The 72,089-nt window shown below is 36.4% G+C and overlaps 2 protein-coding genes across 2 annotated transcripts; both read left to right on the forward strand.

Annotated features, from left to right (window-relative positions):
• The first annotated feature begins 38,974 nt into the window (after nt 1-38,974).
• On the forward strand, nt 38,975-39,906 carry LOC119251025 (olfactory receptor 14J1-like). Its single transcript, XM_037518535.1, is given in 2 exon segments — nt 38,975-39,806; nt 39,809-39,906. Coding segments are annotated over 2 exon segments (930 nt in total).
• A 27,224-nt stretch (nt 39,907-67,130) lies between these two features.
• On the forward strand, nt 67,131-68,039 carry LOC119251026 (olfactory receptor 14J1-like). Its single transcript, XM_037518536.1, has one exon. It carries the CDS (start codon nt 67,131-67,133, stop codon nt 68,037-68,039), a length of 909 nt encoding a protein of 302 aa, XP_037374433.1.
• The last annotated feature ends 4,050 nt before the right edge of the window (nt 68,040-72,089 follow it).

Genomic DNA, 72,089 nt, shown 5'->3' on the forward strand with positions numbered 1-72,089 from the left:
TCCCTAATTTCAGGGTTGATCAAGAAATTTACATTAATTTTACCTCTTTAATTCACCATCTCATTGTCTCCAACTTATTCACCGTCCTATGACAAAGGGAACATTCAAAATGTTTTACATCTATCACTGTTTTAGGAAAATATTAATGTCTTTAAACACTGTTGTTTAAGTGCATATAGTGTTTTCAAGACATAACAACATTCTTTAAGTGGATTCAGTATGATGGCATTTATGATTTTTACCAGTTATTTTTGATTTCAGTCCTTTTCTCCATGTTTCTATTAAATTGTCCATCCACAAGTCCATGCCAGAATCATCCTATATTTTCTCTGATTCAGAATCTTCTCCTAAGAATTAGAAGTTAAAAGACTGGGTGATTGTTATGACCTGAGGCATGGTCTCATATTATGTAAGAAAATGTCAGACTGAGCTGTTAATTAACTGAAGTTATGTTGAGATAAAGCCTAAATGGAAACTGAAAATCGAGGGAGTAACTCATAAAAACTCTGAAGGCGGACAAGCCTGACTTGTGCACCCCAGAAATGCTTTGGAATCTCCAGCTTCTGTACTCTTTGCTTGCATTAAGGTGTAAGTGTACTCCTGCTAAAGCAAATAATACTGTTATCTAACTGCTCAGGGCTTAGTTTTAGGGGGGAGATCTCCTCTAGGTCAGCTTCTTCCTCTCAGAGTGCTGCCTGGTTCCCTAGTGGAATTCTGGCCTAACAGTATTACATACTTTCATCTTTATCTATGGTTTGTTTATGATCCTTGCTTTGGGAAGCTGGGAAATATGGTTATATTGCTCTCATGAAACTGTTGGATCCATTCTCAATTTTCAAACTTTTCTATCATAGTTGAGCAATTTTTTCCCGAAATTTCTGAAATGGAAAGCATCTCATATGTCTTTCATTCACTATTATAAGAGTCAATAAATGGTATGAATACAAGGTATTTCAAAACACTATCATACATTCACGCTCAATTAATTCTTATGAGGGTTATATAAAGAAAGACATTGTTATGGAGGTGGAATTGGACTCCACAATATGTTTCTTGCAATGGAAGTCATTTACAATATTCTCTCCGAGATTCCTGATTTACATTAAAATAATTATAGTATTTCATATTTAGCAAATTAAATGACAATGTCTAGTTCTCGGAATCATTCAAAACCAGTGTCTATGGCCTTTCCATTATTCTGTGTGATCGATCATTTAGACCCTAAGGAAACTCACCAGAGCATATTCAAGAATATCTTCCCTCAGCAGGAGAAGCTGTCAGTGTAAGCAGCTGACACTTAACTCAAAATCTTGATCTGAAATCAGTCACCATTAGAAAAATCATAACTGTAGAGAAAAGTTAAGTCCATTTTAATCTTTTTTGGCCTCTGGTGATTAAGCAATGGAATCTCTTGGCACAAGCAGAGCTTGTGGGAGCTCTGGGTATTTGCCATTGCTGGCCAATACCTTGGGACCAAAGCTTGCAAATGTATTAATTGTTCCTGCAGAGAATTGTTCTGCTGAATTGATTTAATAATTATAACTAGTTACCTGGAATTTCAACTTGTGTTTATTAGATCAAATTATTGAAAAATATTATAATTTGGTGCCAATTCAAGAATATTTAAAACACAACTTAATTCCATTAATTGAAATACCAAGTTATTAATTTACTTTTAAATAATGTGTTATTGTCTATAAGCATACCTATTGTCTGAAGATGTGTAAATACCAATAGATTACTACCAAAAATGAAGAAAAGATTCCCTAATCTTATACTACTAAGTGGTAGTTTAATTTAACTTAGAGGGACAATGTAACAAATAGAATTTTTTTAAAAAATCCTGGTGTGTGGTCAACGGTTTGTGTAGCATAAAATTTTAATTTTTAAAAATATTTATTTATTTATGCATTCAGGAACTGGGGTGTAAACCAGAGGTGCTGGGGTGAGAGGAGTCACCAGAGACAGAGTGGGAAGCAGAACAGGCAGATCTACTGAAATACACTGCTGATGGGAGCAGCTGTTGAGACAGGAGAGATCTGCTGTGCCATGTGGGTCACCTACTTGGCCGGGGATCCAACTTGTGCTGTAGTGGCTGCCAAAAGCTCAATAGCACTATCTTTAACTCCTGCACCACTAGGGAAGCCCAAAACTAATTTTTATTAAAACAAACATTATTCAAAAAAGCCTAATAGAATAGTTAATGAGTGTACATGCCATCATCATGTCTTTATCCTGGACTTCATTGCACAAGTTTTTATAGTCCTAACAATGCTATGATATAGGATCAGATGGTTTCCAAGTAAACTATCATTTGAACAGAACCTTCCAACTAATTGTCAGAGCATTTCACATTTATATTCTACAAATATAGCACATTATGGTTTAATTTCATTCATACTTTCTGTATATGTATTAGTGCTACTGAATTTGAAGAATATTCTCTACTAATTAATAAGACAGAGTCTATATGTTTTTGAGCACTTGCTCCAGCTAAAATGTCTTTTAAAATATCAGAATTTATTGATTTTTATTTTTATCAAATATCTTTTGAATTTTTTTTACATTTATCATTTTTTAAAATTTTTTAAACAATATTTGTTTCCCCCAACCACCTCAGATTGAGTCCCCATAGAATTTTCTTCCCCAAGGCACCCATGCACCATCACCACAGTCCCCTGTGCTCCTCCCTCCCTCCCTCTGATCTCTCTCCCTCTTCCTGCCCTGCAGTATGTCTCTGGTATACAATTGTCTGTTTTTGCTTTATTGTGTTTGGTACTGTTATTATTTTTTACACTGATGTTTTATTTGGTTCCCTTATATCCCTGTTATAAGTGAAACCATCCGATATTTTTCTTTTTCCTTCTGGCTTATTAAACTGAGCATGATTACTTCTAGCTCCATCCATGGTGCTGCAAATGGCATTAGTTGACCTTTTTTGATTGCTGAATAATATTCCATTGTGTATGTATACCACGTCTTCTTGATCCAGTCATCTATTTTTGGGCATTTGGATTGTTTCCAGGTTTTACCTATTGTAAATAGTGCTGCAATAAACATAGGTGTGCAGGTGATCTTTTGAATCACTGTTTTTGTGTCCTTTGGGTAGATCCCTAGTAGTGGAATTGCCAGATGATATGGTAGCTCCATTTTTAGTAGACTGAAGAACATCCAGACAGCTTTCCACAGTGGTTGGACCAGTTTTCACTCCCACCAGCAATGTAAGAGAGTTCCTTTTCACCACTTCCTCACCAATATTTGTTGTTGCTTGTTTTTTTGATATGTGCCCTTCTTACCACCTGTTGAAAGAAATTGAAAGACACAAAGAAATGGAAAGGCATCCCCTGCTCATGGTTTGGAAGAATTAACATTATTAAAATGGTCATCCTCCCAAAAGCAATATATAGATTCACTGCTATTTCAATAAAATCCCAATTAAAAGGTGGTATCTCAGTGTGGTTTTGATTTGCATTTCCCTGATTATAAGGGATGTTAAACATTTTTTCATATGCCTGTTGGCCATTTGCATTTCCTCTTTGGAGAAATGTCTTTTGAGTTCTTCTGCCCATTTCTTGACTGGATTATTTTGGTTTTTTTTGAGCTGTTTGAGTTCTTTGTATATCTTTGTGATCAGTCCCTTATCAGTTGAATGCACTATTTCTGCAAATAGTGCAAAGATTTTTTTCCCAATCAGTGAGTTGTCTCTCTGTTTTGTTTAATGTCTCTTTTGTTGTACAGAAGCTTTTCAGTTTGAGGTAATCCCACGTGTTTATCTTTGACTTCACTGTCACTGCTTTGGGTGATGTGTCTTTAAAGATGTTTCTAAGATGTATGTCTTGTAGTGATTTACCTATATTTTCTTCTACATATTTCATGGTTTCAGGCCTTATGTCCATTTCTTTTATACATTTTGAGTTGAATTTTGTGCATTGTTAGAGGTAGTGGTCTAGTTTCTCTTTTTATTTTTTTTTTGCATGTGGAGGTCCAGTTCTCCCAGAACCATTTATTGAATAAACTGTCCGTATTTCTTTTTTTTTTTAGATTTATTTATTTATTTATACAAGAACCGGGGTATAGGCCAGATGCGCAGGAGGATGAGAGGATTCACCAGAGACAGAGTGGAGAACAGAACAGGGAGACTGACGAAATACACTGCTGAGGGGAGCAGTGGGTGCCACAGGAGAAGTCTGCTGCGTGATGTTGGACCCTCACTGGCTGGCCAATATCAAACTGGCTCTGCAGAGGCTGCAGTCAGCTTCACATTGTGGTGCCACAAGGGGACGCCCAAGCTGTCCATATTTCATTGCATATTCTCTGCTTCTTTGTCAAATATTAGTTGTTCATATAAGTGTGGCTTTATTTCTGGGCTCTCTATTTGGTTCCATTGGTCTGTGTGTCTGTTTTTGGTCCAATACCAAACTATTTTAATTATTATGGCTTTGTAGTATAGCTTGAGTTAGCAAGTGTGATACCTCCTTTCTCTTTTGTTTTCATTAAGAGGGCTTTGGCTATTGTGTTTTTTTTTTTTTGTGGTTCCATATGAATTTCATCAGTATTTGCTCTATTTCTTTGAAGAATGTCATCAGATTTTTATTGGATTAGAATTGAATCTGTATATTGCTTTTGGTAGGATGGCCATTTTGATGATGTTAATTCTTCCAATCCATGAGCAGGGGATGTCTTTCCATTTCTTTGTGCCTTTCAATTTCTTTTAACAGTGTTTTATGATTTTCTTTGTATAGGCCTTTCACCTCTTTTGTTAGGTTTATTCTCAAGTAGTTGATTTTCTTGTTTCAATTATAAAAGGGATGGTTTGCTTGATTTCTTCTTCTTCAGATTGATCGTTTGTGTATATGAAGGCTCCTAATTTTTGTGTGTTGATTTTGTATCCTGCTACTTTACTGAACTGGTTGATTATTTGAGTAGTTTTTCTGTAGAGCTTTTAGGGTTCTCTATATATATTATCATATCGTCTGCAAATAGTGATAGTTTTACTTCTTTCCCTATTTGGATTCCTTGTATGTCTTTCTCTTGTCTTATTGCTCTGGCTAGGACTTCCAGTGGTTAGAGAGGACATTCTTTTCTTGTTCCTGATCTTAAAGGAAAGACCTTCAGCTTTTGCCATTGAGAATAATGTTGACAGTGGGTTTGTCATATATGGCTTTTATCATATTAAGGTATGTTCCTTGTATCCCGAGAATTTCAAGGGACTTCATCATAAATGAATTTTGGACTTTGTTCAATGTTTTCTCAGCATCTATTGATATTATCGTATGGTTTTTCTTTTTCTTTTTGTTGATGTGTTGTATTACACTGATTGTTTTTCGTATGTGGAACCATCCTGGTGCCCTGGGATGAATCCCGCTTGATTGTGTTGTATTATCCCTTTGATGCATTGTTGGATTCTGTTGGCAAGGATTTTGCTGAGGATTTTTGGGTCAGTGTTCATTAGGGAGATTGGCCTGTTATTTTCATTTTTTGTGCTGTCTTTGGTTTTGGTATTAGTGTAATGTTGGCTTCATGGAGCATATTTGGTAGTATTCCTTCTTTTCCAATTTTTTGAAAGAGTTTGTGTAGGATAGACACTAATTCACTGCTGAATGTTTGGTATAATTCATTTGTCAAGCCATCTGGGTCTTGGACATTTATTTTTGGAGAGTGGTTTGATTCCTGCCTCAATTTCACTGCTTTTAATTGCTCTGTATAGTTATTCTATTTCTTTTTTTTTTAAGATTTATTTATTTATTTATACAAGCACTGGGTACAGTCAGAGCGCAGGAGGGTGAGAGAATTCACCAGAGTCAGAGAGGGGAGCAGAACAGACAGACTGATGAAATACACTGCTGAGGAGAGCAGCCGGCAGCAGGAGAGGTCTGCACACCATGTGGGACCCTCACCCAGTGGCTGGGGATCGAACCAGCGTTGCAGAGGCTGCGGGCAGCTTTGCAACACAGTGCTCAACCATTGCGCCACCAGGGAGGCCCTCTATTTCTTTTTGTCCAGCTTTGGACGATTATATCATTCTAGGAATTTGTCCATCTCTCCTAGGTTGTTGAAAATGTTTGCATGTAAGTGTTCATAGTAATCTCTGATTATTCTTTTGATTTCTGCTGAGTCTGTTGTGATTTCTTCTCTTTCATTTATAATCCTATTTATGTGTTTTCTCTTGTTTTTTTCTTTGTGAGCCTGGCTAAAGGTTTGTTTATTTTGTTTATTTTTTCAAAGAAGAAACTTTTGGTTTCATTGATCTTTTGGATTTTTTTTAAAGTTCCAATTCGTTTATTTCTGCTTGATTTTTATTATTCCCTTTCTTCTACTGCTTTTAGGTTTTTTTTTTTTTTTGTTGTTGTTGTTCTTTTTCCAGCTCTTTGACATGTGAGATTAGGTTGTTTCTTTGAGTTCTTTCTTTTTTCTTGATGTGAGCCTGTATAGCAATGTATTTTCCTCCTATTACTGCTTTTGCTGCATCCCATACATTCTGGAAAGTGGTGTCCTCCTTGTCATTCAACTCAAAGTATTTTTTAATTTCTTCTTTGATATCCTCATTAGTCCAGAGGTCTTCCAGTAGTGTGGATTTCAATCTCCATGAAGTGGCAGGGCTCCTTGTTTTCTTTGCATGATTAATTTCTAGTTTGATCCCTTTCAGAGAAGATAGTTGGAATGATTTTGATGTTCATGTATCTGTTGCTGTTTGTCTTGTGGCCCAGTATGTGATAGATTCTGCAGAATGATCCATGTGCACTTGAGAAAAATGTGTACTCAAATTTTTTTGGGTGCAGTGTCCTATAGATATCTGTTAAGTCCATGAGTTCTATGTCTTTATTTAGGGCTCTAATGTCTTTATTTATTTTTTGTCTCATTGATCTGTCCATTGGTGAGAGTGGGGTATTGAAATCTCCCACTATATATGTAATTTTCTTTAATGTCGGTTTTCAGAGCTGATAATAATTGTCTAATATGTTGTGGTGCCCCTTCATTTGGTGAGTATATGTTGATGAGTGTTATATCTTCCTGGTGTATTGTCCCATTGATCATAATGTAGTGTTCATCTATATCTCTTTTTACTTTTTTTTAATTTGAAGTCTATTTCATCTGATATAAGTATGGCTATTCCTGCCCTCTTTTTTGGTCCATTTACTTGTAGGATTGTTTTCCAAGCTTTTACTTTCAGTCTATGTTTATCTTTTGTGGTTAAATGTGTTTCCTGGAGACAACAGAAGTTTGGATTTTGTTTTTTAATCCAGCCTGCTACTCTGTGTCTTTTTATTGATGAGTTTAATCCATTTACAATTAGAGTTAGTATTGATATGTTGGCATCTGTATTTTTCATTTTATTTGTCTTCTTTGTGATTTTATTCCCTCCTTTATTTTGTTCTTCTTGTTCATTTCTTTGTTGGTTTTGGCTTTAGGACTTGTAGAATTTTTTTGGAGTGGGGGTTTAGTTGTAATGGATTTCTGGAGTTTCTGTTTGCCTGAGAAGTTCCATATTTTTTCTTCACAGTGGAAGGAGAGCTTTGCAAGTTTCAGTATTCTTAGTTGGCATTTGCTGTCCTGAAGTTTGCTGAATATGTTACTCCATTCTTTTCTTGCCCATGATGTTTCTTTGGAGAAGTCTGAAGCTAACCTGATTGGTTTTCCCTTATAAGTTATTCATTTCTTCCCTCTTGCCAGTTTCATTATTTTTTTCCTTGTCTTGGACTCTTGCAAGCATTACTGTTGGGTGTCATTGATTCTGTTTTCATTGCTTTTCCCAGAGTTCTTTATCTCCTCTAGTAATCTTTTAATCTCCTGCATTTCTTTTCTTTCTTAAGGTCTCAGTTTCATTCTTCAGTTCTGTGATTATTTGTCTCAAATCATTTTTTTTCTTTACATTTTCTTTCTACTTTTTAATCATGATGATCATTAATTCTCTATCTGATAGGCCAAGAAATTCTTCCATGCCATTGTTGAGCTCTGGTGACTGTATTTCTTTCTATGGTGTGTCCTCCTGCATTTTGCTTGGTTATTTATATTTTTTTCTTCTCCCTGTTGTTTGCTTTCTAATTAGTTCTATCTCTGGGACATTGTGCTACTGGTGTTGGCAGGCATCTCTTTGGAGTGCTCCTTTAGGGGTGTCAGAAACTGTTTACCAGACTGAGACCAGCAGTGGTAGGCCAACAATCCACCAGTGTTGCTGGGCACTGTCCCTTACAGATCCCTCCCTCTGATTTACTCAGTTCCAACAGGAAATCAGCTAGTTGGTGATTTTGTTCTGGTCATGAGGTAACACCATAGACCCATACTTGCTAACCTGTGCTTTTTCCCAGTGGTTCTCTGAGAAACGGAGGTGGGGGACTGAGGGGAGCACCTCAACACAGGGGCTCTGATTCAAGCTGGGTGCTCTGTCTGCCCCATGTTCACCCAGTTCTGTGCCTGTGGCTTTATTGATCCCATGCCCTGAATTAAGCTCTCTAGGTCTCAGTTCCAAAGCTATCAGATCAAAACTCTGGCTGTCATCCTGTGCAGTGCCTGGTGCTATGGCTTGTCCCATTCCCTGGATCCTGCACCCCATTCTCTCAGTTCCAGAATGGGGTCTTGCTCCATGCCTTATTTCCCTCCTTAACCCCAGTTAGCGTGGCCCACCCTCTCTCAGAGTCTGAGGGTATTTTTGGGATCACTGGTTTCCAACTACCAGGATGTTGGTGATTTTTTTCTGGTCTCTAGGTGGTGCCAGAGATCATTTCTAGTGTCCTTCCAGAATTTATTTTTTCTTTGCAGTTCTGAGGAGGGTTCCACATGGTGCACAGACCTCTCCTACCGCCCGATGCTCCCCATCAGCAGTGTACTTCGTCAGTCTGGCTGCTGTGCTCTCTGCTCTGGCTCTGGTGAATTCTCTCACCCTGTGTGCTTCTGACTGTACCCAGTGCTTGTAAAAATAAATAAATAAATCTTAAAAAAATGAAATTTATTTATTTATGCATACAAGAACTGGGGTATATAGGACAGAGGTGTGGGGGGTGCGGGTGAGAGGATTCACCAGAGACAGAGTGGGGCACAGAAAAGGAAGATCAACTGAAACACACTGCTGAGGGGAGCAGCAGGCTCTCCTCAGGAGAAGTCTGCTATACCATATGGGTGGCTTCCTGGCTGGGGACTGAACCCGTGCTGCAGTGGCTGGCGATAGCTTCATAGGTTATAGCCTAACCTCTTGTGCCACCAGGGTGATCCCATAGTCTCCATTTAAAAAAAAATAATATATTTTTAACTGAGGTAACACGGGACACCCCCATTAGGTATTACCACCTTAGTGCACCCACCACCGACTCACCTATATAGCACCACCACTGACCATTGTGCCTCCCTCCCTGTTCTTTCCCCTCTCTCTTCCCTTCCTTGCTTCATGTTCAGTTCCAGAGTCAGTTATCAAGGGTTAATTTTAAGTTTGTTTTTATGTGACTTTTAATTTAGTTTCTTGATATTCCACATAGTGACAGTAGCAGGTATTTTATCTTTCTTCCTCAGACTTATTTCACTGCACATTATCCTTTCAAGCTCCATCATGTTGCTGCAGATGGAATGAGCTTATCATTTTGATCACTGAGCCAGCCAGAGTGCCACAGCATGGCCACATGGCATAGCAGACCTCTCCTGACTCACCTGCTGCTCCCTTCAGCAGTGTCCTTAGGCCAGTCTTCCTGTTCTGTTCCCCACTCTGCCTCTGGTGAATCCTCTCACCCCACAGTATCTCTGGCCTGTGCCCCAGGTCTTGTATGCATAAATAATAAATAAATCTTAAAAAAATAATCTTTTACAATGTGAGAGAAAATGTATTTTTTCTTTGTTCTCAGTTCCTCTCACAGAGTATGAAAACACTTGTAATGTCTGTGTGATGGACTGAGTGAAGCATATCGTTATTCATAATAAATCCTTTGCAAAAATACCATTTATGCTAATGGTGTTACTAATTGAGTGCACTTAGTGAAATCAGGTTGCCAGAGAAACTAACCATGTATTTAGAAGCTTGAAATATTTGCCTCATCCCAGATCTCTGAAGAGCAGAGAGATATTGGAGGTTAAATTGTCCCATAATTTATTCAGTCTAGTCTGTGTAATGTGACTCCAAGTAAAACCTTAAATAGTTGGATACAGGAAGTTCTGATTGGTGAACCCTGGAAGGTTCTGAAAGGTAGTAAGTGAAAGGAATAAAGACATTTCTTTTTTTTTTTGTTTTGTTTTGTTGTTTTTATTTTTATATTCCCCAAACAATTGCAACCCCTTTATTTTGACCCCAATCCCTTCCTCCCCCACCCCCCTCTCCTCATAAAGTGTCTCTGGTTCATAGTTGTTTGTTGATTATGATTTTCACTTTCTTATAGATATTCATTTTCCTGGTCCCTTATTTAAGTTTTCTAGATTCCTGCTATGAGTGAGACCATCCGGTATTTTTCTTTTTCTTTCTGGCTTATTTCGCTGAGCATGATCCCTTCCAGCGCCATCCATGTTGCTGCAAACTGCATGTGTTTATCTTTATTGAATGCTGAGTAATATTCCATGGTATATATGTATGTGAAAAAATGTTCACCATCACTCGTAATCAGGGAAATGCAAATCAAAACTACCATGAGATACCATCTTACACCAGTGAGAATGGCACGTATTAAAAAAAACTAGCAACAACAAATGCTGGCGAGGTTGTGGAGAAAAAGGAACTCTCCTGCACTGCTGGTGGGAGTGCAAACTGGTCCAACCACTATGGAGAGCTGTGTGGTGATTTCTGGACCTACTAAACATAGAGCTTCCATATGATCCAGCAATTCCACTCCTAGGTATTTACCCAAATGACACAGAAACATCAACTCCAAAGAGCACCTGCACGCCTATGTTTATAGCAGCACTGTTTACAATAGCTAAGCTTTGGAAACAACCCAAATGCCCCAAAATAGATGACTGGATCAAGGAATAAAGACATTTCTACTTTCTTTCCCATACCTTGTCCAACATCTCTTCCATTTTTCTGGCTTGTATTCTTTATAATAAAACACCATAATGAGAAATGCAGCTTCCTGAGTTCTGAGTTGCTCTAGAAAGTTATTGAAAGGGAAGAAATGGAACTGCCAATTAATAGCTAGCAGTTAAGAAGTACATTCAATTGGTGCCTGAGTAGAGTGGTCCCATCAGAGGGATGTTCTGAACATGTAGGCTCAGCAGTATATTTTGTCAGTTTGCCTGTTCTATTCCCTGCTCTGGCTCTGGTGAATTCTCTCACCCTCCTTAGCTTCAGACCTGTACCCCAGTTCTTACACCATTTATTTGGTGACAGGTTTATGAGTAAAAACAGACAAGAAAAAAACAAGAAGGAAATAGCTTTGTAGAAAGGCAATAGTCATTTAAAACTTAAATGCTACATTAGAAAATATTCACTAAAATTCAATAAAAGAAAGCAGTAAGGCATGAATGAAGGAAAAATAAAGATTTGAGACATATGTGATCATATTATTAGCAGCAATTTGAATGCACTTACAATTCCTTGGAAGACTGTGTGAGAATGAGACTTTACATGGAAACCATTTAAATTCTATTTTTGTGCATTTTTAAGATTGGAAATTTCATATTTGTCAAATGATAGTCTGGGATAAAGCATATTTTGTGACAATGGAATATATAGTGTGAAATCTTCTAAAATGAGACAATGAGGTTATTTGCACCACAATTAAAGTTTTATACTATGGGCCTCCCTGGTGGCACAAAGGGTTAAGCACCATATTATGAAGCAAATCTGCAGCCTCTACAGCACGAGTTCAATCACTGGCTGGCCAGGGAGTAACCCTCTCCTGTCTCTCCCACTGCTCCCCTCAGCAGTGTATTTCACTCAGTCTGCCTGTTCTGTTTCCCATTCTGTCTCTGGTGAGTCCTCTCGCCGCCCCTCTACATCTCTGGCCTGAATCTCAGCTCTTGTATGCATAAATAAATAAATGTTTAAAATATAAAGTTTTATACTAGACAAACCATGAGAAACCCAGGTTTCTTAAGAATGGCTATTTGTTACTTCCTCACTCAAAGTGAAATTACATTGGCATTTAGTAGGATAAAATTAGGGGGTGTTTTGTTGCTTCATTGATAGTAATCTGTTAGTACTTACCCCTTTTCAGATGATGGCCATGTCTACTAGACATTATAATATTTTTTAGTTATGAATTAAATCAATGGCTTGCTAACACAATTAACAGAATGAAATTAAGTCTTTCTGTTGGATATTTCAGAATCTAACACACAAATTCAAACATTTTTCAATAATGGCCCAATAAACAAAATAAGTCAAACTTCTTGGTGACTATGTCTGATCATTAAATCAACTTAACAGAAAAAAGTCCCCAAGAATAATCAGTATAATTGCAAATTTTGGACCCAGGGCATTTAGCAAGAACAGGAAATACCCAGAGCATCCAGAAACTCTGCTTGTGCCAAAGAGATTTAATTGCCTAATCACAAGTGGCCAAAGGAGGATTATAGTGAGCTTATTGTTTTCTCCACAGCTACTTTGTTTGATTATGGCTGGATTGCACAGATTAGGACTGAGGTGAGTATCAACTGCTCATGGAGACAAATTCTCCTTCAGTTGAGGGAGATAACTATGGTGAGGTGAGTTTCTTGGATTCTAAAAATATAGATTATACAGAATAACGGAATGCTCAAAAGTTACTGCTTTTGAGTAGATGAGATAACCAGCCACGACTAGTAAAATATGAAATGTTATGTATGAGATGATTATTTTATTAGAAGTTATGAATCTGGTAGAAAACACTGTAAATGCCTTCTTTTCCAGAAGCATTTTATGAAATTCAATTCTCACTTTCCTAGCAATGTCTCATAATAGTGACATATATAAGAGATGTGAGATGCTTCCCACATCTGAAATTAAAGGTAAATTGTTCAAATATGCAGAAAAATTTTTAAATTGAGAATGGATCAAACATTTTAATGAAAGCAAAATCACATTTTCCATTGTTACACAGTACAGACCCAAAGGAAAGCATAAAATTGAAAGAGCAAATAGGAGACATCCTTGTTTTCATTAGTCTTCTGATTTCTTTTAATTCATAGGGGGAAATTCTGAAACAGAGAAAATTAAAATTGATCCTGGAATGACATGCTAATGATCATTTTTTGGGAAATATAGAGAAAAACATTTACAAGAAAAATAGCTGGTAAAAAGCATTAACTATATCTTAATACATTTAACAGACTTTGATTATATTTTAAAAACAACATATCCATGTAAACATGAAGAATTGTTTATACCAATATCCATCGTCACCTAAAAATATGATAGAGATCTTAGATCTTGAATGCTCCCTCAGTTATATGACTGTAAATCAGTTGGGGACAATAAAATGGTAGACTAACAGATATAAAAGTAATGTAACTTCTGGATCAACACTGAAAGAAATAATTTCATTGAAAAGGAAAAGCAATCATCTTTATATCCTTCATTAATGTGAGATTCATAAAAAAAAGACAAAGTCTTGAAATAATATCCAGGAACCATTCTTTTCCAGAAAGAATGCACAAATTTGATCCTACCACTTCCCTATACTAAGCTAACTCATTTCTTTATTTTTTGAGTAAATCATATTTATTATTATTTTAATTGCATTTATTTTATTGAAGGAGCATCTATTTATAAGACTGTACATGATATAGGGATCTATAGTCACACCTCCTCAGATCTATGTTATCACCAGACACCTTTCATCATACTATATTCTACTGATTATAATATTTTTGATGGTTTACTAATTTGGTAGGTACAAAATTTTATGTCATAGTTGTTTTAATCATTTATTAAAATGAATGATATTTTTGTATATGAATCATATCATTTTCCTTTAAAAATACATGTTGATGTTCTGTTTAATTCTTTCCTTTTAGGAAAATAATATTTTTCAGATCAATTTTTATGATATTTTATGTTAATAAGTTATTTATATGTCATAATTAGGTAATAAATAGGTACTGGGTACTACCATTTTGGTATTTCATAATTTTAACTATTGAGAAAATAATGTTTAGTTAGAAGACAAGCATGGGAGTATTTTCCTTATATATAAATGAAATTATTACATTGCAATAATAAAACCATTGTAGTATGTGTTATGTGTGAATAGATAGAATGATTAATGAAAATACAGGCAGCTAAGAAACAATTATAGATGTGAGGTGTATGAACTGTATAAAACTCTAATATAAATCAAAATTCAATGGCTCATAGTGCAATTAATAAATTATATCTATCTAAATAAATTTCATGAACTTTATTATATACATTCATATTCCTTTCATTTGATTGAAATGGGAAAAAAGATTATAATACACTTATAATCTTCCTGACTTAGGTTTCCATGACTGAGCCAAAATCATTAAAAATTGCAGAAGATTGCTATTCTATAGAACTATTTATGCATTTATAATGATGAGGTAATTCCAGTAATTTCATGCCTAATATCATTGAATTCAAAATGGGTTAAATATCAAGAAAAGGAATTCACATTGGTTCCCATATTATCTGACAGTCAAAGTCATGCAAAAATTAAGAAGGACTATGGCTAATTTCACTACGAGTGGGTTTCTTCTGATGGGATTTTCCACCAAGCCTGAGTTAGAAATCTTACTTGCTTCTCTGTTCTTAGTCATATACACGGTGACTTTAACTGGTAATATCCTCATTATTACTACAATTTCCATGGACAATAGCCTCCACTCACCTAGGTTTTCTTCCTGAAACATCTCTCCTTCCTGGACCTGTGCTACATTTCTGTGACTGTACCATGCAGAATGGCTACATTTCCCTCTAGGAATGCATAATGCAGTGCTTTGTCTTCATTCTGTATGGTTTTGTTGAGCTGTCCAATCTCACAGTGATGTCCTATGATCTCTACATGGACATTTGCCTTCCGCTACGCTATGAGATCATCATGGATATCAGCAAATGTGTCCCTAGTGTCTTTGGTGTCTGGATCAGTGGGATCTTTTCTGGAATCATGCACACAACTGCCACATTCTCAAAGCACTTTTGTGGTTCCCAGATTCACCAGTTCTTCTGTGATATCCTCCAGCTCCTGAAACTCTCTTGTTCTAATGAGTGCATCAGAGAGGTTGGGAACACTGCCTTCTTGTCTCTGGTGACCTCTCCTTATTTCATTTTTATTGGGGTGTCCTACACTAAGATACTCTCTACTGTGTTGAGGATGCCATCTTCTGAAGGCAGGGCTAAGGCCTTTTCCACTTGCCTTCCCCACCTTGTTGTTGTCATATTGTTGTCATATTGTTTACAACCAGTATCTTCGATTTTCTCAAGCCACCTTCTCACTCTCCAAGTGCATTGGATATTTTTCTCACTATTATGTATACAATTGTACCCCCAACATTCAACCCAATGATCTACAGCCTGAGAAATCAAGCCATGAAGACAGCTCTAAGAAAGGTTTTCCAAAGAAGACAAGTCTGTCTCTTTTGTAGGGGCACATCTCTTAATTGGGAGACGAGCTCAAAATATATTAGGAAATTTGTTGTCTTAAATAAATGAGATGAAAAACATTAGCGAGCTTATAAAAGAAAAAAGACAGAAAATATTGAAGACAACTCTTAGTATAACATCCAGAGAACTCTGGATAAACTCTCGAACTTTGAGTTTCCACGATTCCTCTTAAAAATGTATCTTGTACTGTTGTGCTGTGTATATAGACCACATCTCCTTAGTCATCATCCATTGATTATGTTGCTCCCCCCCAGCTGTTGTAAATTGTGCTTCAATGGGCAATGGTTTGTGTAGCATAAAACTCTAATTTTTATTAAAATGTAATCATTCTTCAAGAAAAAGCCTAATAGAATAGTTAATGACTATACATTCCATTATCATAAAATATGTCTTATCCCAGGTTTCATTTCACAAATGAGGCTTTACAGTCCTAATAATGCTATGAAATAGGATCAGATGATTACCAGGTAAACTATCATTTGAACAGAACCTTCCAACTAATTGTCAGAGCATTTCACATTTATATTCTACAAACATAGGACATAATGGATTACTTTCTGTCATCCTTTCTGTACATGTATTAATGTTCCTGAATTTGGAGAATAAATATTTTCTATTAATTAATGAGAAAGAGTCTATAGGTTTTTGAGCACCTGCTCCAACAAAAAAATATGTCTTCAAATATCAGAATTTATTTATTTTTAATTTTTGCTACATATTTTTAACTTTATTTTCTTACATCATTGTTCACTTTTCTACAATATTTTATTTCTCCCCTCAGGTGTAGTCCCCATAAATCTCCCACCACCACATCACTCATGAACCATCACAACAGTCCTTTGTGCTCTTCCATTCCCTGGTTTGACCCCTCTCCCTCCCTCTCGTCTGCTATATGCCTCAGATGCAGAAGAGTTAAAAGGATACTTCTCCACAAAGGAAATACAACGGACGACAGACATATGAAAAAATGCTCAACATCACTTATAATGAGAAAATGCAAAGCAAAACCACAATGATATACCACCTCACTCTGTAGAGAATACCCCATATTAAAAAAAAAAAAAAACTGGCAACAACAAATGCTGGGCAGATTGTGGAGAAAAGGAACCCTTCTTACATTGCTGGTGGGAATGAAAATAGCAGAAATAAAATGTATGTATACTTGTAAGCTGTGAGCTCATGAAACAGGACAAACATTAAAAACAATGAATAGTGAAAAACATTAAAAACGATAAATACTGAAAAAATTGTATTATCCTTCAAAATTAATTCACTTTAGAAAATCATATAGGTAGCATCACATATCTGTATCTGCAGGATTATTATGTATTAGTAGGACTAGTACTGTCCTTTCACATATTATGAAAAGAAATAGTGAAATCATAAATAGCAGAGAAGATGTAGCTCAGTGAGGAAGATGCTAAAATGTTTTCATCTTTCAGTAGTAAATGTGATGTCCTGGAGATACAATGAGACCCTAAAACTGTTCATAATAGCTACATAGATGTGGAGATACACATTTTTAATTTGGTAGGGTGTTGGCCAACATGATCTCTAATTTTTTTCTAACTCTAAAATTCATTCAGTTTATCCTCATATCTCAATTATAAATGTGAAAATAAAAAAAAAATTCAGATATTTTTCATCTCTCTCTTGATTTCTTCTCAGATCCATTGGTTGTCCAGAAATGTGTTGTTTAATTCCCACCTACTTGTGTGGTTTTCAGTTTTCTCTCTGTTACTCTTTTCTAGTTTCATACTATGTGGTTTCAAAAGACACTTGAAATGATTTCAGTCATTTCAAATTTGTTAATACTTGTTTCAGGATCTAATACATGAATAATCCTGGAGAATGTTCCATTTGTACTTGAGAAGAATGTGTATTCTGCCATTTCTGGGTGAAAAGTTATGTGTATGATTGTTACATCTACAATGAAGTTAAGTCCATAGTATAACAGGTGGCGATGTTCCTGGAGGGGGTTGCTGGTGAGGATAGATAGCCCAAAGGAAAATCCTAAAACGTATTGCATTTTGGGGGTAGAGCAACAGATAAGAAATATAAGGGACTGCAGAAGGGGGAGTGGATTCATTCAGTCTTGGGGAGTCAGTGTTTTTCAGATCTTCAGCATTTGGGGTCAGTAGATTTTGGCCCCCACCTTGCTGATCTTCCGGAAGGCTGTTGTGGGTCTCTGAATATGGAGAGTCCTCTAGCAACCAATTTCAGAGAGGTAAAGTTCAGAGGCTTTGCAAGTAGCCAAGCAATTGAAATTGCTCCTGGTTTTGCTACTGTTATAGCCTGGCAGAGAAGATGAAGACAGGATCTGGGCACCTCGCTGAGCTGCATGAGTGTCACCATTTGTTAGGTCATTTAGCCACTGCAGCTGCTGTCTTGAGTGTCACTTGTCTGGCGCTGGGCTGGGGCTTCCTGGCAGCTCCACAAGAGTCTTCTGTTGCATCTTCTGTTGTCTTCATGAGTTGAAATATGTCCTAGAGTCTGGCTGTTCTGTGCTCCTGGTTGGCAGCGGCAGGAAGACACCATCTTGGACACTATTGTTCAGGAAAGGGGCTCTGCGTCCTCAGTGATGGGAAGATGCTATCTTAGCTGCTTTTGTTTAGGACTGAAAAACACGGCATACTGTTTCAGGTGAGGTAAACAGCCATTTTGGCCTCAGTAACTCTGTTTTCCCCTGGCTTGTTAAATAAATCCCATTATTGTTGTTCCCTGAGCCTGAGTAGTCTTGCAATTGTACATGCAGGTGAGAACCCAGACAGTGACCAATAAACTATTTGAGCAGTGTCCTTGGCCTGTTTGAGTGCCTCTTGCTGCCCTGTATCAATTTTTCAATATATCATGTGTAGCTGTGGCTCATTTAATTCTGCTGTTACATGATATTCCACTGTTTGAATATATTGCAACATTTTGTCTTCTTTCATTAATGGTGATTTTTGCTGACTTTTTTTGGCTTATGTAAAGGAAAAGTTATGATGAACATTTTGTAAAAAGCCATTGTTTTCTTGTTAATTCTCTATGTGGCAAATATATTCATTGATATTAGTGGATGTAGCAGATTGTACTAAAAATGTGAGATTTCTAATTCTAACTTTGGGTGTTTTGATATTTGTTTTTTATATTTTGATACCCCTATTTGCATGTGTGTATATGTTGTGCAATTTTGATGGACTGACTCTTATTCTGTAGTGCCTACATTTACCTCTTTTTTAAAAAATATATGTGTGTGTATGTATATATTTTAAGATTTATTTATTTATTTATGTAAGAACGGGGGTACAGGCCAGATGCACGGGAGGGTGAGAGGATTCACTAGAGACAGAGCGGGGAACAGAACAGACAGACTGACTGAATACACTGCTGAGGGGAGCAGCGGGTGAGACAGGAAAGGTCTGCCACGCCATGTGGGACTCTTGCTGGCTGGCTGGGATCGAACCAGCGCTGCAGAGGCTGCAGACAGCTTCACAGCACTGCGCTCAACCGCCTGCGCCACCAGGGGAGGCCCTGTGTTTATCTCTTATTACCTTTTCTTTTTTTTTGAGATTTGCTTTTATTTATTTATGCATACAATAATTGGGGTGTAGGCCAGAGGTGCGCGACTGGTGAGAGGATATACCCAAGACAGAGTGGGGAGCAGTACAGGTGGATCTACTGAAATATTGCTGCTGTCAGGACAGCCGATGAAGTTCTCTGCCATTAATGAAGACTCAGAGTCTAAATGAATTTTCAGTCAGGAGAGGTTGGGGATAGTGCCATGGAGAGCAGCTCTGCTTTTCACTATCCCAGCCTAAGTTTTATTAAAGATATGAACAAAGGAACAAGAAAATAGCGTGCAATTGTGTTTATGTTTATACAGATTAATAAGTTACTGCTGAAAACAATTTTATCTTGTGAGCAGAGAATATGCACATAAGCCAATAGGTCCTCAGAAAACAGGAGTTAATTCTGGGAAGAATTTCTGTTTGCAGATCTTCTAATGCCCTGGAACTCTGTATGCAGAGTAAAGAGGAAGTCTTCAAAAAATCCAGCTCCCTTTAGGACAGCAGGCTCTCAATAAAATACACTGCTGAGGGGAACAGTGGGTGAGACAGGCGAGGTCTGCTGCGCCATATGTGGGTCAGATCCCTGGCTGGGAATCAAACTCATTCCGCAGTGGCTGTCAATAGCTTGATAGTGCTCAGACTTTAACACCTGCACCACCAGGGAGGTCCTTTTAATTATCTTTTCTTGCTGAAAATTTACTTTTTCTGACATGAACAACTTCACATAGTAAGCTTGTAATATTCCTCCCCCTGCATGAGGGTCACTGACACCCGGATGTGATTGTCCATATGGTGTCTGCCCTCCCACCTCCTGGTCTGTGGCTAGACCTGGTGGCCTCAACTTCTCCCTTAGCCCAGCTCCACCATTCCATGAAGCCCTATTCTAGGGCTTCACCCACCTTCACATACACACATATGCGGGTCTCTCTGGTATGTTGGTGTGATGAGCAGGAGTCATATTTGAGTTTTGAATGATCTATTACTTGTGTTATGAAGTGGATGAATAATGGTAGTTCCTTATTCTGCCTTTGACAGATGAATGGATTAAGAAATAGTGGAGTATATACTCAAGGAAATACCATACAACCTTGAAAAAAGATGAATAATTGACTTTTGGGACAAAATGGATGGAACTTGAGGTGATTATGTTAAATGAAATAAGTTAGAAAGAAAAAGAAGTATTGGATGGTTGCACTCATCTGTGGAATATAAATTACCAAGCATAATATACAGGTGAAATATAGCAGGAATGAATCCTGGACTCAGTGAACAAATTTAATGATCCAGAGGGTATAGGGGAGAGGATGGAGAGATGAGTGTGAGAAGTAGAAGGGATTTTGGCACTGGTTGCTTGGTGCAGGATGAGTGGAAAGTGTGCAGATATGGAAGAACAAACAATTAACACTAAAATCAAAATAACAGTGAGAAATTAAAAAAAAAATAACAGTGATGATAATAAGTCTCTGTTGTTAAGAAGCATCTTCTATTCTAGACATATGTCAAATTGCTAATATTATTGTCAGTTACAAAGTTATCTTTTCCTTTTAACACAGATCTGTCTCTTTTTAATGGGAAGGGACATAAAGACCAGAATTAGCGTCACATTAGTCTAGGTCAGGTTTTTACTGCCAATGGAGTAAGGAAAAGTTTAATTTTCCAAGTGTTTTAAATTCAGAATTGTGGATATTTAAAACTATATTTATATTTCATTGAAGGCTTGTTTGTTTCTTTTTTTCTTTTTTGTGTTATGCAAAACATAGAATTTATCATGGAGCTAACATGGCATGTACCTGGACAAACTGATCATCTCCTAAAATATCATTTCATATGTCTTATCTCTTTTTATTATTAATATTTTATTTTATATAATTCTTACATCATTTTTAATTTTTGCACAATGTATGCATTATCATTTTGGTTATACTCCTCACACAGTTGAACCCCCCCTTATTCTGACCATAGTCATTCCTCTCCCCTTCTCTCCTTCCCCTCCCCGTAGTATATATAGTTGAAGAACATCATTGAGGTTTTTATTGGAATGCATTGAATCTGTATATTGCTTTTGGTAGGATGGCCATTTTAATAATGTTTATTCTTCCAATCCATGAGCAGGGGATGTCTTTCCATTTCTTTGTGTCTTCTTCTATTTCTTTTAACAGTGTTTTATAGTTTTCTTTGTATAGGTCCTTTACCTCTTTTGTTAGGTTTATTCCCAAGTATTTGATATTTTTTTTTGTTTCAATAATAAAAGGGATTTTTTTTTTATTTCTTCTTCTTCAGATTGACTGTTGTGTATTGGAAGGCTACTGATATTTGCATGTTGATTTTGTATCCTGCCACTTTACCAAACTGATTGTTTAGTTGAATTTGTTTTTCTGTGGAGTTTTTGGGGTTCTCTATGTATATTATCATATCATCTGTAAATAGTGATAGTTTAACTTCTTCCTTGCCTATTTGTATTCTTTGTATGACTTTCTCTTGTCTTATTGCTCTGGCTAGGACCTCCAGTATTATATTGAAAAGCAGTAGTGAGGGTGGACATCCTTGTCTTGTTCCAGATCTTAATGGAAATGCTTTAAGCTTTTCACCACTGAATATGATACTGGCTATGGGCTTGTCATATATGGCCTTTATGATGTTGAGTTATGTCCCTTGTTGTCCCGACCCGCGGGATTCGGAGGCACGAAAAGAGAAGGGCTGAGGATTGAAATGAGGGGTTTGACAACTTGACGCTAACGTTTGCTTCTTTATTTTTCCTTTTTCCTTTTCCTACTTTTACATGTTTTTTCCTTTCCCTGTCCTACTACCTTCCCTGGCTTTCTCTATGCTCCTCTCTCAGTACGTTTCTCAGTATCCTCTCTCAAAGTCTCTACACAGTATCCTTTCCACAGTCTCCCTCTCGAGGTCTCCTCGCCTCATCCTCTACGCAGTCTCTCTCCTTCTCCTCTACGCAGTCTCTCTCTTTCTCCTCCACGCAATCTCTCTCCCTATCCTCCACGCAGTCTCTCTCCTCCTCCACACAGTCTCTCCCGAGGTTTCCTTCTTATCCCCCCTCGCTCCTCTCTCGTACCTCTCAGTCCCACGTGATTTTTCCGAAGCGCAGTGGTTTCTCCAAAGGCGAAACAGAAACCAAATCCTAAATTGTGCGCATGCGCAACACTGCGCGTGCGCCATGCGGCTCCGGACATTTGCGAGCATGCGCAACACGGCGCATGCTCCATGCGGCTCCGGACACCTTGTATCCCGAGAATTTCAAGGACCTTTATCATAAATGGGTATTGTACTTTGTCGAAAGCTTTCTCAGCATCTGTTGATATTGCCATATGGCTTTTCTGTTTCTTTTTGTTGATGTATTGGATAACATTGATTGATTTTCGGATGTTGAACCATCCTTGTGTTCCTGGAATAAATCCTACTTGGTTGTGGTGAATTATCTTATGGATACATTATTGGATTTTGATAGCTAAAATTTTACTGAGGATTTTTGCATCCGTGTTCATTAGAATGACCTGTAGTTTTCTTTTTCTGTGTTGTTCTTGTTCGGTTTTGGTATTAGTGTAACGTTGGTGTCATAGCATGTGTTTGCTATTATCCCTTCCTTCTCAATTTTTTGAAAGAGTTTGTGAAGGATAGGCACTAATTTTTTTCTGAATGTTTGGTAGAATTCATTTGTAAATCCATCAGGTCCTGGGCTTTTGTTTTTGGGGAGGTTTTGGATTACCATTTCAATTTTGCTGCTTGTATTTGGTCTGTTTAGGTGTTCTATTTCTTCTTTATCAAGCTTTGGGTGATTGTAGAGTTGTATGAATTTGTCCATCTCTTCTAGATTGTTGAACTTGTTTGCATAAAAGTGTTCATACTAGTTTCTGATTATTCTTTTGATTTCTTCTGTGTCTGTTGTGATTTCTCCTCTTTAGTTTGTGAGTCTATTTATTTATGCTTTCTCCTGTTTTTCCTTTGTGAGCCTGGCTAGGGGTCTGTCTATTTTATTTATTTTTTCAAAGAACCAGCTTTTGGTTTCATTGATGTTTGGATTGTGTTTTAGTTTCAATTGCATTTATTTCTGCTTTGATTTTTATTATTTCTTTTCTTCTACTGTTTTTGTTTTTTTTGTTGTTGTTCTTTTTCTAGTTCTTTGAGCTTTGAGATTAGGTTGTTTCTTTGAGATCTTTCTAGTTTCTTGATGTGAGCCTCTATTGCTATGTATTTCTCTCATATTACTGCTTTTGCTGAGTCCCATACATTTAGGAAATTGGTGTCCTTTTTGTCATTCAACTCAAACTATTTTTTAATTTCTTCTTTGATCTTCTCATTAGTCCAGTGGTCTTCCAGTAGTGTGGGTTTCAATCTCCATGAGGTAGAAGAGTTCCTTGGCTTCTTTTCATGGTTTATTTCTAGTTTGATGCCTTCATGGTCAGAAAGGGTGGTCGGTATGATTTCAGTCTTGGTGTATTTGTTGATGTTTGTCTTGTGTCCCAGTATGTGATCATCTTGGAGTATGATCCATGTGCATTTGAGAAAAATATGTACTCAGATTTTTGGATTTAGTGTTCTACATATGTCCTTTAAGCCCATGAGCTCTAGATCCTTATTTAGAGCTTTAGTGTCTTTACTTATTTTCTGTCTCATTGATCTATCCATTGTTGATGGTGATGTGTTGAAGTCTCCCACTATGTATGTGTTTTATCTGATGTCTGTTTTCAGAGATGACAATAGTTGTCTGATATATTTTGGTGCTCCTTCATTTGGTGAATATATGTTAATGAGTGTTATTTCTTCTTGAAGTATTGTCCCCTTGACCATAATGTAGTGACCGTTGGGGTCTCTTTTTATCTTTATGAGCTTGACATCTGTTTTATCTGGTATAAGTATAGCTGTTCCTGCTTTCTTTTTTGGTCCATTTGGTTGTAGGATTGCTTTCCATCCTTTAACTTTGAGTCTATTTTTATCTTTTGTAGCTAAAAGTGTTTCCTGGAGACAGCAAAAGGTTGGATTTTGTTTCTTAATCCAGCCTGCGACTCTTTTTATTGAAGAGATTAGTCCACTTTCATGTAGAGTTAATATTGCTATGTTAGCATCTGTATTTGCCATTGTGTTTATATTTCCTTTGATTTTATTTATTTATTCTTTTAATAACTTTTTTTTGGCCTTCTTTCGTTGTTATTCGTCCTTCTGAGGTTCTGGCTTTAGGATTCCTTGCAGTATTTTTTGGAGTGGGGGTTTAGTCGTAATGAAATTCCAGAGTTTCTGTTTGTCTGGTAAGATCCTTATTTTTTCTTCATAGAGGAAGGAGAGTTTTGCAGGATAGAGTATTCTTGGTTGGCATCTGTTTTCTTGGAGTCTGTTGACTATGTCCCTCCACTGTCTCCTTGCCAGTGGTGTTTCTTCAAAGTCTGATGTCAGCCTGATTGGTTTTCCTTTGAATGTTATCTGTTTCTTCCCTCCTGTCAGCGTCATTATTTTTTCCTTGTCCTGGATTCTTGGGAGCTTTACTATTATGTGTCTTGCTGTATTTTTCCTTTTGTCGTGGAAGTTTGGTGTTCTTCTTGCTTCTTGTATATCAATTTTCAGCTCCTTCTTCACGTTTGGGAAGTTCTCTTCAGTTATCTCCTTGAATATTTTCTCAGTTTCTACATCTCTCTCCTCTCCTTCTGTTATTCCCATAACTCTTATATTTCCTTTCCCCATGGAGTCAAATAGTTCCCAAAGTCTTTCTTTGGTCTTTTTCCTTCGTACTTCTCTTTCCTTTTCTGTTTTGGTTCTTTTTATTACTGTGTTTCAAGAGTACTTATTCGTTCTTCCATTTCATCTATTCTGCTTTCATTTCTTTTCCCAGAGTTCTTTAGCACCTCCATTAATTCTTTGATCTCCTGCATTTCTTTTACTTCCCTATTTAGGGACTCATTTTCATTCTTCTGATTGTTGATTATTTTTCCTTTATTGTTTTCCTTTATGACTTCTGTCAGTTTTTTAATCATGGCAATTTTAAATTCTCTTTCTGGAAGGCTCAGAAATTCTTCCAAGTTACTGTCGTTGCAATCTGGGGGGGTGGTTTTCTTTTTGTGGTGTGCTTTTTTCCTGAGGAGTTGCTGGGTTGTGTGTGGTTTTTCTACTATTTACTATCTGTTTTCTAATTTGCCGTATGCATTGGGACACTGTGTAGCTGCTACCTGCCAGCATCTTTGGTGAACTTCCCAGCTCACCTCTGGCTCTTCCAGGAGCTATCTGCAGGTTTCAAGCAGCCTTTACTGAAGAAAGGTCCCTGTTCTAAAAAGGCTGTGCGGGATGCACTCCCTGTGTGCCTGGTCTGCCCTGGTGGTGTGTTCCGCTCCCCTTCTGGGCTGGGACTGCCTCAATAATTAATTTTAAAATTACTTTTGAATAAACTTATTTTTGCACAAAGTTTGGCAATAATATTTCTAGGGTGTGTAGTGATTTGGTTTTGAAAGTTATTATTATTTTTTTTTTGGTTTGGTTGTCTATTATCCATATATTAGTGAAAGCATCTGTTGTTTTTCTCCCTCTGACAAATAACATAATTCCTTCCATTTCCAGTCACCTTGTATCAAACTGAAGAGTTCATTTTTATAGCTGAATAATACACCATTTTGTATATAGATAACATTGACTTAAAATACTGCTCTGTTTTTCCATATTGCACTGCAGATAACATAGGAGTGCATATACCTTTGAATTAGTGATTTGGCCATCTCTGAGTAGATACTGGATCACATGGTAGATCTGTATGTAATATTTGAGGAATCTGCAGTTTTTCCCATAAGGACAAGACCAGTCTTTATCCTCACCAACAGTGTGCAAAGATTTCTTTTTCTATATGTCCTCACACATTTTTTTTTTGTTTTTTCTTTTGGTGGTGGGGGGAATAAGGGCCATTCTTATTAGACTGAGGTAGACTCTCACGGTAATGATTAACATTTCCCAGATGATAAATGATGATATATATATATATATATATATATATGGTTTAATATATTTTATTTTATATAATTCTTACATCATTTTTCATTTTTGCACAATGTATACATTTTCATTTTGGTTATATTCCCCATACAATTGCACCCCCCCTTGTTTTGACCTTAATCCCTCATCTCCTCTCCTTCACCCCCCTGTAGTGTGTCTCTGGTTTATAGCTGCTAGTTGATTTTGATTTTTTCTTTATTATAATTGGTCCTTTTCATGGTCCCTTATTTAGGTTTTCTAAATTCCTGCTATGAGTGAGACCATCCGGTATTTTTCTTTTTCTTTCTGGCTTATTTCGCTGAGCATGATCCCTTCCAGCTTCATCCATGTTGCTGCAAATTGCATGAGTTTATCTTTTTTGATTGCTGAGGAATATTCCATTGTGTATATGTACCACATCTTCTTGATCCAGTCATCTATTTTTGGGCATTTGGGTTGTTTCCAAAGCTTAGCTATTGTAAATAGTGCTGCTATAAACATAGGGGTGCTGGTGCCCGTTGGAATTAATGTTTCTGTGTCCTCTGGGCAAATGCCTAGGATTGGAATTGCTAGATCATATGGAATCTCTGTCTTCAGTAGGTTAAGGAATCTCCATACAGCTTTCCACAGTGGTTGGAGCATTTTGCACTCCTACCAGCAGTGCAGGAGAGTTCCTTTTCTCCACATCCTTGCCAACAATTGTTGTTGCTAGTTTTTTTTTTTTTTAATATGTGCCATTCTCACTGGTATAATATGGTATCTCATTATAGTTTTAATTTGCATTTCCCTAATTACAAGTGATGTTGAACATTTTTTCATATGCCTATTGGCCATTTGCATTTCCTCTTTGGAGATGTTTCTTTTTAGCTCTTCTGTCCATTTTTTGACTGGATTCTTTTCTTTTTTGTTGTTGTTGTTGAGTCTCATTAGCTCTTTGTAGATTTTTGTGTGCCTTTTGGTCATCATTATATCTTCTTTGAGAAGTGTTATTCAGCTCTTGATTTGCCCATTTTTGATTGGGTAATTTCTTTTTTTATTGAGTTGTATGAGTTCTTTGGAGATCATATATATTTTCTCCTTGTCAGATGTATGATTTGAAAATATTTTCTCCCATACTTATGGTGCATTTTGTTTTAATGAAACAAAGAAGATAGAAAGAAACCAAGAAAAAAATATCAGAAGTCAACTCTCAACATTGTATTGGAAATCATTATATATTAATGACAACTTAAAATGTCACTAAATTAAATTTAATCAAAATACAACTTTATATTGACACTCTATGCAAACAATTCTGTTACTAAATAGATTAAAAACAAAACTAGAACCCAGGGAACAGATTTCTGATTAAGATGATGAGGTTGGGGAATCAATGACCAGTGTGGTGATTATGGGTAATAATACCTACTACAAACCTGAAAGTTGTTAATAGTAACAACAAATGACCCATGACAAAAAGATATAAGAATTATGTGACATGCTAGATGTGTTAAGTAATACTACACCAATTATCATTTAGATTATTTAAATTTTATTAAAATACATCTCAACCAAAAAAAAAATGTATATCTTAAACTTATACTAATGTCAATTAGACATCATATATGTCAATGAATTTTGAGTAAAAACAGGACCTACCTATTGGCTGTCTACAAGGTACTTTCTTCAGTTTTAGGAACTCTCAAATTGTCAAGCAAAAAGAATGGAAAATGATATTCCATGCAAATGGGAAACAAAAGACAACATGGATAGTGATACTTGCATCATATAAAAGAGACATTAAGTGAAAACTTTAAGAGACAAAATCCTTTTAGCATAATGATAAGGAGCTGAATTAATCAAGAGGTAGAAAGAGATATCAGCATAATTAAAGATGGCTTATATAACACAATTTCAAAAGTGGATACTTTACCCAGATAACAATCAGTAATGAAATATTGGGTTGAAGTACATTGTAGACCTAAGAAACATATACAGAACTTTCCACCTAACAACGTGAGAATCCACATTCTTCTCAAGTGTACAGGAATCATTTTTCAGGATAATGATATATTAGGTCATGAAACAAATATTAACATCTAGGAGTTGATAAAATCATGTCAAAGTAGTTTCTCTGACCTCAATGGTATGAAATTAAAAATACACAACAGGAAGAAAATGGAAACCATTAAAAATCAGTGGAAAATAAACTACATGGCTCTCAACAATCAAGGACTAAAAGGAGAAATCAAGAGAGAAATTAAAATGAAAATGGACATAGAGCTTCCATATGATCCAGCAATTCCACTCCTAGGTATTTACCCAAAGGACACAGAAACATCAATTCCAAAGAGCACCTGCACCCCTATGTTTATAGCAGCACTATTTATAATAGCTAAGCTTTGGAAACAGCCCAGATGCCCAAAAATAGATGACTGGATCAAGAAGATGCGGTACATATATACCATGGAATATTATTCAGCATTCCAAAAAGATAAACACATGCAATTTGTAGCAACATGGATGGCGCTGGAAGGGATCATGCTCAGCGAAATAAGCCAGAAAGAAAAAGAAAAATACTGGATGGTCTCACTCATAGCAGGAATCTAGACAACTTAAATAAGGGACCAGCAAAATGAATAACTGTAAGAAAGTGAAAATCAAAATCAACAAAAAACTATGAACCGGAGACACTTTTTGGGGGTGGGGGGCAGGAGGGGAGGGACTGGGGTCAGATTGGGGGGGTTGAAATTGTATGGGGAGTATAAAAATAAAATTTATTATTAATTAAAAAAATAAAATAAAATATGATGCTATTTCCAAAAAAAAATGAAAATGGACATGCAGCATACTGAAATTTATGGTGTTTAGTAAAAGTAGTTCTAAGGATAAATTTATATCTGTCTCAAACAAATATCCCAATTTTACAGGTCAGTGAACTAGTCTAAGGAAAACAAAATAAGTTCAAATTTAGAAGAAATGAAATGAACAGAACAAAAGAAATGAAACAGAGACTAGAAAACTAGTAGAAATATCATTAAAGGTAAGAACAGGTTATTTGAAAAGAAAAGCAAAATTGAAAACCTTTATCTAGACTGACAAACATAGAACTTACTCTAGTAAAATCAGAACTGATGGAGGAGGCGTTACAACTCATGCCACAATACAAGGATCATAAGAAACTATGATGACTGACTACAAATTTAATAACCTGTGGATATGGATCCTTTCCAAGATATATACAAGATAACAAGACTCAATGATGAGTAAATAGAAAATCCACCAAAAGTCAGACACAATGTTTGGCAACATATAATATCCTGTCATGATAAAAACTACAAAAGAGGTGTATTGGAACATACTTCAGCACAATAAAGGCCATGTATGTAATCATCTTTTATTCAGAGACACCACACAAAAGGTCAATCCTTCCACTCAATATTTATATTGAAAGCAGAGGCACGTTTGGGAAAATCAAATCCTCTGCTCACAAAGCAAAAGTAACTTGGATTTTGTCATTTTCATGTTTATAATTTTGATATTACTATAAACTCCGAATTTTAGTGTTAGAGAAAATTTTAGAGATCATAATGGCCAACATCTAGCCCAAATGAAAATGGTGTCTTTCCACTTCTATATAGCTGTCATGCAACCTCATCCTGAACAGTTGTAGGGTCTCAGTACATCTCTAGGACACCACATTTACTAAATAAAGTTTAAACATTTTAGAGCTCATCTTATATTGAGCCAAATCTTCCTTCCTATTTATGTCTTTAATATTTCTTTTCTTAATATGTGGAAAAACAGATATAGCATGGGTAATTGTAATCTTGAAATAGTAATCTTGAAATATAGGAAGCTGTCTTCATGATTTTCTGTAGTATTAAATATTGAAAGATTCTAAAATGTTCAATTTTCCTCATTTTTAATCTGTATGTCTTCCATGAAGTCAACAAGTTGCAAGTCTACCTAATTTTATGACTTTTTTCAAAGACACATTTCTTTGTTGTTTTATGTCATTGGAAACTTATGAATATTTTTCTCATTAAGCAAGAGAGAAGATTTATTCTGGAAATTAAGGAACACAGATACATGTACTGAATGGCTGTCTTAAATTACACCTTTGTATACTATTCTTAGTTCACAAATGTGCAATTAGTTGTATATTAACAAATAGTTGAATTATGGTGTTAAAATGATAGTTTACATAGAAACCATGATTATATCTGTGGCATCAAAAGATTGGAAAAGCTCACACTTGTGAAATGTTAATAGGATGAAGACTAGTTTTGTGATAATTTAATATACGGTTGTTAACTATGATAATTTGGGCTTAACATTGAAATAATGAGTTTATTTTCATAAGAGTTCTTATGATTATAGTAGACATATCATAGACCACACACAGATTAAAATATGGTTATTTTTTACTTCTTCACTCAAAGTGAAATCATATTGCCATTTATTTTTTGGATTCCAAGTAACCAAATGACAATTACACCTTTTTAAAAAATGGGGAAGTTTATTATACATTATAATATTATCTCTTAGAATTAAATTGTTGACTTGTTTATTCAATTAATGGAATTAACTTAAGTGTTTTGTGTATATTCTTTTTTTTTAAGATTTAATTTTATTTATACAGGTAGCAGGGTACTGGCCAGATATGTGGGAGGGTGAAAGGATTCACCAGAGACAGCACAGGGAACAGAACAGGCAGACTGATGAAACACACTGCTGAGGGGAGTAGCGGGCGAGACAGGAGAGGTCTGCTCACCATATCGGTTGCTGCAAGGCCTGCAGGGATCGACCCGGCACTGCAGAGGCTGCGGACAGCTTCACAGTGCTGCGCTCAACCGCCTACGCCACCAGGGAGGCCCAGTGTGGATGTTCTTGAATCTAACACATGTTATAATATTTTTCAATAATTTGGTCCAATTACACAAATGCATTGAAATTTCAGGAAACTAGGTATGAATGTTACATCAACTCAGCAAGAAAACAATCTGAGGAACAGTAAATATAATTGCAGGTTTTGGCCCCAGAGTATTTATCTAGAAGAACACCAAATACCCACTGCACCCAAACTCTGTTTATGCCAAGGAAATATCATAGCCTAACCTCCAGAGGCCAAACGAAGATTGAAATGAAATCATTTTTTTCTCCACAGTTCAGGTTTTTCTGAATGTGACTGTCTTGCAGAGATCAGGACTGTGAACTAAGTGTTAGCTGCCCACACTGACAGCTTCTCATTCTGTTGAGGGAAGATGTTCTTGAATATGCTCTGGTGAATTTCCTTAGGTTGTATAAAAACATAGATTACAATGAATATTGAAAACCCATAAATTACTTAGTTTGAATGGGTGAGATAATCAGCTACTGCCATTTAACTTGTAAAATATGAAATAATATGTATGAGTTATGATAATTTTAATGGAAGTTAGGAATTTGGGAGAGAACATTGAAAACTCCTCCCATTCCAGAATCATTTTATGGATGGTGATTCCCATCTTTCTATAAACGGTTTTCTTTTTTTTTAAGATTTATTTATTTATTTATACAAGCACTGGGTACAGTCAGAAGTGTGGGAGGGTGAGAGAATTCACCAGAGCCAGAGTGGGGGACAGAACAGGCAGACTGAAATACACTGCTGAGGGGAGCAGCGGGCACGGCAGGAGAGGTCTGTCGCGCCATGTGAGACCCTTGCCATCAGCCGGGGATAGAAGTGGCGCTACAGAGGCTCTGGGCAGCTTCGCAGCCCAGTGCTCAACTGCTGCACCACCAGGGGAGGCCCTCTGTCAAAGGATTTCTGTGCAGAACCATCATAGAAGTAATTCAGTGTGAATGTTCCTTTCAGTAATATATATATTTTCTCTTATAATAGTGACTTATAAGATATGTGAGATGTTTTCCACATCAGAAAACACAGGTAAATTGCTGAAACATGGGAGGAAAATTTATCTATCTTCACAAAATAAGGATCGAAATAAACTACAGCTAAATATTAAGAGAGCATAACAAAAATCATGCTTGTCCTAACCAGTCATTCCAGCCTTCTTATTTATTCTAATTCTAAGGGAAAAATCTGAGTTATGGAAAATTCTAGAATGAACTCTCAGTATTTCCAGAAAGATAGAAAAGTTCTGACAATGAAAATAATGGGTAAATATCATTAACAATATCTAAATACACTTAGAAAAGACTTTCATGTGGAATGATTTAGAATGATTTAGAATCATTATATCCATCTAAACATTAGATTGCTTAGAAAGATCAATGTTCACCTAAAACTGTGCTAAAGATGCTGGATTTTGAATTCCCCATTGTTATCACACAGCAATAAGTTGGGCACAATGAAACATTACAGTTAAAGATGTAAAACCAATATAAAAGTCTGATCAATAATGAAAGAAGAAAAAAATGTGACCATCATTGTGTTCATAAATTAATCCTCATCAAAAAATGACCAAAAAAATCTGAAATAACAATTAACCACTAGCAAAAGAGACACTTAAGTCCCTTCATTATTTTCTCCTTCTATACTTGGTATCTCAAACAGTTACTTCAACACTATTTTAAGTAAGTCTTAGATATTTATTACACATAAGTGTAATAAGTGACACGGTTGTTTTTACATACACACATACTAACACAACTCAATTGTGTTAACATGTATGAATTTTTTTAAGAGTAACAACATGACTACTTTAATCCTTACTGGCAATCATAGATTTAAATTAATGGAAAGACAAGCAAAATAATTTTGGGTACATCTTGTGATATTGCCATGAATATGGAATGGAGATATTTTTGTTAGATTTCTAAATAGAAAATAAGCAACATTCTCCCAGGCATAAAAATGGAAATCTGGAGGTCCCACAAACCTCACCTGCCTAGATAATTAAATTTGTCATTACAGTCTCTGGAATAGTCAGTGATATCATCATTCTCTCTTCAGTGTTGTATAAATATAAAATTAATTGGTTTAATTTACAGTATTTTGACACTCCAGTGCAACAATCCACACATACACAGGTAATATATGTAAAATGAATATACAGCAGAATATCATATTAAAACTATAAAATAACAAAGACAAAAACATTAGTAATTACATTAAAATATTTACTGCTTTGTTCTTTACTTCAGTGGTCCCATTGAAAATTATTCTTGCACGAGGTACAAAGTAGAAATTGTGGTTTACTTTATTAAAAGTTACTCCTCATGATTCAGTTTTACTCAGAAATATTGTTTCCTGATGAATTTCACTGTTTTAATATCAAATGATGCTATAGTGTGAGAGTTTTAATCTGTTCGGCTGATGTATGTGTTCATGCTTATAATATCAGACTCTGTTAATAGCTGTAGTTCACAGTACTTTAGTAAATTAAAAACTCAAAATTTTCCAACTCTGTTCTTCCAACTTTCCAATTCTTTCCAACTCTGTCTGTTTATCTAGATTCTTTCTATCTTTATAAGCTTTAGAATCAGTGTACCAATTGCAAAAGATACCTGCTGAGATATTGGTTGGGATTACATTAAATTTGTAGATTGAGCAGGAACATAAAAAAGTTCCTCTCTTCCTATTCATGGCCAGAATACTGTGTAAATATGTAAGTAAAGACATTTACTTATGTCTTTAAAAAGTCTTTCCTCAGTCATGTATGGTTTTTAGTGTAATGGTATTATGCATCATTAACATATTCAAATCCATTTCTTTCATGGACACAATGCTGTGTTATAATATGAATATTTCAGATGTGCACAATTAAAAATCTACCTGTATATATACACTGTGTTAAGTTCAGCACTAAAGCTCCAGTTCTGTCCTCCATATAAGTGATACATTTTACCTGAGTCACCCACTCGTCTTCCCTTCCCTTCTGCTAACCAGTAGTTGTTCTTAAAGTTAACTTTTGTTTTATTTGGTTCACGTCTTTTTTTTTCCCCTCGGTATATAACACATGCATGAAATCATATGCTGTTTGTCTTTCTCTGACTCATTTAACTGAACATAAATATCTGAGGCTCATCAAGGTTGTGACCAGGGCAGGATTCTAGCCATTTACAACTTTGGGATCCATCGAGTGCATTGACCTCATCTTCTTCAGCCGATCGTCTGTCCCTGGGCACTGAGGTTGTTTTCAGGTCTTAGCTATTGCTAACAACACTGCAATAAGGATAGTGGTGCACATCTCTTTGGATTTGTGTTCTTTTATTTTTTTGGCTAAATAGGATAACTGGGATCATATGGAATTACTAATTTTAATTTTTTGAGGACCATAGTTTTCCTTAATGTTGGCACAGCTTTCATTCCCTTCAAGTACTTGTAAACATTCCATCATCTCTACATCCACTCCATCACTTTAAAGTGTTGAATAATTTATATTTTGGGTATTACCCTTTTTGTCATGTGAAGTGTAAATATTTTCCCATTCTGTGGAATACCTTTTTGTTTTAAAGTTAGATTCCACGTATAGAGGCTTTCATTTTATTTCATTTTTAAACATCATTGTTTATTTCTTCACAAATGACAGGGCTTCCATTTTTAATGATTGAGCAATTTACTACTGTGTATATAACCACAACTTCCTTAGTCATCATTCTTTGATAGACACTTAAGTTGTTTCTACTCATTGCCTCTGTTTTCTGCCATGCATTTTGTTTCAAGTTTTCACTAAGCTACGTGTCAATGAGCTTATTGTCTGTTTCTTTCCTCACGTTTTAGGTCATACCTTCAAGGTTTTAATCCATGTTGAATACATTTTTGAAATAAGGTGAAATTCCAGGTAACTGAGTTTAATCATTAAGTCAACTCAACAGAAAAATACTCTGCAGGAACAATGACTGTAATTACAAGTTTTGGTCCCAGGGCACTGACCAAGATCACCGAATGCCCACAGCACCAGACACACTGCTTGTGCCAAAGTGACTTCATAGTCTAACCACTAGGGGCCAAGAAGGGTTGAAATGGACTTATTTTCTCTGTCAAGTTCAGATTTTTCTGAATGTGCATGAACTCAGAGATCAAGACTTTGAGCTAAATGTCAGCTGCCCACACTGACAGCTTCTCCTTCAGTTGTGGGGAGAAGTTCTTGAATATGCTGTGGTGAGTTTCCTTAGGTTCTCAAAATATAGATTACACAGAATAATGAAGTCACCATAAATTACTGGTTTTGAGTGGGTGAGAGATGAGCCACTGCTATTTAACCTGTAAAATATGAAATATTTTGCATGAGCTATGTTTATTTAAGCAGAAATTATGATCTGGGAAAGAACATTGTAAAACCTTCCTTTCCAGAAACATTTTGTGGAGTGCAGTTCCCACCTCCCTAGCAATGCCTTTCATTACATAACCATCTTAGAAGTATACAGTGTGAATGTGTGATGGGATGACACTCTGATACTCCTTGTATTCACACCATTCTTTGAGTCTTATAATTGCCACTTATAAATGATAGGAGGGGCTTTCACATCAGAAATCACAGAAATTATTCAAGTAAAGTAGAAGAATTAAAAAATTGGGAATGAATTTGACATTAATGATAGTGAAGTAAGGATAAAAAAGAAACGATAAAGATTAACAGATCATGATGACACCATGATTCTTGTCATAAACATTAATTCAGTCTCTGATTTCTTCTAATCATCAGGAAAATTTCTGAAGCAGAGAAAATTTAGAAAAAAATTTGGAATGGACATGTTACTAGCCAATTTTTTGATATATAGAGAAAAAGACTTTCAAGGAAAATAACTGGCAAAAATCATTAGATATCACACTTAGTACATTGAAAAAGAACTTTTGTTAAGTTTTGAAAACATTATCTACCTAAAGTTTAAACACTAATGTTTAAAAACATGGAAATTCATGAAAAATGTTCATGGAAAAATTAGACTTTGAATGCCTCCTTTGATCTTTATTGTATGTAGGACTTTCAGAAAAGAAAAAGTGAAAAATCTTGATTATCTTGTTTAAAGTAAAGGCTTATATAGAAAGGGAAAATTGCCTTGAAATAATACTAAAAATGAACCTTTTCTCCCTCTTCTTTTTATCCCACGTTTTATCCCTTTTTAAAGTTGTGCTCACAGCATACTAAATACTAGTTAGATATGACTAACCCATAATGTGACAAAATTCTTTTTACACACCCACAAACACACAGATGATTGGGGTTAACATATAAATTATACATAAATATATATTCTTTTTTTTATAGAGGCATGTTTATTTATTTATTTGTTTGTTTGTTTGTTTGTTTGTTTATACATGCACTGGGTACAGTCAGAAGCGCGGGAGGGTGAGAGAATTCACCAGAGCCAGAGCGGGGAGCAGAGCAGGCAGAAGGACTGAAGTACACTGCTGAGGGGAGCAGCGGGTGGCAGGAGAGGTCTGCGCGCCATTTGGGACCCTCTTCCCGTGGCCGGGGAGTAGCCGGGGATCGAACCGGCGCCGCAGAGGCCGCGGGCAGCTTCGCAACCCAGCGCTCAACCGCTGCGCCACTGGGGAGGCCCCCACATAAATATATATTCATATGTATGTGATGTTATATTGTTTTTTCAAAAGGCAGAAAAGATATGTAAAGTTTTGAAGATTAAAACAAAAATTGCATTTAATTTCACTATGTGGCTACCATATAAATCATTAGCAATAGTTGATTTAAATTAATAGAAAGACAAGCCAAAATACTTCTGGATAAATCACACAATATTTTCATGCATATGGAAAAAATCATTTTTGTTGGTTTCTGTAAGGTAAAGTAAGCAATCTTCTCCCATGTACTTAGGCATAGAAACTCTTGGAGCCTCCAGAAATCTCAGTTACTAAGTTTCAGTTGCAGGAGACTAGGGGCTCCTCATCAGTATAAAGTCTTTTCTATCAACCTCAGACTTAAACAAATCCTTGATTAATTTAAATGGTACACTACAGAAGCTAGAAGCATCAATCACCCTCGGTGTTCAGAACATTAATACAGGAACATGATGGATTTCAGCCTGTAAAACTAAAAAGGAGGATCATTTTCCTGTGGGTCTCAACCATCAAATCAGGCCAACAATACATAAAATAGTTACAAACAGTATCAATCCCTCACCATTCAGAATATTAAGGCTGTTATTTTTTTTTGTTTCCTTATATGCTTTATTCTCTGCTTATTCCGTCTTTAGAACATGAAATGTATGTAATATATCCAAATAGCAATCAGATCCAGTAAAGCATACTTAATACAGTTATATTTTTAGGATTTGTCAATACTTTTGCTGCAGTACTAATTTTAAATGAACATAGTTTTCTATATAAGAATTATTCAGATGATGATTTAAAATATCATTTAGGTATAAAGTTTTGTTGTTTGGCATACAGACTGTTTCAAAACTTTGGCTAAATAATTTGCTCTTTTCCACAGAAAATGCACAAATTAGGCCATACTGCTTGCCTGTTTTAAGATTTTTCTTTTTGTATGAAATAAGAATAATATTTAATATTTTTATTTTTTAAAAGATTTTTTTTTTTATTTATACAAGAACTGTGGTACAGGTCAGAGGCACGGGAGGGTGAGAGAATTCACCAGAGACAGAGCGTGGAGCAGAACAGGCAGATGGATCAAAGACACTGCTGAGGGGAGCAGCTGGCAAGAATGGAGAGGTCTGTCATGTCATGTGGGTATCTCCCTGGCCAGATGGGAATCGAACCCGCACTGCAGAGGCTGTGACAGCTTCAAAGCACGATGTTCAACCAGCTGTACCACCGGGGAGGCCCAATATTTAATATTTTTATTATTAATTTTATTGACATCATTGATTTTGGGTCTACATTTTCATTTTCAGGTGTATGATACCACTAGCTATCTTTATTCGTAATTAACAGTACTTAGTATTTTATTTTTGCTCTTAACTAATGTTTCGGGTTCAAACATTAAAATTCATATATTTCTATAATATTTTTATTTATTTGTTTATTCAAGCACTGGGTACAGTCAGAAGCGCTGGAGGGTGAGAGAATTCACCAGAGCCAGAGCGGGGAGCAGAACAGGCAGAAGGACCGAAGTGCACTGCTGAGGGGAGCAGTGGGTGCGGCAGAAGTCTGCGTGCCATGTGGGACCCTTGCGGGCAGCCAGGGATTGAACCGGCGCAGCAGAGGCTGTGGGCAGCCTCGAAACAAAGTGCTCAACTGCTGCGCCACCGGGGAGGCCCTGCAATTCATATTTATTCAATATTTTATTTAATTAGGTATTAGAGTAGAAATATTTTGCGTGTATATATTAGGTATGTAATTTTCTCAAAAAAAAAAAAAAAAAAACAAAAACAACACGGTGAAAGGTCTGTTATACATTTCATTTGGGAAATTAACATTTTTCAGATGAGTTTGGAGTTTTATGTGAATTATACTGGTTATTTATATATCATAAGCATTGTAAAATTTCTATCAATTTTGTTTCATAATTCCATTCAAAAGAGAAAATACATAAAAATGAGTGATATTTCCCTCATACATAAAATAAAAATTAAATAGCAGTTATATAAATCAGTTGTTGATAGAATGGCATATGATTAGGTAGAGTGATTCATGAAAAAGAATAGGAAACTAAGAAACGTTTATAAACACATTGTATGGACTGGCAAATAAATCTAAAGGAAAATTGAATATTCTGGCCCTCTATTAGTAAAATTATTTAAAGGTTGTATTAATTTTATTATGTATATTATTATTTTTCTTGTCTATGATGAAATGGGCAATACTATTTAAAATCTTGTTTACCCCTGTTTCCATAACTGAGGCAAGTAAATGAAATTTCTTGACATGATTTTTAGTATCAGAACTACTTCATATTTGCGATGAAGTGTGATTTCTTCAAATGGCTTTTTGCCAAACTTGATTGAGTCCAGGTAGATTAGTAGGTTAATTAACTTTCAATATTCTTTCACGGGCTCAATTTGTCTTGCAACCAACAATACTGGGAAATTAAGAAGGACTATGGCTAATCTCACTTTGAGTGGGTTTTTTCTGATGGGATTTTCAGACAAACCTGAGCAGGAAATCATACTTGCTTCTCTGTTCTTAGTCTTCTATCTGGTGGCATTAACTGGCAATGTCCTAATTATCACAGCAACTTCCATGGACAATAGTCTCCAGTCACCCATGTATTTCTTCCTGAAACATCTCTCCTTTCTGGATCTGTGCTACATTTCTGTGACTGTGCCAAGGTCCATTTATAACACTTTCATCCACAGTGGCTACATTTCCTTCAGGGAATGCATAGTGCAGTGTTTTGCTTTCACTCTCTGTGCAGCTTTTGAGATGTCCATGCTTACAGTGATGTCCTATGATCGCTACGTGGCCATCTGCCTTCCACTGCGCTACGAAATCATCATGGATGTCCGCACCTGTGTCCACGGAGTGATAGGTGTCTGGATCAGTGCGGTTATTACTGGAACCATGCACACAGCTGGAACTTTCTCCATCCATTTCTGTGGTTCCCATATCATTCACCAGTTCTTCTGTGACATCCCCCAACTCTTGAAACTCTCCTGTTCTAATGAGTACTTCGGCGAGATAGGGGTCAGTGTCTTCTTGTCTCTAATGGCATTTCTTTGCATTATCTTTATTGGTCTGTCCTACACAAAAATATTCTCTACTGTGCTGAGGATGCCATCTGCTGAGGGCAGAGCTAAGGCTTTTTCTACTTGCCTTCCCCACCTCGCTGTCGTCATTTTATTCATTTCAACAGGTGTCTTTGAGTATCTCAAGCCATCTTCTGACTCTCCAAGTGCACTGGACACTTTGCTCACTATTATGTACACGGTTGTGCCCCAACACTCAACCCAATGATCTATAGCCTGAGAAATCAAGCTATGAAGGCAGCTTTAAGAAAGATTTTCCAAAGAAAACTCTGCTTTTTTTGTTGAGGCACTTCTGTAAATTCTTGGTTGGGATACAAGTTCAAAATAAATTGGGAAAACTATTGCTTTAAATAAGTCAAAATGAACAAAAATTAAATGAATTTATGAAAGAATAAAGACTGAGGACTCAATCTGGGAACAAGCTCCTGATAGTTCTGGAAAAGCTGTCTGAACTTTGATCTAGTCAAGAGGAGTTTATATGACTTACAAGGGAAATGTTTCAAGATATGATAGCAGCCCATTTTGTGTATTTTTGTGATGTCTTCTGTGCATTGATAATAACCAGAAAAAATGCTAAGATTTTCCCTATGGTATATTTCTTATTATGGAAGCTGGGAGTTTTAGCTTTACTGATCTTTAGTTACTGATCTGTCCACAGGCAGTGGGATCTAAAATGCTTTTTCCCTCAAGAGCATTTTTCCTGGGCTCAGCATCTTCAGTCCAAGGCCCAGCTGCATCTTAGTTCTTGACTTGTGCCCCTAATTTGGGACTGTAACAGTGTGGTCCTCAGGGAAAGGGACGTTCCAGATTGCCTGTTGTAGGGGGGTAGGGGGAGCTGAGCAGGGAGTAGTAGAAGCTGGAGAGAAGACTGAGAGAAGCAAGGAAAATGGATGGAGAAGGAGACCTAGAAGAGGCACATGGAGCAGAGAGAGACAAAGAAGATGCCCCTGATTCTCAGCCTTGGGATTGTTCCAGGGATTTGCGGGACATGGAAGGAGACACTTAAAACAGATGTGGTTGAGAGACCTTGGGGAGGTTAACAATGCAGCATTTACCTTGATTATGATTTTGCTCTTTTCCTTCCTGGCCCTTTCTGCTGCTTTTCTAAGGGTCCCGTTTGAAAGGTGCTTTAGATTTGTGGCTAGCTTTTGGGCCTCAGCAGCCTCATTTTGGGCCAACCCTATTTGCTGGACATTTACCCACAATAGAATGGGTCACTTGGGTGTTTTGTGTGAAAGCTATTTTACCCATTTTTTTCCTTCTCTTTATTTCACACTAATTGTTTTAAAGTTGTTTCCATTAAAGGTCTTACACACTAGAATATGATTTGTTTTGATATGGTGAATGGCAGAACCTATTTAAAGTGGGCATGTTTGGGAGTTCTAGGATGTCTGTCACCCTGTTCAGTAATAGGATGAGGGAAAAGGGTACCCATTGATGTCAGTTTGGTCAACCAAACATAGCATAATCAGGCAAAAATAATTTAACAGAGAAATGAGCATAGGGAAAGTTGTCATATGAGAAAGTTGTCAGAGTAGCTATCTAATAAAAGATATTCACAAAATAACTCTGTAAACACTATTCCTTCAAATGCAATAGATTAAAATCTAACCCCATGAAACTGGGTGTGCAAAATTTCCATAATTTTAAAGAAGTTAACATGATACCTTCAAGAATCATACGTGCCAGGATGACAGAAAATAATAAGCATGAGATTCTTTTCTCAGTTTGAGTTACACTGGAGTTGGAATATTATGTGATACCCATGAATTGATGAGAACAACCAGACTCGAGCGCCCATTAACTCTGGCTCCGCTAAGGCTCTATGAACCTCACAGGACTCCTTGAGCAATATACTCAGGTCATTCTGGGAAAATCTTATACCATATTTTGCATCTAAAAATGCAAAGGCTTAATTGCCATGCATGTGGGAGGAATCTTTAGACAACACAATAATCTGTATATTATTAAAAGGATGCTATACTAACAGAAATACATATATTTGAAAAATAGGGGAAAAAGTACATAGGAGTATAATGTTCAGTGATTGGAGTATAAAAATCATGGATGGACTGATAACATAACACAAGGGAAGACAGAAATAGTGAACTGAAATAAAAGTTTTCAAATGTAAAAATAAGATTTTCCACCAAATGAGCAAATGAAGCAGTGACAAAACATCATGAGAAAGTGATTCAATCATAAGTGACAGAAAAGAAGACTCTAACATTGACTTATAAAAGTTCCCAAACATCATTGGATATTTTTCCATGCTTTGAAGTCATGTAAAGAGACAACATTTAGGGCCTCCCCTGGTGGTGCAGCGGTTGAGCGCTGGGCTGCGAAGCTGCCCGCAGCCTCTGCAGCACCGGTTCAATCTCCGGCCTCCGGCGAGGGTCCCACATGGTGCGCAGACCTCTCCTGCCGCCCGCTGCTCCCCTTAGCAGTGTACTTCATCAGTCTGCCTGTTCTGTTCCCCGCTCTAGCTCTGGTGAATTCTCTCACTCTCCCATGCTCTGACTGTACCAGTGCCTGTATAAAATAATAAATAATTTTTTTTTTAAAAGATTAGTTAAAAAAAAGACAATATTTAAAAAATTATAAAAAGAGGACTAGAAGGGAGGGAAGCGCAGAACCCTGCTCCCTCCCCCGCCCACAGAGGCGGCACTCTCCGACCAGCAGAGAGGAGGAAAACAACAAACCAAAACAGCCATCAAGAAACAACGACGCAGCAAGCGGGACTGTGAGTGGAAAGGAACTATTGCAGCCACCACACCCCGTGAACGGGAGCTGAGGCGAACCCTGCAGGATTCGCCGTGGCGGTGAGCGAACGGCTCTGGGCGCCATTAGAGAAGAACAAAGACCCGGGAGATGCGCACACAGCCTGGGCTGCCGGTAAGCTTGAGCGGAAAGCAGCGCACTCGGCGCGCTTGAAAAGCAAGTGCAGACCAGGATCTCAGCTGCCCAGGTCCCCGCGCCTGCGACCTAGGCTTGCGGGGAGATGACCTAGGCTTGCGGGGAGACGCGCGGAGGTCCTCACTGAGGTGAAGGTTCCTCCCTGAGTAAGCAGGAACCAGGCACCCAGGCACGGGAGCGGTGCAAAACCCGCGCCACTGAACTGGGCTACAGCCCGCGTCCTGGAACTGAGGGCTTTGAACTGAGACCCGGGGCACGAAAATTCGGGGCGTGGGTTCTCCACGACGGTGGGGCACAAGGCAGACACAGCACCCCAAAGCTGTTGAGGTGTACCCTACCATTCCCGCTCTGTTCCCTGTCCCACGGGGTGGGGAGGCGAAAAACAGCCCCCCAAGGACAATAGGAGAGATCTCTGGCGCCACCTAGCGACCAGGAAAAAAAGTCACTAACACCCATAAAACAGGAAATTTCTTAAGACTGCTTGAAAAGGGCAGAAGGTTTCTGGAGGACCCAGTGGCCAGCCGGGAAGTTATTCCACGCCAGGCCCTTCCGACCAGCAGTCTGAGCCCACAGAGGGAGCAGGCACCCACGTCGGGGCAGACCGGGTGCGCAGAAGAGTGTGCCTGAAACCGGAGGCGCAGGGACTGCATCCCGCTTCGCCATTTGAGAACAGGGACATTTCTTCAGTAAAAACTGCCTAAACCAGCAGAAAGCTCCCCCAGAAGACAGAGATGGCTCCTGGAAGAGCCAGAGGGGAGCGGAGAAGTTCACCCAAGATGTCAGTCAGTCCGAGCAACACAGTGTCCCAACGCATACGACAAATTAGAAAACAGACAGTAGGGAGTAGAAGAACCACACGCAACCTACAAACTCCTCAGGAAAGAAGCACACCACAAAAAGAAAACCACTCCCCAGATTGCAACGACAGCAACTTGGAAGAACTTCTGAGCCTTCCAGAAAGAGAATTTAAAATTGCCATGATTAAAAAGAGTGATAGATCAGAAGAAGGAAATTGAGTCCCTAAAGAGGGAAAACAATGGTTAGAAGAATGAAATTGAGTCCCTAAAGAGGGAAGTAAAAGAAATGCAGGAGATCAAAGAATTAATGGAGGAACTAAAGAACTCCGGAAAAGCAAGGAAAGCAGAATAGATGAAATGGAAGAACGAATAAGTTCTTGAAGACACAGAAATAAAAAGAACCAAAACAGAAAAGGAAAGAGAAGTACGAAGGAAAAAGAATGAAGAAAGACTTCGGGAACTATCTGACTCCATGAGGAAAGGAAATATAAGAGTTATAGGAATTCCAGAAGGAGAGGAGAGAGATGTAGGAACAGAGAAAATATTCCAGGAGATAATTGAAGAGAACTTCCCAAATGCGAAGAAGGAGCTGAAAATTGATATACAAGAAGCAAGAAGAACACCAAACTTCCACGACGAAAGGAAAAACACAGCAAGACACATAATAGTAAAGCTCCCAAGAATCCAGGACAAGGAAAAAATAATGAAGCTGACAAGAGGGAAGAAACAGATAACATTCAAAGGAAAACCAATCAGGCTGACATCAGACTTCTCTGAAGAAACACTACGGGCAAGGAGAGAGTGGTGGGACATAGTCAACAGACTCCAAGAAAACAGATGCCAACCAAGAATACTCTATCGCGCAAAGCTCTCTTTCCTCCATGAAGAAAGAATATGGACCTTCCCAGACAAAGAGAAACTCTGGAATTTCATTACGAATAAACCCCCACTCCAAAAAATACTACAAGGAATCCTAAAGCCAGAACCTCAGAGGGACGAATAACAACGAAAGAAGACCAAAAAAAAAAAAAAGTTATTAAAAGAATAAATAAAATCAAAGGAAAGACAAACATAATGGCAAATACAGATGCTAACATATCAATATAACTCTAAATGTAAATGGACTAAACTCTTCAATAAAAAGACACAGAGTTGCAGCCTGGATTAAGAAACAAAACCCAACCTTTTCTGTCTCCAGGAAACACATTTAGCTATAAAAGATAAAAATAGGATCAAAGTCAAAGGATGGAAAGCAATCCTACAAGCAAATGGGCCAAAAAAGAAAGCAGGAACAGCTATACTTATATCAGATAAAACAGACTTCAAACTCAAAAATAAAAAGAGACCCCAATGGTCACTACATTATGATCAAGGGGACAATACTTCAAGAAGAAATAACACTCATTAACATATACTCACCAAACGAAAGAGCACCAAAATATATCAGACAACTGTTGTCCTCTCTGAAAACAGACATCAGAGAAAACACATACGTAGTGGGAGACTTCAACACACCACTATCAACAATGGATAGATCAACAAGACAAAAAATAAGTAAAGAAACTAAAGCTCTAAATAAGGACCTAGAGCATTTGGGCTTAACAGAGATCTATAGAACACTAAACCCCAAAAAAACGGAGTACACATTTTTCTCAAGCGCACACGGATCATTCTCCAGGATCGATCACATACTGGGGCACAAGACAAACATCAACAGATACACCAAGACTGAAATCATACCAACCATCTTTTCTGACCACGAAGGCATCAAACTAGAAATAAATCATAAAAAGAAGGCAAGGAACTATCCTACCTCATGGAGATTAAAAGCCACACTACTGGAAGACCACTGGACTAACGAGGAGATCAAAGAAGAAATTAAAAATTCTTTGAGTTGAATGACAAGGAGGACACCAATATCCTAAATGTATGGGATGCAGCAAAAGCAGTAATAAGAGGAAAATATATAGCAATAGAAGCTCACATCAAAAAACAAGAAAGAACTCAAAGAAACAACCTAATCTCGAAGCTCAAAGATCTAGAAAAAGAACAACAAAAAACACCAAACCAGTAGAAGAAAAGAAATAATAAAAACCAAAGCAGAAATAAATGAAATTGAAACTAAAAAACAATCCAAAATATCAATGAAACCAAGAGCTGGTTCTTAGAAAAAATAAATAAAATAGACAAACCCCTAGCCAGGCTCACAAAGGAAAAAAGGGAGAAAGCACAAATACACAGATCATAAATGAAAGAGGAGAAATCACAACGGACACAGCAGAAATCAAAAGAATAATCAGTAACTACTATGAACAGTTATATGGAAACAAGTTCAACAATCTAGAGGAGATGGACAAATTCCTACAACTCTACAATCACCCAAAGCTAGATAAAGAAGAAATAGAACACCTAAACAGACCAATTACAAGCAGTGAAATTGAAATGGTAATCAAAAACCTCCCCAAAAACAAAAGCCCAGGACCTGATGGATTTACAAATGAATTCTACCAAACATTCAGAGACGAATTAGTGCCTATCCTTCACAAACTCTTCCAAAAAATTGAGAAGGAAGGGAATACCAAACACGTTCTATGAAGCCAATATTACACTAATACCAAAACCGAATAAGGACAACACAAAAAAGGAAAACTATAGGCCAATCTCCCTAATGAACACTGATGCAAAAATCCTCAATAAAATTTTAGCTATCAGAATCCAACAATGTATCCATAAGATAATTCACCACGACCAAGTTGGATTCATTCCAGGGGCACAAGGATGGTTTAACATCCGAAAATCAATCAACGTTATCCAACACATCAACAAAAGAAATATAAAAAACCATATGATAATATCAATAGATGCTGAGAAAGCTTTCGACAAAGTGCAACACCCATTCATGATAAAAGCCCTTGAAATTCTTGGGATACAAGGAACATACCTCAACATCATAAAGGCCATCTATGACAAGCCAACAGCCAGTATCATTCTCAATGGTGAAAAGCTGAAAGCAATTCCATTAAGATCTGGAACAAGACAAGGATGTCCACTCTCACCACTGCTTTTCAATATAATACTGGAAGTCCTAGCCAGAGCAATAAGACAAGAGAAAGACATCCAAGGAATCAAATAGGAAAAGAAGAAGTCAAACTATCACTATTTGCAGATGATATGATAATATACATAGAGAACCCCAAAATCTCCACAGAAAAACTAATTCAACTCATCAATCAATTCAGTAAAGTGGCAGGATACAAAATCAACACGCAAAAGTCAGTAGCCTTCCTATACACAAACAATAAATCTGAAGAAGAAGAAATAAAAAAAAAAACCCCTTTTATTATCGAAACAAAAAAAATCAAATATTTGGGAATAAATCTAACAAAAGAGGTAAAGGACCTATACAAAGAAAACTATAAAACTCTGTTAAAAGAAATAGAAGAAGACACAAAGAAATGGAAAGACATCCCCTACTCATGGATTGGAAGAATAAACATTATTAAAATGGCCATCCTACCAAAAGCAATATACAGATTCAATGCTATTCCAATCAAAATCTCAATGGCATTCTTCAAAGAAATAGAACAATTATTGATGAAATTCATATGGAATCACCAAAAACCCGAATAGCCAAAGCTCTACTGAAAAAAAAGAAGGAAATGGAGGCATCACACTCCCAGACTTCAAACTATACTACAAAGCCATAATCAAAACTGCATGGTATTGGAACAAGAACAGACATACAGACCAATGGAATCGAATAGAAAATCCAGAAATAAACCCACAGATTTATGGTCAACTAATCTTTGACAAAGGAGCAAAGACTATGCATTGGAGCAAAGAAAGTTTGTTCAATAAATGGTGCTGGGAAAACTGGGTCGCTACATGCAAAAGAATGAAGCTTGACCACTACCTCACACCATACACAAAAATCAACTCAAAATGGATTAAAGAACTAGACATAAGACCTGAAACCATAAAATACATAGAAGGAAATATAGGCGAAACACTACGGGATTTGCACATCAAAGACATCTTTACAGACACATCACCAAAGCAGTGATAGTGAAGAGAAAGATAAACAGCTGGGACTACATCAAATTAAAGAGCTTCTGCACAGCAAAAGAGACAATAACAAAAACAAAGAGAAACCCCACCAACTGGGAGAACATTTTTGCACCCAACACTAATGATAAAGGACTGATCACAAAAATCTGCAAAGAGCTGATGAGACTCAGCAACAACAAAGAAAATAATCCAGTCAAAAAATGGGCAGAAGAGCTAAAAAGAAACTTCTCTGAAGAGGAAATGCAAATGGCCAACAGACATATGAAAAAATGTTCAACATCACTTGTAATCAGGGAAATGCAAATCAAAACTACCATGAGATACCATCTCACACCAGTGAGAATGGCACATATTAAAAAAACTAGCAACAACAAATGTTGGCGAGGATGTGGAGAAAAAGGAACTCTTCTGCACTGTTGGTGGGAGTGCAAACTGGTCCAACCACTATGGAGAGCTGTGTGGAGATTTCTGGACCTACTAAACATAGAGCTTCCATATGATCCAGCAATTCCACTCCTAGGTATTTACCCAAAGGACACAGAAACATCAATTCCAAAGAGCACCTGCACCCCTATGTTTATAGCAGCACTGTTTACAATAGCTAAGCTTTGGAAACAACCCAAATGCCCAAAAATAGATGACTGGATCAAGAAGATGTGGTACATATATACCATGGAATATTACTCAGCATTCAAAAAAGATAAACACATGCAATTTGCAGCAACATGGATGGCGCTGGAAGGGATCGTGCTCAGCGAAATAAGCCAAAAAGTAAAAGAAAAATACCGGATGGTCTCACTCATGGCAGGAATCTAGAAAACTTAAATAAGGGACCAGGAAAATGAATATAAGAAAGTGAAAATCAAAATCAACAAAAAACTATGAACCAGAGACACTGTTTGGTGGGTGGGGGGCGGGAGGGGAATGATTGGGTCAGAATGGGGCGTTTGCAATTGTATGGGGAATATAAAAATAAAATTTAATATTAAAAAAAAGAATAATATAATTATAAAAAAATTTAAAAAAATAATTTTCTTTTTTTTTCCAGAATTTATGTAGATATAAATTTTTATGTTTGAGACACAAATATTCCCTAATATATGTAAATGAATCTGCAGGTACAATACTTATTGAAGCTTTAAAATAACAAATGCAAACATTAATGATTACAGTAAAAGTTTTACTATTTCATCCTTTGCTTTCAGTAATCTATTTAAAAATTATTTTTGCATAAATAGAAGTTGTAGTTATTTTATATTTTCTAGGTTTTATATTTGTTTTAATTTTTAATTCTTTTTCTTTCAATCATTTTTAATTTTTTTATTTATATATATTTTACATCATTCTTCATTTTTGTAGAGTGTATCTTTTCTCCTTTCTGTTGTAGTTCCTATAATATTCCCACCACCAATTCACCCATGCATTATCACCATAGTCCCTTGTGCTCTTCCTCCCCCTGTTTTGATCCCTCCTCCTCCCAGGCAGAATATCCCTGATTTATAGTTGCCTGTTAATTTTGTATTTTTTTTATTTATTATAATCATTTTTCCCCTGATCCCTTACTGGTTTCCCTCATATTCCTCCTATAAGTGAAACCATCTGATACTTTTCTTTTTCCTTCTGGCTTATTTCACTGAGCACAATCCTTTCCAGCTCCATGCATGTTCCAGCAAATGGCATGAATTCATTGTATAAATTACCACAACGTTTTTATCCATTCATCTGTTTTGGGGCATTTTCATTGTTTCCATATCTTGGATATTTTAAATAGTGCTGCAATAAACATAGGAGTGCATATTTCCTTTCAAATTAGTGTTTTTGTGTCCTTTGGGTAGTTGCCTAGCAGTGGAATCACTGCGTCATCTTTAAATAAGTTGTTTCCTCAATTAATTACAATGCCATTGACTGAAAAGTTTTTTTTTTTTTTCTGATGAATATCACCTTTGTTATGTCAAATGATGATATAGGTGTGGGAGATGCTAATCTGTTCAATGGATGTGTGTGTGTTCATGCATGTAATATCAAACTCTGTATTACTGTAGTTTCACAGTACCTTACTGTGTATGACTCTGTTTTCCAACTCACATATTCTAGGCTTCTCTATTTCTTTTCTTAATATGTGAAAAGACCATCTAGTCCTGTTAATCCTAACAATTCTTCAGATATGTGTTATCGCCTTGTAACAGGGTGGTCCCTAGGAAATGGGGAGGTTCCATGTTTCCTGCCTCACTCAAAAGGAGGTGGAGCTGAGCAAAGAGAGAAGAAGCTGCAGAGGAGACTGAGGAAGAAGGAATCAGGATGGAGCCAGAAGGAGACCTGGAGGAGAAACATGGAGCCTAGAGACTCATGAAGAAACTACACTTGCTTTTTGATCGTGGACTGGGTGACACAGATGTGGGTGAGAGACCCGTGGGGAGGTGACAATGATGGTTTTGTCTTGATTTTGATTTAACTCTTTTCCTTCCAGACATGTCTGCTTGTTTCTGATCCTTTTCTGTGGGTCCCCACTGGAAGATGCTTTAGACTTGTGACAGGATTTGGGGCCTTGTTCTGGGCCAATTCTGCTTGGGTGGACTTTTTACCCATGAGGGGATGGCTAACTTGGGTGCTTGATTTAGAAACTAGATTCTTTGCCTTTCCTGTATTGTTTCCTAATTGTATTAAAATTCCTTCCCATTAAATTCTCATATGTTTTGTGTTGATGCGGCAGATGGCAGAGCCTATTTAGAGCAGGCAGGTTTGCTGGGTCTGGGCTGCCCCTCTTCCTGTCCTGTAACATCCTTATATGATTTTCTGAAGTCATTTAAATTTTGAAATTCTAAAATTTTTCACTTTTCCTGAATTTTAATTTGTATGTCCTTCTTCATGAGCTCAACAACTTACAAGTCTACACATTTTTTATGTTGTATTTTCTCAGACATATGTCTTTGTTGTTTTATGCCATCAGAAATCATGAGCTATTTCTCTCATTCCTTAAAATAGAAAATGTATTCTTCAAATTAAGGAGCACAGATAAAAGTACTGAATGGTTGACTTAAAGCCTTGAATACTATTCTTAGTTCATAAATGTGTGACACATTGACAGTTAGTTGAATTATTGTGTTAAAATGATAGTTTATATATTGTAGAAACCAATTTAGACCCATTTTGTGACATTAAGGATTGGAGAAACTCATGTCTGAAATGACAGCCATGGATAAAGACTTGCTTTTTAATGAAATAAATGCATGCTTGTTAACTATTTGGTTTGGACTTAACCTTGAAGAAATGAGCTTATTTTCCTAGCAATTTTTATGTGATACTTGTTAGAAAAGAAAGGAGGCCAGATTACCAGTTAAAAATGAGCTTTATTAGAAGTCCAGTGAGGTGACGACTCTCTGCAGGCCAAGAGTTGACCCCTAAATGGGAAAGCAAAGTTTTTAGGGTCTGGCTACTGCTGGACCTTTTTCTGCCAGTGGGATCTATTGGAATTAATTTACTGACAGCGTCGAGGGTCTCTCCTGCCCCAGAGGGTGCGTTGGAATTTACTGCAGGGGTGGGGGGCGCAGGGGTCCTGTGTTGCTGTCAGCTAATGTCTAGTTTAGCTTATCCATGGTATCTTGGATACTGGGGCAATGACGGGTTTCATGATAGGCCTGTGTGTGCTCTCTTCAACACTAGTCAAACCATAGACCACACACATGATTCTGAAAAAAATGGCTACTTGTTACTTCCCCATTCAAAGTGAAATTACATTGTTATTTGGTGCCATAAGATTAGGAGGACAGTGGTGATGGTGCACAGGTGCCTTGGGGAAGGAAATTCTATGGGGACTCATTTTGAGGGGGTGGGGGAAATCAAATATTGTTTAAAAATAAAAAAAATAAAAAAGTATAATCTGAAAGCCAAAGGAAGTGAACATTTCAGGTAACTATTGATATTCATACTAACCACTTATAAAATCAATACAATTTAGAATATTTTTCTTACATTCAGTGCCAAAGATTAAATTAAACTTCAGTTACTTGGTAATTTGTATCTGTGTGCTCTGTGTGGCTTTATTTTTTTTTAATTAAAAAAAAAAGTTTTATTTATTTTTTTTCCCAAGAACCAGGGTACAGGCCAGATGCATGGGAGGGTGAGAAGATTCACCAGAGACAGAGTGGGGAACAGAACAGGCAGACTGGCAAAATATACTGCTGAGGGGAGCAGCAGGTGAGGCAGGAGAGGTCTGCTGCACCATGTGGGACCCTTGCAGGCTGGCCGGGGTCAAACCGGCACTGCAAAGGCTGCAGACAGCTTCACAGCATGGCACTCAACTGCCTGTGCCACCAGGGGAGGCCCTGTGTGGATTTATTTTAATCCATGTTTTGCTATCATTGTATTAAATGAGAATAATTTCCAAAAAAAAAAAAAAAAAGATTAGGCTGTACTTCACTGCTTCATTAATAGTAATCCAATGGTATTTACCCCTTTTCAGAAAAGGGCAATGTTTATTAGGCATTGCAAATATTATGCACTTAAAATTAAACTAATGAGGGCCTCCCCAGTGGCACAGGGGTTGAGCGCTGGGCTGCGAAGCTGCCTACAGCCTCTGCAGCATCAGTTCGATCCCCGGCCACCAACAAGGGTCCCACATGGCATGCAGACCTCTCCTGCCATGCCCACTGTTTCCCTCAGCGGTGTACTTCGTCAGCCTGCCTTTTTTAGTCCCCGCTCTGGCTCTGGTGAATTCTCTCACCCTCCTGTGCTTCTGACTATATCCAGTGCTTGTATAAATAAATAAATAAATATTTAAAAAATTAAACTAATGAATTGCTGAAACAATGAATAGTACTTAATTAAGATTTTGGGGTATTCATCTCTCAACTTATGTCATGATATTTTTCAATAATTTTGCCCAATAAACACAAATAAGTTGAAATTCCATGTTACTAGGTATGACCATCAAGACAGCTCAGCAGAAAAAAGAAACTTTGCAGGAACTGTTGTGTCAGCAACACCACACTGATAGAGAAACAGGAGTCTAGAGTAAGCAGCACCATGTAGAATGCTGCTGAAGAACAAGATCCTGGCCTTTTTATTGATAAAATAATCATACAGTGTCAGTTGTAAGGGAAAGGAGGAAGAAAGGAAAAGGGGAAGGATGAAACTAGAAATGTACTGTTATCTACGGTATCAAGGATTGTGAGTCTGCCCTCCAGGCACATCTCATCTGCTTGATGACTCGGCATTGTAATTGAGATAAAGCCCTAGATCCCCAGCCAGGGTTTCAATCTCATCAACAAGCTATTCCACTGTTCAGCTTCTGGGGTCCCTTGTCATATATCAGTCCTCCCCAATCCCCTCCCCTGGGGTTCCAGGGAATAACTTATGATGCATAGCCTTCCCAGAGTGATCAAGCTTTCTGCACTTGATTGATTTGAAAGGCACCTTGCAAAGTTGGGCTCCTAATAACTAATTGACTGGGCAATCCTGTCCTAATAGGAATAAGGAGCTGTAGGTAACAAAATGGTGGCCAAATAGGCCACTAAAGATTAGCAGATCCACAGGAACAATAGATATTATTCCAAGTTTTGACCCCAGGGTATTTACAAAGAACATCAAACACCTGCTGCATTTACTAATTATTCTTATGCCGAAAGATTTCATAGCCTAACCTTTAGAGACCAAAGAAGATTGAAATGGACTTATGTTTCTCCTCAGTTCAGAATGTTCTGAATATGACTGAATTGCAGGACTTTGAGTGAAGTGTCAGCTGCTCACACTGACAGCTTCTCCTACTGTTGAGGAAAGATATTCTTGAATATGCTCTGGTGAGTTTCTTTAAGTTTTATAAAAAGATAGATTACACAGACTAACGGAAAGCCCATAAACTACTTAATTTGAATAGGTGAGATAACAAGCTACTGCCATTTAATTGTGAAACATGAAATACTCGGTATGATTATTTTAATGGAAATTAGGAATCTGGAAGAGGACATGGTAAAGTCTTTCCTTTCCAGAATCATTTTATGGACTGCGATTCCTACCTCCTGGAAATGTTTTTCTTTAATAACCATCATAATATAATGGCTTAAAAGACATTTGAGATATTTTCCACATCAGAAATCATTGGTAAATTGTTAAGTACAATAGAAAATTTTATAAATTTAGAATGGATCAAATATTTTATTGAAAGCAAAATAATTACATTTTCCAGCATCATGAAATAAGGATCAACAACAACAAACAAAAAAAAAAAAAAACATAGAAAATGCATGCTTGTAATTCCAACTTTATTATTCATTTTCATTCATAGGGAAAACTCTGATTTTTTTTTAAGATTAATTTATTTATTTATACAAGCACTGGGTATAGTCAGAAGCATGGTAGGGTGAGAGAATTCACCAGAGCCAGAACAGGGAACAGAACAGGCAGACTGATGAAATACACTGCTGAGGAGAGCAGCGGGCATGGCAGGAGGGGTCTGTCGTGCTATGTGGGACCCTTGCCCGGCAGCTGGGGATCGAACTAGCGCTGTAGAGGCTGCGGGCAGCTTTGCAGCCAGCGTTCAACCGCTGTGCCACCAGAGAGGCCTGGGAAAACTCTGAATTAAAGAAAACTCTGGAGTGGACTTGTGAATGGTCATTATTTTCAGAATACAAAGAAAGTTCCTGAGAATGAAAATAACTGGTAAAAATAATTAAATGTATCTTAATACATTTAGAAAAGACTTATATTTTATAAACATTATGTCTATGTGAACAGTAAACATTGTTTAAGAACATCAATATGACCTAAAACTGTGGTAAAAGTTTTGAATTTTTTAATTCCCCCTTTGTTATAGCAGAGTGAATAAATTGGAGAGAATAAAATAGTAAATTAAAAGTGTAAAACCAACTTAATGTTCTGATCAACAATGAAAGAAGTGATTTAATTGAAGAAAACAATGTTACCATCATTATGTTCATAAATAGATACTCATAAAAATAGACAAAAAATATTGAGTTTGTTTGTAAGAACCAGCAAGTTACATTCATGTCCCATCGTCATATACTGTTTTTGTACTTGGTACCACAGACAGTTGTGCAGCAGCATATTCAGTAAGCTTAGAAAGTTATCTATAACCCAAATGTGACATAATTGTTTTTGCATTCACACATACTCATATACATAATTGAGTTAATATGCACATTTTTTTCTTCAAAAGGAAGAAAAGTTATATAGTTTTAAAGATGCAAACAAATACTGCATTTGATCCCTCTATTTGGCTCCTGTGCTTATTAATGTAATTGCAGATTTAAATTGATGGAAGACCAACCAAAATACTTTCGGGTAAGTAAGCAATATTTCCACATATATGGAACTGAGTCTCTTTTTCTTGGTTTCCTTAACAGAAAATAAAAATTTCTCCTATACACAGATATGGAAGTTTCTGGGGGTTCCAGACACCTCATCTGCCATGTTGAGTGTGTCACCATAATCTTTAGAAATGTCAGATGTCACCTTAAAAGTGTCTCCTCAATGTGGTCTAAATATAAAATAATCATTTCATTTAATGATAACACTCCAGAAGATACCCACACATATACACAATCACATCCAAACACAGACAATAAGGCTGAAACAATTTTCCAATAAGTTTCCTTGTGTGTGCAAGCAACTCCCTCATTAGTCAAGTCTTTTCTATCAATCCAGACAATTTTCCAATTAAATTACATAAAACCCAACAGGATTTATAAACATCAATCACCCTCAGCTTCCAAGTAAATTATTCTGGTGCATCCATGGAGGTTAGGCTGAAAAAATAAAATGCAGGATCATTTTCTTATGTGTTTCAGGTCAGGCTAACAAATCAAACTGTTATAGGGCAACCCCGATAAAAAATAAAATGGGTTGCCTGGCTGTGGGTCCTCACCCACGAGCTTAAAAGGGACTTATTAATACTCCACTACAGGCACACACAAAAGGTTAATAAAAAGGTTTATTTACAAGGGAAAGGGAATTAAGGAAATGTACAACTCAGGGAGAAAATAGGGAAATAAAGTCTTTAATGCGTCCTACCTGATCTGCTGACCTGGAAACCCAAAGGCACTCTCAGAGCTGGCAAAACGCTGTGAGCTGGCGGGGAGCCAAAATGGGGGAACCCTCCAAAGCCCAAGTGTCTGGCTTTATACTACACCTGGCTGCTTAACCCCACCCTCAGGTCCCAGCCACCTTCCCTTCCATGGTGATGGGATTTGGAGTTCCCAGTGTCTTTTGGCTTTGGTCTGGAGTTGGGGGTGGAGTCTACAAAGCCTGTATGGAATTAGCTTTAGGACATCCTTTTCCCCTAACAAAACCAGTAATAAGGATAATCATTCCCTCACCATGCAGAAATTATTACTGTTGTTATGTATTGTATTTCCTTGTATTCTCTATTCTCTGCTTACTCCAACATTGAGTATTTACACATATTGATAACATACAGTGTGTGTGTCTTCCTTCTATGTCATCCACATAGTGATCAGATTGTATTTCAGAAAAATATGTCATCATTATAATTTTCAAGACCACTAGAATATTATTATGAACATAACAACTCAAGTTCAATTTTAGAATTTGTCGATATTTTTGTTACTGTGCTAATTTTAAATGAACCTAGTTTCCTTAACTAATTACCAAAGAATATAATTAAAATGGTCTCTAGCTAAAAATTACATTCTTTAGGTGGTAGATTGTTTCAAGTCTTCTGCTAATAATTTTCTCTTTTCCGGATGTGTGCACAAATTTGATTTTACTACATATGTGTTTTAACTTTATATCTTGATTTTTATTAAGCAGATATCATATTTGTTTATTTTTAATTTTATTAGTTTCATTTAAGTAATGTTGATTTACAAAACGATATGTGATTTGGGCTTTGACTCAGACCTCCTCAGATGTATATACCAATAGATCAGTTTCTCTATAATTAATAGAACTATTTTAATTTAAATGTTTACTAATTTTATGAGTACAAAAATTGTTTGCATAGTTGTTTTGTTTTTGTACTCAGAATGAGTGTAAATTATATGTATATTGGTTATATTTCATATATATATGTTTCTATTTATTTTTATAAAAATACACTTGGGCAAGTCTGTTCTTTTCCATTTTCAGAGGGAAATTAACATTTTACAGTAAACATTTTTATGATATTTTATGCTAATGATAATGGTTATTTTATATATGATTATTGCATAGGTATTATTAGCTTGATTTTCATAATATTATTTATTGAGAAAATATTTAGTCAGATGAAAAAACATGAGGCATGTATCCTCTCACATAAAAAAAAATATATATATAAAATTGCAACCACAAATCCATTGTGGTTGCAATAGTATAAAAAGAGATAGAATGATTAATAAAAAGGAAAAGGTAGATAAGAAACTTCATAAATGTGAATGTATTAAGTATATAAAACTTTTAAATATAAATAAAAATTAATGCCATACAGCATGGTAACAATATTATGCATTTAACAATGTATTTTAGGGCATTCATGGTATTCTATGCGTTAAGTCTCAGCACTATCACCAAAATGGCCTGAGTTGGATCCCTGACGAGGGAGCTGACCCACATGGCACAACAGACCTCTCCTGTCTCATCTACTGCTTCCCTCTGCAGTGTATTTCAGTAGATCCACCTGTTCTGTTCCCCATTCTGTCTCTGGCGATACTCTCACCACCACACCTCTGGCCTACACCCAGTTCTTCTATGATAAATAAATAAACAAACAAACAAACAAAAAACAAATAAATAAATAAATGTTCAAATATATATTATTAATTTTATTATATATGTTTGGGCTTTTTTTCACTGAAATGCTCAATAATCACAAAATCATCTCCCTAACCTATGTTTTCATGACTGAGTCAAGTAAAATAAAGTGCTCCACATGATTGTTAGTATTGACAAATACTTTCATATTTATAATGATTTCTTCAAATAACTTCATCCTTTCCTTCACTGAAAGGTTATATAATAATAATTTGTGAATAGTTCCATTTTGTCTTATAGACAACATAACACAGAAATGATGTGTGATGGCTATATGAAGGAATATGGGGAATTTCACTATGAGTGGGCTTCTACTGTTGGGATTTTCTGCCACAACTGAGCTAGAACTCATCCATACTTCTCTGTTCTTAGTCTTATACATGGTGGTGGTAACTGGAAATATCCTCATTATCACAGCAACTTCCATAGACAATAGTCTCCAGTCACCCATGTATTTCTTCCTGAAACATCTCTCCTTCCTGGATCTGTGCTATATTTCTGTGACTTTGCCAAGGTCCATTCACAACTGTTTCATGCACAGAGGCTACATTTCCCTAGGGAAATGCATAGTACAGTGTTTTGCTTTCACTCTCTTTGCAGCTGCTGAGATATCCATGCTCATGATGATATCTTATGACTACTACGTGGCCATCTGCCTTCCACTGCACTATGAAATCATCATGGATGCCAGCACATGTGTTCATGGAGTGACAGGCATCTGGATCAGTGGGGTCATCTCTGGAGCCATGTACACAGCTGGCATTTTCTCCGTGCATTTCTGTGGTTCCCATACCATTCACCAGTTCTCCTGTGACATCCCCCAACTCCTGAAACTCTCTTGTTCTAATGAGAACATCAGTGAGGTTGGGGTCAGTGTCTTACTAGCTGCTATGGCCTTTCTTTGTGTCATCTTTACTGGAGTGTCCTACACACAGATATTCTCTACTGTGCTGAGGATGCCATCTGCTGAGGGCAGAGCTAGGGCCTTTTCCACTTGCCTTCTCCACCTCGCTGTGGTACTTTTTTTTTATTTCAACAAGCTTCTTTGAGTTTCTCAAGCCACCTTCTGACTCTCCAAGTGCACTGGACATTTTGCTAACTATTATGTACAAAGTTGTGTCCCCAACACTCAACCCCATGATCTACAGCCTGCAAAATCAAGCCATAAAGTCAGCTCTGAGAAAGGTTTTCCAAAGAAGAAAAGACTGACTCTTTTGTTGTGGCCCATTGTTAATTCTTAGTTGGGAGACAAGTTCACAATATGTTGGAAAACTGCTGGGTTAAATAAATTGAAGTGAGTGAAAATTAAATGAGTTTATGAAAGAATCATGGCTGTGGACTCAAGCCTGGGAACAACCTACAGATAATTCGGAAAAGCTGCCCAAGCTTTGTGCTCTTGGATGAAGATATTCTCTAATTTCCAGGGGAATAAGGCAAGGATCTGGGGAAATGTCTAGTTGTTGTTGTCTGTGCATTGATTAAAAAAAAAGATGAGAGTGTCATCTACCCAGAATTGGGAGAGTTAGCTCTTCCATAAACCTTGATATCTTCTATTTTGAAGTTACTAATTTGCCCAGAGAAAGCAGTTTCCAAATGCTGTTTTATCTCAAAGTACATTTTTCCTGGACATAATATATTTAGGTCCAGACCAGTTAAATTTTCACTCATGACTGTGTCCTTTAGTTAGGAATAGAGGCGGGGGGGGGGCAAACTGATACCCAAATTGTGGTGAGCCAAACAGGCAACCAGAAATTTACCGGTAAATTGAGAAACTAGCACATTGACTGTCATATCAGTCATTCAGTAGCACTATGAAAATTACTTTCGTAAACAGTGTAAATTAATATGTCGCCACACAAAATTCGGTGTGAGAAAAAGTTCCATAATTTTAAAGAAGCCAGTGTAGTCTCTTCCCTGATGATTTCTGTCAGGATGATGGCAAACGGTAACATGAGGTTCTTTCTCATTTTCACTATTCCCCTAAGGAGTTGGGATATCATATGGTGCCTGTGAACTCAGTAGAACTACCTGACTCTCAGCACCTATTGACCAGGTAGCACCCCACTAAGGCTCTATCTACTGTAGGGCCTCCGGGAGCAATACACAGGGGTCACTCTGCAACTCTCTCTATACCACTTCGTTGTCTCTGAAGATACATGGATTACTTGACACTCAAGTGAGAGAAATTTTAAATCACACAATAATCTTTAAGTTGCTCAGAAATACATATTCTCAAATGTTAAAATCACTTATGGAAATATTGGCAAAATAATGGCTTTATTGTGTACTAACAAAAGGAATAGTGATGTTTAAAGATAGGTAAATAAACTTATGGATGTATAGTGAGCAGTGATCAGAACTTCGAAATCAATGGATGTATAATCATCTCATATCTCAAATAAAGACATAATTAATGAACTGAAAGACACATTTTAAATGTGATAATATGAAATTCTGCCAAATAAACTCACGAAACAGTGGGTGAAAACAGCATGAAAAAGAGATTGAATCATAAATGATAGAAAAGGAGAGTCTATCAGGCTTATAAAAGTTCCCAAACACCATTTCATCTATGTTTCCATACTTTAAAGGTAAAGATAGCAGACAATATTGAAAAAGATTTTTCTATTTTTTCCAAAATTAATAGAAATTTAAAAATTTTGTCTTGAGAAACAAAATTTTTGATTTATGTAAAATGAATTCAAAAGCATGGTATCTTACTGAACATTTGAAATAACATACCAAACAATAATTATCATTAAAATTTTACTTCTTTATTCTTTATTTCAACAATCCATTGTATAATTAATTTTGCAAACTGTGATGTAGTTTTGATTCCTTTTATTCAAATGGTATATGATGGATTCTGTATTTTTATTTATTTATTGTAATTTTATATATTTTTACATCATTTTTCATTTTTGCACAATGTATGCATTTTCATATTGGTGACAGTCCCCTTACAATCCCACCCCCTTATTTTGACCATAATCCTTCCTACCTCCCCATCCCATAGTATGTCTCTGCTTTATAGTTGCTTGTTTATTTTGATTTTTACTTTATTATAATTAGTCTTTTTCCTGGTCCTTTATTTAGGTTTTCTAAATTCCTGCTATTAATGAGAGCATCCACTATTTTTCTTTTTCTTTCTGGCTTATTTTTATTTTCTTTTTGTTTCTGGCTATTTCTTTCTGGCTTATTTTGCTGAGCATGATCCCTTCCAGTTCCATCCATGTTGTTGCAAATTGCATGAGTTTATCTTTTTTGATTGCTGAGTAATGTTCATTGTGCATGTGGACCACAACTTCTTGATCCAGTCATCTATTTTTGGGCATTTGGGTTGTTTCCAAAGCTTAGCTATTGTAAACAGTGCTGCTATAAACCTAAGGGTGCAGGTGCTCTTTGGAATTAATGTTTCTGTGTTCTTTGGGCAAATACCTAGGAGTAGAATTGCTGGATCATATGGAAGCTCTGTCTTCAGTAGGTTAAGGAATCTCCACACAGCTTTCCATAGCAGTTGGACCATTTTGCACTCACACCAGCAGTGTGGGAATGTTCCTTTTTTCCACATCCTAGCCAACATTTGTTGTAGCTACTTTTTTTTTTTTCACACAACACTAATAATAAAGGACTCATCACAAAAATCTACAAAGAGCTAAAGAGACTCAACAAAAACAAAGTAAATAATCCAGTCAAAAAATTGGCAGAAAAACTGAAAAAGAACTTCTCTAAAGAGGAAGTGCAAATGGCCAACAAGCATATTAAAAAATGTTCAGCAACACTTGTAATCAGGGAAATACAAATAAAAACTACAATGAGATACCATCTTACAGAAGTGAGAATGGCACATTTTAAAATATTAATTTTTTATCTTGCAAAACAAATATTTGCTGATATATGTAAAATGAATTCAAAAGCATGGTATCTTATTGAAAATATAATATAACAAAGACAAAACATTTATAATTTTTGCTAAAATTTTACCGTTTTATTCTTTATTTCAACAGTCCATTGTAAAATTAGTTTTGCAAAAGTTGTGAGGTAGAAATTTTGGTTTCTTTTATTCAAATGATATCTGGTGGATTCTGTGTCTTTCAATGAGAAATCATGTCCTCAGAATTTCAGTGCCATTAATTGAGAAATATTGTTTTCTGATGAATTTCACCTGTGCTTTGTTAAATGATGGTATAAGTGTGTGAGTTTCTAGTCTGTTCTATTGGTATATAGGTTCATGCTTATAATATCAAACTCTGTTAAGAAGTAGTTTCACAGTACTTACTATATTAAGGACTCTAAGTTTTTCAGCTCTTTTCTTCCAGATTGTTATGCTTCTCTAGAGTCTGTCAACAGCCTTACAAGCTTTAGAATCCCCAATGGCAAAATATTAAATTTATATATTAAGCAGGAAAAGAAATAATGTCTTCTAATCCATGACCAGAATATTTTTTGCATTTACTTATGTCTTTAAGAATACTTTTCCCCTTTATATACAGTTTTTTATTATAATGGTTTTTGAATCTTTTTTTTTAAATCAAATCCATTTCTTTTTAAAATGACTTAAGTGTTTATTTATGCATACAAGAAGTGGGGTACAGGCCAGAGGTGTGGGGGGTGAGAGGATTTATCAGAGACAGAGTGGGGAGCAGAACAGGCAGATTGATTGAAATATACCCCTGAAGGGAGCAGTAGGTGAAACAGGAGAGGATTGCTGCGCCATGGGGGTCAGGTCCCTGGCTGGCAAGGGATCAAACTAGTTCTGCCATGGCTGCAGATAGCTTCATAGATCTGCAACTTAACCCCTTGTGCCACCAGGGAGGCCCTCAAATCCATTCTCTAAATGGATACCACATGTCATTATAATATCATTATTTCAAGTGTGCATGATTAAAAATCAACTTGTGTATATATTACATCAAGTTCAACACTAAAGCTCCATATAATTGACATATTTTACCTGCGTCACCCCCTCCTATTCTCCCTTCCCTTTGGAAAGCACTAGTTGCTCCAAAAGTTTCTTTTTGTTGTTGTTGTTGTTGTTAGTTCATCTCTTTGTTTTCTAACTATACAGCACATGAGCAAAATCATATGTTCTTCTTTGACTCATTTCACTAAACATAATAATCATAGGCTCATCAAGGTTGTGACAAATAGCAGATTTTCAGCCATTTTAAACCTGTAGTAAACATCATAGTAAACCTGTGCCACATCTTTAGTCATCATTCTTTGTTGTCATTTTTTTCCCTTTTGGCTAACTCTGTCTTTGCTTTTATTGTTTATATATATTTTACATCATTGCTTATTTATTTATTTTTTTACAATGTTTGTTTTCCTTTCTCAGGTGTAGTCCTTATAGAATTTCCACCACCATTTCACCTGTGCACCAACACCATAGTCCCTTATGCTGTTCCCTCCCTCCTTTTGATCCCTTCCCCACCCCTTCTCTACAGAATGTGTCTGTTTTACAGTTGCCTGCTGATTTTGATAGGCACTTATGTTGTCTCTACCTCTTTGTTAGTGTAAATAGAATCTCTATTTTAAAATACTGGTTTCACATTCTTTTAATGAGGACCAAGAGTGGAATTTCTGGATCATATAGTAGATCTATTTTTAAATTTTTGAGAAATCTGCATCTTGTTCTACAACGTAGTTGCATTAATATACCAGTGTATGACGATTCCCTTCTCTCCTCCTCTTCTCCAGCACCTGTGCCTTCTTGTCTTCTGGATAATGGCCTCTCACAATCTTGAGATGAGATGTGATTGTGGCTTTGATGTACAAATCCTACAGTAAAATAATTGAACATCTTTTCATGAGACAGTTGGCTATCTGTTACCTACAGTGAGCGCCTATTCAGATTTTCTGGCCATTTTTAATTGGGTTGTTTGTTTTTTTTTTTTTTTCATTTTAAATTGTATGAGTTGATTATATTTTTTAGATATTAATCCCCTATCTGATATACAGTTTGTAAATATATTCTCCTATTAGTAGGTCATCTTTTACTTCTAATGATGGTTTCCATCACTGTGCAGAAGGTCTTTAGTTTGATGCAGTCCCCTTTGTTGATTTTGTGTTTGTTCCCCTTGATGTTGGAGTCCAATCCCCAGAGTCATCACTAAGCTGATGGCAGTAAACCTATTGCTTCTGTTTAATTTTTTTTTAATATTTTATTTATTTATACAAGAACTGGGGTACAGGTCAGAGGCACTGGAGGATAAGAGAATTCACCAGAAACAGAGCGGGGAGCAGAACAGGCAGATGGACCGATGACACAGATAAGAGGAAGGGCGGATGAGGTAGGAGATATCTGCCACACCATGTGGGTTTCTCCCTGGCTGGGCTGGGAATAGAACCAGTGCTGCAGAGGCAGAGGACAGCTTCATAGCTTGCGCTCAACCTGCTGCGCCTCTGGGGAGGCCCTATTGCTTCTGTTTAATCCCAAGTAATTTTATGGTCTCAAGTTTTCACTAAAGAAAATATCAATGAATTTATAATCTATGCTTCTTTCCTCATGTTTTAGGTCATACCTTCAAGGTTTTAATCCACTTTCAATATGTTTTTGTAATAAGGTGCAATTCCAGGTAACTGGGTGCAATCATTACATCAACTCAACAGAGAAATACTCTGCAGGAACAAATAATGTAATTACAAATTTTGGTCCCAGGGTGTTGCCCAGGAATACCAATACCCACAGCACCAAACACCCTGCTTGTGCCAAAGTGACTTCATAGTCTAACCTCCAGAGGCCAAAGAAGGGTTGAAACAAAGTTATTTTCTCTCAAGTTCAGATAATTCTGAATGTAACTGAACTCAGGAGATCAAGACTTTGAGCTCAATGTCAGCTACCCACACTGACAGCTTCTCCTTCATTTGCAGAGAGACATTCTTGATTATGCTCTGGTGAGTTTCCTTAGGTTCTAAAAAGATAGATTACACTAAAAAATGAAAAGCACTCATATTACTGGTTTTAGAGTGGGTGAGATATGAGCCTCTGATATTTAACCTGTAAAATATGAAATATCATGTGTGATCTATGATTATTTACTTGGAAATTATGATCTGGGAGAGAACATTGTAAACTCTTTCCTTTCCAGAAACATTTTATAGAGTGCAGTTCCCACCTCCCTAGTCATGCCCTTCATTACATAACCATATTAGAAGTATGCAGTGTGAATGTGTGATGCAATGACACTCTGATATTGTATTTACATTATTCATTGAGTCTTATAATTGCTACATATAAATGATAGGAGGTGCTTGCAAGTCAGAAATCACAGATAAATTGTTCAAATATGGTACAAAAATGAAAAATGGGAGGGATTTAAACATATTGATGAGAATAAAGTCACTATGTATTCCAATTTCCACAGTCTAAAGATGAAAAAGAAATCTTTTAGATTGAAAGATTATGATTTAAAATTCCTTTAAAGCATTATTGTAGCCTGCTGATCTAATTCTCAATGAAAGTTGTGAAGTAGAGAAAATTCAGAAAAATTCTGGAAATGAGTTTTTAATGGCCAAAATTTTAGACATATAGGGAAATTTAGGGAATTTTTAAAATTTGAGGAAATATTTAGAAATATAGGGAATAAGACTGTCAAGAAAAATAACTGGTAAAATTCATAAAGGGCATCACACTTAGTACACTGAACAAAAACTTTTATTTTTTTTTGAAAACATAATATCTACCTAATGTTTAAACATTAATGATTAAAAAAACATAAATACTCACCAAACACTGTGATATGTTAGATTTTGAATACCACCATAAAAATAAGACAGTGAATAAGCTGGAGAGAATGAAATAGTTGAATGAAAGAAGTAAAATTGTGGATTTGCACTGAATGGAGGACTTTCATAGAAGAAAAAAGTGACAATCTTCATCTTCTTATCTTCTTATTTAAAGTAATAGCTCATAAAGAAAGGCTAAATTATCCTGAAACAATACCTACAAGCCAACAAAAGAGACACTTTAAATCTCTTTATACCACTGCCTCTTTTTTTGGTATACAGACGGTTGTGGCTACAACATATTAACTGCTAGTTAGACATTTACAAACCATAATGTGACAAATATCTTTTTACACAGCCACAAACACACAAATGTTTGGGTTAATGTTCATATGTATGTAATGTTAAAAATAATTAAATATTTTTTTCAAGAGTTAGAAAAGACAAGCAAACCAAATGAAAACCAAGATGAAAACCAAAATTGCATTTAATTTCACTATATGGCCACTATATAAATTATTAACATTAGTTGATTTAAATTAATGGAAAGAGCAAAGAAAGTACTTCTGTGTAAATCAAGAAATATTTTCATCCATATGGAATATACCATTTTTGTTGGGTAGCATGAAGAAAATTAAGCCACCTTCTCCAAGATACACAGAAATAGAAGTTCTTGGAATCTCCAGAAACCTCACTGCTCAGTGTCAGTCTTCAGAAACAATGCCTGGATGAGCAAATATGTCATTGAAATGTCTAGAATTGTCAGGTGTCATCTTTAAAGTCTCTCTTCAATATTTTTAAATATAACATTTCTTGCTTTAATTTAACAGTATTATAATGTCCCTTTGTAATACACAGAAAGACATACATGCTTACACACCCATTCCCAACAACCACTCCCCCCCACACACACACATACACATGACCAATTTTTAAATAAGTTTTACTTGATGTATGCAGGGATTCACTCATCGGTTCCAAGACTTTTCTATCAAAATGTTATCCTAAAAAATTTATTCAGTTATAATTTAAGATTTTCAATATTTTTTTCTGCTGGAGAACTAATTTTAAATGAGCATAGTTTTCTAAATATCAATTATTCAGGTGACTATTTAAAAATGTCACCTAGATATAAATTTCTTGGTTTAACATAAGGCTGTTTCAAAGCTTTTGCTAAATAATTTGTTCTTATCCACACAACATGTACAAATTTCACCATAATGTTTGGCTGTTTTATGTTTTTGCTGTATTTATGTGAAATAAACATCATATTTGATATTTTTAATAGCATTAATTTTATTGTTATAGCATCGATATACTGCACTATATGATTTAGGGTCTACATTTTCTTCTTCAGATGTATGATAACACTAGTTTTCTTTATTCATAATTAATAATACTGAGTATTTTACTTTTCATCTTGACCAATATTCTGGGTACAAAAATACAATTCATAGATATTCAATATATTATTTAATTAAGAATTTTAGTAAAATTATTTTTTCATGTGTATATTAGTGATGATATTTTCTTATAAAAATACACTGGGAAAGGTCTGTTCTTTTCCATTTCCTTTGGGAAATCAACATTTTTCAAATGCATTTTTATGATCTTTTGTGTGAATGATACTGATTATTCATATATCATATTTATTGCATAAGTCCTACTAATTTTGAGTTGCATAATTGCAGTAAATGAGAAAATACATGGGAAAAATGGAGAGATTTTCCTCTTATACATAAAATAAAAAAACAAATTGCAATTATAAATCAATTGTATATAGATGAGATGTGATATGTAGACAATTAATGAGAAACAATAAGTAGATAAGAACACTTATTAATGAGAGTACATTGAACTAAAAATTATAATATAAATGAACACTGAGTATTCTATACTGCTAAAAATGTATTTATATATTTTAAAGATCTTATCACTTTTACTAGCACATTCATTTTTCATTGATTGAAATGGGTGATTAAAATTTAGAACCTTGTTTACCCATGTTTCTGTAACTGAATAAAAGCATATTGAAATTTCTTGACATGGCTTTTAGTATGCAGAACAACTTCACATTTGTGATGAAGTGTGATTTCTACAAATGACTTCTTGGCCAACTTGATTGAGTCCAAGTTAGGTTATATGTAAAGGAAATTTCAATTTTCTTTCATGAATCCCAACTGTCTTGCAGTTACCATCACTGGGAAATTAAGAAGGACTATGGCTAATTTCACTATGAGTGGGTTTATTCTGATGGGATTTTCTGCCAAGCCTGAATTAGAACTCTTCCTTGCTTCTCTGTTCTTAGTCTTATACATGGTGGCGGTAACTGGCAATATCCTCATTATCACCACAACTTCCATGGACAATAGTCTCCAGTCACCCATGTATTTTTTCCTGAAACATCTCTCCTTTCTGGATCTGTGCTACATTTCCGTGACTGTGCCAAGGTCCATTTATACATCTTTCATACACAGTGGCTACATTTCCCTTGGGGAATGCATGATGCAGTGTTTTGCTTTCACTCTCTGTGCTGAGGCTGAGCTGTCCATGCTTACAATGATGTCCTATGATCGCTACGTGGCCATCTGCCTTCCACTGCACTATGAAATCATCATGGATGTCCGTACCTGTGTTCTAGGAGTCTTGAGTGTCTGGATGAGTGGCATCATTTCTGGAACCATGCACACAGCTGCCATTTTCTCCATGCACTTCTGTGGTTCCCATATTATTCACCAGTTCTTCTGTGACATCCCCCAGCTCCTAAAAATCTCTTGTTCTAATGAGTTTATCAGCGATATTGGAGTCAGTGCCTTCCTGTCTTTTGTCGCATTTCTTTGTGTCGCCTTTATTGGCCATTCCTACACCAAGATATTCTCTACTGTGCTGAGGATGCCATCTGCTGAGGGCAGAGCTAAGGCCTTTTCCACTTGCCTTCCCCACCTCGCTGTGGTCATTTTATTTATTTCAACAAGCATCTTTGAGTTTCTCAAGCCACCTTCTGACTCTTCAAGTGCACTGGACATTTTGCTCACTATTATGTACACAGTTGTGCCCCCAACATTCAGCCCAATGATTTACAGCCTGCGAAATCAAGCTATGAAGGCAGCTCTAAGAAAGGTTTTCCAAAAAGTACAAGCCTGAATCTTTTGTTGAGGCCCAACTGTAAAGTCTAGTTGAGAGAGATGTTGAATATTTATTGGGAAAACTATTGGCTTATATAAGTCCAGACAAGTGAAAATTGAGTTTATGAAATAATTAAGACTGAGGACTCTAGTCTTGAAACAACTCTAGATAGTTCTGAAAATTCTGCCTGAACTTAGAACTCTCAAGAGATTTTATCTAAATTATAAGGAAATTTTTAAAAATACAGACAGGGGCCTATCTTATGCATTTATGTGATGTCTTCTTGAAGAAAACAGAGTACGAAGCACGTTGTTAAGATTTTCCCCATTTAATGTTCCATCTATAGGAGCTGGGAAATTTAGCCCTGCCATAAAGATGAAGGTTTTTCTCAAGTTACTGATTTTTCAGAGGCAGCAGTATCTAAAATGCTTTTTTCACAAAAAACAAACAAACAAACAAAAAAACTGGAAACACTTTTCCTGGGCAGTTTTGGTCGGTACTATCCCCAGCTGCATCTTTACTTTTGATTTATGCACTTTTGTGGGATAACGGGATGTGGAACCCACTAGTGTAAGCAATTTGGTTAACTAAACATCATACAGTGAAGCACAAATAAAACTAACAGGAAGTGTGCATAAGGGAAGTTGTCATATTAGAGTTTTGTCATAACTGAGTAACAGCAATATTCACACAATAGCTCTATAAACATTACTCCTCCAATGCAATAGAATGACCAGACTCTCAGCACCCATTGGCTCATTTAAGACTCTGAAGCTCACAGGCCTCCTTGAGCCATGTGCTGAGGTCACTCTGCAAATATCTCATTATGCCATTTCTTTGCCTCTATAAAGTTGTAATGGTTCAATTGCCACACATGTGGGAGGCATGTTTAAATAGCAATAATCTGTGAGTGCTGCAGAAATACATGTTATTAAATGTTAAAAGGATATAAAGAGAAAAATAGAAATATTATTAATAGACTCCTCTGCTAACAGAACTAAATATATAAAAGGATAAAGAGTAAATATATGAATATAATGTGTAGTGATAAGAATTTATGAATGAATGCATGCATTAATCATCACATCACAGAAGGAAAGACAGAATTAGTGAACTGAAAGTTAATTTTTCAAATGAAAAATGAGCATTTACACCAAAGGAGCAAATGAAGCAGTGGTAAAACTTCATGAGAAAGTACCTGAATAGGACCTCCCTGGTGGCACAAGGGGTTAAGATGCAATCTATGAAGCTATCCTCAGTCTCTGCAGCACGAGTTCAATCCCTGGCCGGCCAGGGAGCAACACACATGACACAGCAGACCTCTCCTGACTCTCCCACTGCTTCCCTTGGCAGTGTATTTCTGTAGAGCTGCCTGTTCTGTTCCCGGCTCTGTTTCAGGTGAATCCTCTCACTCCCCACTCCTCTGGCCTGTGCCCCAGTTCTTGTATGCATACATAAATAAATCTTAAAAAAAAAAGAAAGTAACTGAATAAAAATGATAGAAAAGGAGATTCTATCATTGACTTAATAAAAGTTCGCAAACATCATTTGATGATTTTCCATGCTTTGAAGGCATGGACAAGAGACAATATTTATAAAATAATTTTTCTGTTTCTTTGCCAGAATTTCTGTAGCTATAAATATTTAGTTTTGAGTAACAAATATTGGCCAATATGTGTAAATAAATCCCCCAGTGCAACACTGATTGAAGTTTAAAGTGATAAAAACATATTAATAATTACAGTAAAGGCTTTACCCTTTCTCATTTGCTTTCACTAATTAATATTAAGATTCTTTTTGCATAGGGTAGATATTGTGGTTTGTTATATTCAAAGTGCTATCCAGGAGATTCCATATCTTTAGGTGAGAAGTAGTTTCCCCAAGGAATTTCAGTGCAATTCACTTTTTGCTAATGAATGTCACCTGAGTTGTGAAATGATGGTACAGGTATGGGAGATGCTAATCTGTTCAATTGATGTGTGTTCATGTGCATAATACCAAACTCTAAAATGCTGTAGTCTCACAGTACCTTATTATATTATGGGCTCTATGTTTTCCAACTATTTTCTTACAGATATTCTAGGCTTCACTGTGTTCTTTCTGTATTCAGACAAACTTTAAAATCAGTTTTCCAATTTCCAAACATTCCAGCTGAGATTTTGATAGGAATTACATTCAATCCATACATAAGACAGAAAAATTAAAGATCATGTCTTCCAATCCATGACCATGATGCACTTTGCATTTGTTTAAATCTGTCAAATTTTCTCTATATGAGATATATATATATATATATATATATATATATATGGTTTAAATGTTTTGTACATTTTTTAAATACATGACTCCTTTTCTTTACGAAAATAATTTTGCTTTTCAACATTATGTTAGTTTCAGGTATGTGCAATTAAAAATAAATTTGTGTTTATATTGCATTAAATTCACTACTAAAGCTCTTGCTCTTCCTTTCCCATAAAATTGACATGTTTATCTGATAAACTCTGTTTCTACTCACTGGTAGCTACTAATGAGACCAAAAGTTTATTTTTGTATTATTTGGCTCATCTCTTTGTTTGGCATCTCTATATAGCACAAGTGAGTGAAATCCTACTTATTAGTCTTTGTATAAGTGTGTCATTGAGCATAATACCCCAGGGCCATCCATGCTATTGCAAATGGCTGATTTCAGCCATGGGACACTTGAGTAGTATTCCACTGTGTATATGAGCCACATCTTCTGTAACTGATTATCTTTCCCAGGATACTTAGGTTGTTTCTAGCTTTGGCTATTGTTGCTAATACTTCAATAAACAGTGGTATATGTATTTATTTGATGTAATGATTTTGTATTTTTTAATATATACACAGAAATGGAATTACTTTAATTTCTGTTTTTAATATTTTTTTTCTTATTGAGGTAACAGTGATTTGCACACTGTATATGATTCAGGGGGACAAGCTCACACCCCCATCTGATGTATACAATCATCCTACACTCAACATCATAGCACTTTGTGTATATAGGTAATTTTAAAGCACTGTTCTGTTGTTTCCATACCTTGGCTACTGTAAATTAGACTTCAATTAACATAGGTTGCATATATTTCTTCAAATTAGAGATTTTGGAGTCCCTGTGTAGATACCTAGGCATAGAATTGCTGAGTCATATAGTAGATCTGTATTTCATATTTGAGGAATCTGCAATATTTTCCCATAGCATGGACTAGCCTGTATCTTTACCAACAGTGCACAGGGGTTTATTTTTTCCTTATCTTCATCAATATTTGCTGTATATATTGTTTTTATTTTTAAGATCTATTTATTTATGCATACAAGAACTGGGGAACAGTCCGGAGGTATGGGGTGTGGTGAGAGGATTCACCAAAGACAGAGTGGGGAGCAGAACAGGCAGATTGGGTGAAATACACTGCTGAGGGGAGCAATGGGCGAGTCAGGAGAGGTCTGCTGCGCCATGTAGGTAGCTCTCTGGCCAGGGACGAACTTGAGCTATAGTGGCTGCTGATACCTTCATAGGTTGCGTCTTTACCCTTTGCAGCACCAGGGAGGGCCCTGTTTTTCTTTTTTAATATGGACCACTGTTACTGCAGTGAGGTGGTATTCATAGTTCTGATTTGCATTTCCCTGTTGCTAAGTTATTTTGATAAATTTTTCAAGTGCCTTTTGATAATCTATATGTCTTCTTTGAGAATTGTCTCTAGTTCTTTTGCTCATTTGTTTATTTGTTTCCTTTGATTTATTTGTTTCCTTTTGATTTATTTGTTTCCTTTTTGTTGATTTTTTGAGTTATTTGGAGAGTTCTTGTGAGATGTATAATGTGAATTATTTTCTCCCATTCGATATGGTGTCATTTTGTTTTTATGAAGCAAGAAACATAGAAAGAAACAAAGAAAAACAGTCAGAAAACAACTCTCAAGGTAGCATTAATGTCTACATTTTAATTATAACTTAAAGTATAAATAAATTGAATTCTCTCAAAAACAACATAGTTAACACTATGTTGAAAATTCTAAACAATTCTAGACAAGACCCAACTCAAAAGAACAGACT

This window comes from Talpa occidentalis, unplaced genomic scaffold (genome assembly GCF_014898055.3).
Source record: "Talpa occidentalis isolate TD23 unplaced genomic scaffold, MPIMG_talOcc4v2.1 talOcc4.2, whole genome shotgun sequence".
In the NCBI taxonomy this organism is placed as follows: Eukaryota; Metazoa; Chordata; class Mammalia; order Eulipotyphla; family Talpidae; genus Talpa; species Talpa occidentalis.

What these genes read in the sequence shown, in the direction of transcription:
- LOC119251026 (XM_037518536.1), top strand. Translation starts at nt 67,131, where the DNA reads ATGAGTGGGTTTATTCTGATGGGATTTTCTGCCAAGCCTGAATTAGAA.